Below are 72,089 nucleotides of genomic sequence, written 5' to 3' on the forward strand. Positions count from 1 at the left end.
TGCGAAGGCCTCCTTCTGGACCTTGCCAGTATCTTCTCCCCGCCTCATGTTAAAGCCCGGAGATTGCTCTGGCCCCTCCAACATCTTGCCTCCGCCAAATTCTGACCGTGGCGTTCTCAAGTAGAAGCGGCTCCCGTCGCAGGAGGAAGAACTGCGCATGCTCAGTACGCAAGCCCCGGGGTTCAACGGGGCAGACGGGGTGGGGTGTTGTTGGGTAACCCAGGTGGCTGTTTATCTAAACGCGGGTGGAGGCTTCCGCGCCGCGCCGAGCTTCCTGGGAGCGCACGCGCGGTCGGTCGCCTAGGCGACGGGGGGAGCAGGGGCGGGGCCTCGCCGCCGGGCTCCGCCCCGGGCCGCCGGGCCCCGCCCCCAGCACCGCTGCGGCTCGGGCTCGGGCGCGCGCTTCGGCGCCGGGAAGAGCGGCGGCGGCGGCGGCGGCGGCGGGCGGGGAGCTGGGCGTGGAGGCGCGAGGGGCGGGGCCCCCAGCACTGCGGGCCCGCGGTTCGGGCGGCTCCGTCGGCTCCTTGACTCACACTCCCTGCTCGCCCTTAGTGCCTGCCGGCGCCCGCGGTGCCGCATTGCCGCCCGGCTCGGCCGATGCCCAGGGCTGCTGCTCCCTCCGCCGGCGCCCGGGGGGCCGCGGCGGCCGTGAGGTGGGGGCGGCCGCGGGAGGCGGCGGGGCCGGCCGCCGGCGCAGGGTCCGGGCGCGCAGCGCGGCGGGCGTAGGTCTATGTCGCGGGCAGCGGCGGCGGCGGCGGCCGCGGAGGGACGATGCGCGAGTACAAAGTGGTGGTGCTGGGCTCGGGCGGGGTCGGCAAATCCGCCCTGACTGTGCAGTTCGTGACCGGCACCTTCATCGAGAAATACGACCCCACCATCGAGGACTTCTACCGCAAGGAGATCGAGGTGGACTCGTCGCCGTCGGTGCTGGAGATCCTGGACACGGCGGGCACCGAGCAGTTCGCGTCCATGCGGGACCTGTACATCAAGAACGGCCAGGGCTTCATCCTCGTCTACAGCCTCGTCAACCAGCAGAGCTTCCAGGACATCAAGCCCATGCGGGACCAGATCATCCGAGTGAAGCGGTGAGAGGGCCGGGGGCGCGGGCAGCGGGCTTTGCGGTGCGGCCGGCAGCCCCTGTCCCGGGGCCAGAACTCCCTCCCGCGCGCTCTGGGGTGGCCGTGGGCAGGAGGAGATGTCTAGGGAGATGGCTCTGCGATCTTACGCTTTATGATAATTTTTTTTTTTTTTTTTTTACCAGCATCTTCCTCCTCATCTTGAATCTCAAATTTGAGTGCTTTGTTTCACAACTCAAATTTGGCATCCCGTGAACCCACAGCACAGCTCTTTGTCTCTTGGATATTACTAGTAGCGCTTGTGCAGAACCCCAAAGGAAACAAAGTTTAAAACTTGCAGCGGGGGGAGAGGGGCGGGTAGGTTTCTGCTGGGAAGAGGGCAGCTGTGCAAGTATAGTGGAGACATTTTCAGATTGAACAACAAACAGAAAACCTACCTTTGCAGTATTTGACAGCAAAAATTGCTCACACGTACGTGGTTATAAATGTCAAGTCCAAAGGAAAGAGACCTTTCTCGTTTCATAAAAGATTGAATGGTGCCAAGGCGTTTTACAAAAATGAACTCTCCAATTAAGATGAAACTTTAAAGACAGATTATCAAATTATTTGAAGACATGGCTCAGTTGGATTGAGATAGTATATAGAAGCACAAATATACCATTCACATTAAAGAATGCGACTTTTTTTTTTCTTTTTAGTCTAGCTGCCTTATTCCCCTCAAAAACAAAAAAAGAAAGAAAGAAAAGGGAGGGAAAAAGGCATTCCTGGAAATAATGCAAGTTTCTTCAAAGGTGTGACTCAGATATTAGCTAATTTAAAGTTAATGCAAATAAGCTCTTTCCTGATATGAACTCTTTTTTCTAAAGTGTGCATTTTGGAAATATGGCTGGTAGCATAAATGGCTTATGATATTTGTTTTCTCTTAAGTTGATTGAGTATATTTTTTCCTATAATTTCAAGCATCAGAAGTATAATATCTCAGTTCAAAGGTTTAGCAAATTTTTCTAATTACTGTTTACGTGTTACTGCTTTGTCTGATTCTTTTTATTAGTTAATAATTGCTAATAATTTTGATTTAGTGTAATTTTGTTTTTCTTACCCAATTCTACCTATAACCCTAAATTTGTAGACATTTGCTGAAAACTAGTTGTAAGTGTACTGTAGACGTAGTCTCATTTTTAGTCAGTTTGAGTCTACTCACTTTGAAAGAGCAAATACCAAGTCACATATATTCAGGGGTTGCTCAAAAATTCACTAGAAGAAGCAGATTTTTAATGCCACGTATGAGATCAAAGGGGAGGCCCTCTCCTGAAGCTCTCCCCACTTAATTCACTGAATATGCACTTTAATAGCTAACCTAAAATTTGGTATGTTACTTCTTCCATTAAATTTCAAACTAGAATAAAGTGGATATTTTTATAGCCTCTCATGGTGTTCTGAGATCTGTGAATCTGATAGCTGCTTCTTCAGTCTCATTTTCTTGAAAGTTAATTGTTATAGTTAACATAGGAACACTTTTGGTGTTAAATTTACTAAGTATCTGATATTTAAGAGGCTACATTCAAGTGGCTCAAATCTTTAATTCCCCTTTCATACTACTTAAAAAAAAACATACAAAACAGGGCAATCTAACACATTGTCACACGTCAATCTTAGGCCATATACATACATCAAATAATAAAGTAAATGCCCCAACTCCTCCACCCTTTATATTTAAACATATACAGATAATACGTGCATTGATAAAAGTCACATGCCCAGGGCGAACTTCTTGACACAAGCCTAGCGGACAGAATATGGTAAAATGTCATTGGATAGTGTAGTCCATATGATTTTATAGTTTCTTATGATTTAGTAGAGATTACTAATAATGAGTTAGTGTAAACGTAGTGTATTGGAACAATTTATTTGTTTGCACTGTGACTCAGGAAGAAAAAAAATGAGTAAAATTCTATTTGCCCAGATGTCATTTACTCCCTAGTCTCAGTTCCTGATGTAAAAGTTGAAAAGACCAGCTGAGGTGTATGTAGCTCATAAACTCTTTCACTGGAATTCATCCATTGTGTCCTTAAGAACTGCCTGGGCCCTTCTGTGTCCTGGTATTTTTTACTTCACCCTAATCTCATCATCTGGCCTCCCGGCCTATAGCATATTATAAACAACGTTGAAAGAAAGAAGGAATCTGTGTATACTATGTATTTTACAATACAGTATATGTCATGCACATATTATGGTAAAGCAGGCATTCAATGTGTTGGTTCTTTAACTTTTCCCACTTAAAGAGAATAAAATGGGATTCTCAAATAAATGAATTTTCTTCTCTTTTTGGGAATCAGTTTTTAAATTAATCAGTTGCTGTGGGAGGTATTCGTAGTTGTTCCCTCCCCTCTGCCAGTTACTGCTTTACATATTCTATACCACAGTTGTTTGGGGATATTTAATATCACCATAATGCAGATGACATAAGTGAAGTGCAGGGAGGGTTGATATTTCGCCCCAAATTAGTCATTGGTGGAGAGGAGATGTAAACCAAGATCTGCATGAATCCACGTATTCTTTTCTTCTATACCATGCTGCCTTTGACCTTGATGTTTATTGGCAAAGTCAGCAATCCAGCCTTTGGTCTAGGGTCACGCTCTTCAATTCAAATATAGTTGTGGGCCATGTGTGTAATTTTGAAATGTCTACTAGCTGATTTTTTGTAAAAAGTGTGAAGCAGGTAAAATTAATTTTAATAATATATTTTATTTAACCTACTCTATCTAAAATATTGTCATTTCAACGTGTAATCAGTATTCATAAATTGAGATACTTTAATAGTTTTCATACTAAATTTTCAAAATCTGGTGTTCAGTTTACACTTAGTGCACATCTCAGTTCAGACTAGCTGTATTTCAGTTGCTCAACAGCCACATGTGGCTCCAGGCTACCATATTGGACAGTGTAGGTCTAAGGTGTATATATTTGGGGGAAATGCTTGCTTCTCTGAGCTCCATCTTCCTTGTCTGTGCATTAAAATATAGCATGCACCTCTCAAGAGTCTTCGTTAGGATAAAATGAGATAATATATATATTTTTTTTTTTTTTGAGATAATATATTTTAAGGTGTCCAACACAATACCTTGAACACAAAACTTGCTTCAAAATTCCGGCTGTTCTTTAACTTTGTCACCCTGTCTGCTTAAAATTTTATCCTTGATATAAATGTAATTTGAGAGGAAATAAATTTGATTGCATTTTGAAAGTCATTACCTAGTATAGACAAGATGATACTAAAAAAGCAGTGGTGACTAAAACAATCCTTGGAAAAATTTTGTTGGTATTCTCTTAAAATATTTTCTCTTATTAAAGATCTTATGGGAAAGGGCAAGAGAATGAACATTTAACTTTAACTGTAGCACCAATGCACAGCTGAGAGTGAAAGGGAGCTTTTCCCTGGATTGTTCTTGTATGGAATGTTTTGCTTATAAAAAGTATAAGACAGGTCCCTACTCCCTTAAGTGTCTGTAGGTTCACGGACATCCATATACAGGTTCCCCCCTGCTATCTGAAAGTAGAGAGTTCCTATGAAACCTTTCCTAAGCCAAAATGGCATAAAGTGAAGAAGCAATTACCTTAGGACACATCTTGCTTACAGATGCGCAAAAAAAAAAAATCTAGGTAAAGCGCTTACAGACACAGTTCAGAGCTATGGCAGGTTGATGCTGAGGTGCTGAGTGTGGTTCCTGGGGAAGGAACTTGGAGGTGCCTCTCTCCCTGATGGGGTACGTGCTACCTCTCAACTGCTCACAGCAAACCAAGTGCTGGACGCGATTTTCACTTTTTGCCTTTTTTCATAAAAGCAAAAATCATCTTATTTCTTTTGGTTATCAAAAACAGGTACTAACGTAGGTCTTTCCTAAAATTGAAGTGTCACGAAGCAACTTTTGAAAAGCACAGAATAGCTGTACATACACAGGCTCCTGTCCAAGCCAAGCAGGCTAGCTAAAATGGTGGTTTTTATAAATTCACATGCTTTCTTGTTTTAAATTGACTTTGGATGAGAACGGACACATAGGGAAGAGTGACAAGGATACAGAAAATGTTTCAATTGAAATAAAACTCAAGTTCTTTCTAATTTCATAGTTGCTTCTCCCATTCCTCCCAGGGTAAGCCGTGGTCCTGACCTTGGAACATGCAACCCAATGCCTATTCTTAGGATAACGCCCAGAAATCTTCAACATGACCTTCCCAGGCCCAGCAATGCTCTTATCCCTCCCTGCCTTTCCACCTTCACCTCTGGCGACCTTCCTCGCCCCTTGGATTCCAGCACCCCGACCTTCTTTTAGTTCCACGAAAGTGCCTGTCTCTGGGCTTTCCTTCTACATGCAGAAATCACCCACCTTTTGCAGAGTTAATTCCTACTTTTTGGCCCCTGCTTAGAAGATTTCCTCCTCAGGGAAGCCTTCCTCATCTTCCCAAACTGACTTTATTCCATCCTGTCTTCCCACAGTGTATTAACCTCGTGCCTCACCCCTTCCCTCAACCACTCATGTTTCAGACATCGGTGGCACCCTGTGTTTCCCCTCCTCTGGTAGTGCTCATCAGAGTTTAATTTAAGTACAGTCCGTCTTTCTTATTAAACTGTAATCCCACGTGGCTAGAATGGCTCCTGGCACATAGGAACCAATCAAGAAAAATGTGTTGAAAAAAATTAGTGTTCAAAGAGAAAATTATGTTAGTGGCCTCAGTTTCCCCAAGCATTTGAATTTTATAGATGGAGGAGGTGACTCTTTAAAGCCCATTTTGCAGCTGGAGTAGACGATCTCCCTTCCACTCTAACATTCTGTGAGAGTACTTCTATCTACTAGGGGCGACCAGGGAAGAGGTAAAATTTAATAACAGACTTTAAGAATCAGAAGCATGGTGTCTTCCAGATGGAGGACATGGCATGGGAAATGCATAGGGTAGGTTCATTGGCTGTTAAATAGACCAGGTTGGCCAAACCAGGAATTTATATAGAAGTGTGAGAAGAGGTAAAATACATAAAGCTAAATTACGGAAGGTTAAAGACTTTGGACTTGCTCTTGCAGTCAAGGACCATGATCAGAATTGTTACAAAAATAGAAATATGGTGGTGATATGATAGATGGCTTAGTGGTAATAGACCAGAGTCAGAAGAAAGAGTTGTATTGTCATAATCTCATTTCTACATGAAGTATAAAGATTCTGAATTAGCATGGAAAGAATGGATGCAAATAATGTTGTAAAGAATGAATCAGTCAAACTTAGTGGAAGAAGGAGAGGAAAAGGTCAAAAGTAACCTTGACATTTTGAACATGAGCGAATAGAATTAGAGAGGAATAGCTGGGGGAGATTATTTTGGCTTTGGAGATGGTAATCATCCAGATAGATGCACCTAATAAGCAATTAGAATACCGGACTAAAGCCTGAAAGTTCAGTTTATGTACAAGTGTAAAGACTCGAAATCATCTATATAATTCACATTTGGAGAGTAGATGAACCCTGCTGGGTAGTGTATAGAGAGGTAGAAGTGAATGTCCAGGAATAGAAATTAGAAATGAATATGGCCAAGGATAGAACTTGACATTTGTAAGGTACCTAGAGGAGACTTTATACATTGCATTAGGCTAGAAGGCATGGTGCATTTTATATTTTTTTTAATTTTTTTATTTTTTCATTATTTCAAAGCCACCTTTTATTATTAATCACAGAGCAATAAAAGGCAAACAAGCAACAACAGCAGAAAAAACTATTTACAAAACTACTTCTAAAATACTCGTAAACACTTTTGACTTACTAATTATCTATGAAGAAGTTCTACATCAGATAAAGCATTGAAAACTTTAGTACCTTAATCATTTAAAGGCACCTTCATTATCCAGGCTTTAGGAGCCAGTGTCCTTTAATGGACAATAGACTCTTGAATAGTCCTTTATTGGACGTTTTAAGAGTTATACAACAATAAATATTTTGGCTTCACAGAACCTGCACCATATCTACCTCATTAGCCTACTTTTGGGTCCTTTCTGATCAGGCATTTCTTTTCCCTCAACGTACAGAAATGCTGCACTAGATGGCCTTTTCGTTTTGGGATAGCCATTTCATTACTTATTTTTATGTGGCATGGTGCATTTTAAGACTGAGAAGAAAAATGGGGAAAGTGTGGTTATTTGTACTACCCAAAGCGAATAAGTTACTTTTTTTTTTTACTATTATTATTTCATATTTCTGTATCATTTAAGTGATCACTTTTAAGAGACCCAGCTGATCGTTTGCACATTTTCTCCTCACAGTAAGTTGCCCTAAAAGCCCAATCTAAGGTAGAGGTAGATTGCCAGTTGCTAACACATAGATAATGACCCACAACAGATTGGCACTGTGGAGCTGAAACCAGGAAATACATCCAATGATGTTTGTCCCAATAAGTGATTTCTGGAGTCTGCCACCAATTCCTTCTTCCCCAAACACCTCCTTCCCCAGTTCGATACCTCCAGAGACCATAATTGTAATTGAAAGCTCCTCCAAGGTACAGAGCCTAATAGCTGTGAGTCACTTTTTATAGCCCAGAGTTTTTTCCTGAAAAGGAAACTTGGTTTTGCTGCATTGTAAAATTAGAATATTACAGTAGAGTCATTTCCTTTTTACCATCCCAGGATTAGAATTTTTTAAGTTCACTTTGTAGTTGGAGTAGATGATCTCCCACCAGCCCTACATTCTGAGAATACTTCTATCTCATTGGCACAATAAGGGAAAAAGTATTTTAGTATGAACCTTAAGGAATCAGCAGCCTGTGACCTGCAAATCTTATCTGTTTAGGGGTTTGTGATAATTGTATCAATAAAATCTCTAATCAGAGGAATCATTACAATGTTGTTTTTTTTTTTAAAAAGGTGGAGGGGCAGAAAGGATTTAAATAGCCAGCCAACAATTCCACTGCACACAGACAAAAGATATCAGCTATCCCTGAATATTGATAAATCCTCTGACAAATGGAACAGATGGATGATTTGAAAGGTGATTTGACTGGCCACTGAATGAGAAGTATTCAGGCCCCAGGCAGGTGGATGACATTGACTTTCTAACTCTCCTTTAGGAAAAAGTCAGATAATTAACAGATAAACACTAAGATAATTAACAGATAAACACTAAAATATCTCTGGATGACACAACCAACAGGAAGAGCCAACAAAGTTGGAATCTTTTTATTTGTTAAAATTTTCCAGTAACAGTACACTTGAGTGATTTAATTCTGTATGGTATCTTTTCAGAAATTATATATGGCACATTAAAATGCATAGATTATATATTTACACATTTCTAAGCAGTGATCTTTACATAAAACTATGTACACCATACACAATCTGTGATTTTAGACATCTGCATTTCAGTAAAGTATATAAGTAAAATATAAGTATATTGATTAAGTTTATCAAAATATATTAAAAGAGCATATTTCTAGCTGCTAGGATTTTGACATGGTATATACCAAATACTGTTTATGTACTTCTAAAAGATTGGAACCTCTTTGGAAATGTCGGACCTAATATTTCAACTATTCACCTTTTATTCTTGTAGGAAAATTCTAAAAAACACATCACATTAGCCTGATTTTTAATAAATTTCAGTTTAAATTAAAGGTCACTGCTATGAAATAAGATTTTTTTTCCAGCATGTGAGTCAGAATAAGGTTATTGGGTATGCGAATCAAATGTCAGCAGCATATTATATCGAAGGCATGGTTTGGGAAATCCAATAATAAAGCAGCATTGGAATTCTTTGGAGTTTGATGCATTTTATTACTTAATGTTGGAAATGTACTTATCACACATTGCTAAAAGCTCTAACTGAATAAGCTATTTAAATAAACTATTTAAAATAGATTACAGCATGTGAATAAAGTATACTTGTAAATTATACATTCTTTTAAATCAAACTCCTGAAATATATTCACTGGTGGAATTGGAGAGATTGTTCGTTTTCTTTTGTTTTGAAAACAAACCAAATTGATATTTTATGGAGAAATGTGATTAATTAATTATTTTGCGGGTTTTTAAAGTTCATTTTATTGAGATATAATTGACATATAACATTGTAATAGTTTTACGGTTTTTTCACTCAGTAAAATTACACATTGTAAACCTTTACCTAAAACATTTAGTAGTTATTTCCCATAAAACATAATGATTTGATATATGCATATATTGCAAAATGGTCACCACAGTAAGTTTAGTTAACGTCTGTCACCACACACAGTTACAGTTGTGTGTGTGTGTGATGTCAGCGTTTATGATTTACTCCCTTGGCAGGTTTCAGGCATCCAATACTGTATTACCTGTAGGCGCTGTGCTGTACACAGCCCCAGGACTTACTTATCATTTATCTTATAACTGGCACTTTGTACCTTTTTACTGCCTTCACCCATTTCACCCCCCGACCCCATCTGTTCTCTGTATCTGTGAGTTCAGTTTTGTGGTTTGTTTGTTTTAAGATTCTGTATATAAGTGAAATTATACAGTATTTGTCTTTTTTCTGTCAGACTTATTTCACTTAGCATAATGCCCTTAAGGTCCATCCAAATTGTCTCAAATGACAGAATTTCTTTTTTTTTAATGGTTTAATAATATTTTGATCTATATCTATCTATCTATATCTATATCTATATATATATATATATATATAACATTTTCTTTATCAGTTCATCTATCAGCAGACATTTAGGTTGTTTCCATGTCCTGACTATTGCAAATAATGCCGCAGTGAACTTGAGGGTGCAGATATCTCTTCGAGATAGTCATTTTGTTTTCTTTGGGTAAATACAGAAGTGACATTGCTAGATGTTCTATTTTTAATTTTTGAGGAACCTCCATACTGTTTTCCATGGTGGCTGCACCGATTTACATCCCTACCCACTGTGCACAGGGATTTTCTTTTCTCCTCATTCTCACCAACCCTTGTTTATTTTTTGTCTTTTTGGTGATAGTCATTCTAACAGGTGATATCTTATTGTGATTTTGATATGCATTTCCCTGATTATCAGTGTTGAGCACATTTCATGTACTTTTTGGCCACCTGTATGTCTCCTTTGGAAAAATGTCTGTTCAGATTCTCTGCCCATTTTTTAATTGGATTTTTTTTTCTATTGAGTTGTATGAGTCCTTTTTATATTTCAGGTATTAATCCCTTATAAGATATATGACTTGCAAATATTTTCTTCCATTCTGTAGATTGCCTTTTCATTTGGTTGATGGTTTCCTTTGTTGTACAGGAGCTTTTTAGTTTGATGTAGTCCCATTTGTTTTTTTTTTTTTTTTTTTTTTTTTTTTTGTCCCATTTGTTTTTATTTGCTTTTGTTGCCTTTGCTCTTTGTGTCAAATCCAAAAAATTATTACCGAGACCAGTGTCAAGGAGCTTACTCCCTATGTTTTCTTCTAGGAGTTTTATGGTTTCAGGTCTTACGTTCAAAGCTTTAGATCCATTCTGAGTTGATTTTTCTGTGTGGTATAAGGTAATATTCCAGTTCCATTCTTCTACATATGGCTATTCAGTTTTCCCAGCACCAGTTACTGAAGAAACTATCCCTTCCCCATTGCATATGCTTGGCTCCTTTGTTGTAAATTAGTTGACCATATATGTATGGACTTATTTCTGGGTTCTCTAGTCTGTTCCATTGATCTATGTGTCTGTTTTTATGTTAATACCATACTGTTTTGATTGGTATAGATTTGTAATATAGTTTGAAATCAGGAAGTGTGATGCCTCCAGCTTGGTTCTTCTTTCTTAAGATCCCTTTGGCTATTAGGTCTTTTGTGATTCCATACAATATTAGGATTGTTTGTTACATTTATGTGAAAAATGTCATTGGAATTTTGATGGGGATTGCATTGAATCTGTAGATTGCTATGGGTAGTATGGACATTTTAACAATATTCTTCTAGCCCATGAGTATGGAAGAGCCTTAGATTAATTTGTGTCTTCTTCAGTTTCTTTCATCAATGTCTTATCTTTTTTTTTTTTTTTTTTTTTTTTTTGGTACGCGGGTCTCTCACTGTTGTGGCCTCTCCCGTTGCAGAGCACCAGCTCCGGACGCGCAGGCTCAGTGGCCATGGTTCACGGGCCTAGCCACTCCGTGGCATGTGGGATCTTCCCAGACCGGGGCACGAACCCCTGTCCCCTGCATCGGCAGGTGGACTCTCAACCACTGTGACACCAGGGAAGCCCTGTCTTATCATTTTTTTAAATTGTTATTATCTGTCAAAAAACAAAATATTAAAAACAATAACTCTACTACTTTGTATTCACTTAGCAGTGGCTTTTACATTTTCTTAATCTGGCTCTCAGGAATACATTTTGCAGTGTACATACAGGCATAAATACGTATAACTGAAACCAAAATTTCGTGAAACAACAGTTACACTTGGTATGTTGCTGGTATTATATTTTCTGTTTTATTCTATTCTGTTTTATTTCATTGTTTTTAAGTGTTCCTCTTGATCCACTAAATTGATCTCATCACACACAATCTGAAAACCGCTATCCTGGAACATTTTACTCTTAAGAAAAATAAATGGACCTATCTCTTTCATAGTTTGAAACAATTTTTATCTTCTCTTCCTGCTTTTCCATTTTCCAACAATGCTATGTAAATGCTCAGAAAGTGAAATGAATTTCCCAACATGAGTTAGTAAAATGTTACCTCTGTCACAGAGAAAGATAACATTTAGTCAAGGAACAAAGAGACACATAAAGTGTATCTTTTGAGGAAGCATTTATTACTGTTTGTTGGGCATATTACAAATATGAGGACATATTTCTCTTGTAATTTTGTTTGTTCTGGTAAGGCAGGATAGCTTCTGCCTTGTGAAATTTAGAACAGAGAAAGGGATGTTTTAGTAGGATCCCAACCAGAATGTGTTCATTTCCTACAGCAGGTTGCTGTGGGGACTTGGGAGACTGATCTTTATGAGAGGTTTGCTGCATCTGTCTAGGATGATGTTGATTCAGCTCTGCCTTTAAGACAGTAAAAATAGATGAAGACGACCATAATTACAGCTATCTTAAAATTACTTAGTAAAATTACCCCAGAGAAACATTATAAACCTTTACTTAAAACATTTAGGAGTGTTGTGTTTCATGCTTTTCTAGGAGCAGCCCTTAAAAACTAGTAATTCGAATGTGGAAGTCCTACACCATATTGATAATTCAGTACATCTTAATGTTTTCATCTTACCAGATGTCTTTACATCTTTCTGCAAATGAAATCTTAGAGGGTTTTTCTCTGGTTTTGGATGGAAAATTTTGTTTTGTTCTTAATTCTAAGTACATGCATCCTGAGGTTTACAATGAACATAACAAATACTGTATATATTATAATTGCTCTCAGTCAGTATTTCATTTTATTGGGCATACTGATCTTATCTATGAAGACCATTAATTGTGAATCTGGTTAAAGCTGAGCTTCAGTACTTACTAGTCATATAATTTAGGAGCAAGTTAGCATTCTCTGCATCTCACCTTCCTCATCTGGAATATGGGTATAATATAATAACTAATGAGGTAATGAACGTAAAGTTTCTTTACATAGTAACTCTAAAATATCAACAATAAAGTTTCACCAAAAATCACAGAAATAGAAATGAGACCCAAGCATTTTCTGACTTTATAAATCAGTATACTGCCACATGACTTCTTAGGAATTAGACTTGCTTGCCTTCCCATATCTAGAAAAATTATATATTAGCTAATCTAGTATTGCATTTCCATTTTTCCATTGCTTTCTTGCCCGTGTCTGAAGTGCTCGTACAGTGTGTGTATTACAGAACTTACAGCACAGACCCTGAGCACTTTGTGTCTTGAGGCTCTCTTGCCTATAAATGGTGACAATATGATTTTGTGACTCACAAAGAATTGTGATTTTTTTTTTTAGTACATGTATTTAAAATATAAAAAATATAGAAAGTGATCAGGCATATAATAAGTATTTGTTAAGTAACACTTTTCTTTTTTAAAATGTTTATAATGATAATAGACCTTTTATGAATACCAAAACTATACATGGGGTGAAGAAGATTTTAATAGTGTTTATGGCTAATTACATATATATGTGTATATATGTATATGGGGGGGCAATGGAGGGAAATGTGTTGACAGAGCTTTTAATAAATTGATTCTAGAAGTTTTGTCTTTGTATAAAAGTCATCACTGTCAACATCAAATACTATGGTTTAAACCACTTTATTTGCATAACACTGCCCTGAACATTATGCAGAATAAGTACAAGATACTATCTTTGTCCATCTGGCATGCCAAAATGTACTACAAATGAATATATATTTGACAGTGTTGAGTTTATTATATATGGAGAGAGAGACAGAATACATTTTTTGAAACAGTTTGATTTCTAAGTTTTAAAGTATTATTCCACCAAAAACATTGCTTTTGCTAGGCCACTTTTTTTAAGGAATTTTTTTTTTTTTGGCACAACTTTTTTTTTTCACAACTTTTTTTTTCTCTTCCTATTTTATTCAGATATAATTCACATACAGCACTACATAAGTTTAAGGTATACAGCATAATGATTTGACTTACATACATCATGAAATGATGACCACAGGAAGTTTAGTGACCATCCATCATCTCATACAGATAGAACATTGAAGAACAGGAAAAATAATTTTTTTCCTTGCAATAGGACTCTTAGGATTTACTCTCTTAACTTTCATGTATAACATACAGCAGTGTTCATTGTATTTATCATATACTTACAACTGGAAGTTTGTACATTTTGACTAACTTCATCCAATTCCTCCCCCAACCCCCAGACACCTCTGCCTTTGGTAGCCACAAATCGTTCTGTTTTGCTATGAGTTACTTTGTTTTTGAAGCATAATTGGCCTACGACACTATGCGAGTTCCTGGTGCACAACGTAGTGATTCAGTATTTCTGTATTAGGTGGGCCAAAGAGTGCCTTCAGTTTTTAAGTAAAAATAGAAGACACATTTTTCATTTTCACCAAGAACTTTATTGAACAACGTATTCACCCTTTTGTGCCACTACCTTCTGCCATTTCTCAGGCAACTCCATAATTCCATCTTCCCAAAACCTTTTATCTTTTCGAGCAAAGAACTGTTCCAGGTGCCTTTTACAGTCTTCCAGGGAATTGAAATTTTTTCCATTAAGAGAATTTTGTAAAGACTGAAATAAATGGAAATCTGAAGGTGCAATGTCTGGTGAGTACGGTGGATGAATCAGAACTTCCCAGCCACGCTGTAACAGTTTTTGCCCAGTCATCAAAGAAACATGCAGTTTTGTGTTATCCTGACGGAAGATTATGTGTTTTCTGTTGACTAATTCTGGACGCTTTTCATCGAGTGCTGCTTTCAGTTGGTCTAATTGGGAGCAGTACTTGTTGGAATTAGTCATTTGGTTTTCCAGAAGGAGCTCATGATAGAGGCCTCCCTTCCAATCCCACCATATACACAGCATCACCTTCTTTGGATGAAGACTGGCCTTTGGTGTGGTTGGTGGTGGTGCACGTCACTTGCCCCACGATCTCTTCCTTTCCACATTACTGTACAGTATCCATTTTTCATCGCCCATCACAATTTGTTTTAAAAACAACGTTTTCATTACATTTAAGTAGAGAATCGCACGTGAAAATATGGTCAAGAAGGTTTTTGTCACTTAACTTTTGTGGAACCCAAACATCAAAGCGATGAACATAACCAAGCCGGTGCAAATGATTTTCAATGCTTGATTTGGATATTTTGAGTATGTCAGCTATCTCCTGCTGACATACTCAAAATATCCTGATTGTTCTCAATTAATGTCTCAATTTGATCACTATCAACTTCAACTGGTCTACCAGACCGTGGAGCATCGTCCATCGAGAAATCTCCAGCACGGAACTTCGCAAACCACTCTTGACACGTTCGATCAGTCACAGCACCTTCTCCATACACTGCAGAAATCTGTTTTTGCGTTTCGGTTGCATTTTTACCTTTCTTAAAATAATAAAGCATAATATGCCGAAAATGTTGCTTTTCTTCCTCCATCTTCAACGTTGAAATGGCTACACAAAAATTCACCAATTTTGATGTCTTTTTTAAAACGCATGCTGATACGATAGCTGTCACATACAGTCTAACAAAGTTGTTTCGGATGAAGTTAAAGACAACTAAGTGCTACTGGACCCACCTTACGGAAAAATCTAACGTATTGGGTTGGCCAAAAAAAAAATTTGGCCAACCCAGTACGTTACAGAATGATCACCATGATAAGTCTAGTTACCATCTGTCATCATACAAAGATATTGCATTATTATTGCCTATATTCCCCTGTACAAATGTATACTGTATATTTCATACCTCTGAATCATTTATTTTGTAACTTCCAGTACTTCCAGTTTGTACTTCTTAATCCCCCTCACCTGTTTCTCTCACCTTTTCTAAAGGTTTTTTGATGCATTCTAACTCATTATAGAATGTCAAAATTTGTCTGTAAGACTAATGCCAGCAATCATATATTTATTTGCTTTGTTATATTTAGTACATTTTGATCCTCCCTGGAAATGAAATCTTACTTTGTATTTGGTTGTTGAATGGTTTGAGCAGAATTGTTATCTTAGAAAGCATTAAAAAAATAAACTGATTTATGGATAATTGAGAGAAAACAGCATAGATTAGCGAGTACCCAGGGAAGATAGCTGGGAGATTATCTAAAGATAAAAGTTCGTTATCAGGGATAGTTTAATATAGATTAAGAAACAAAGAATAAGCTTTATCTTAATATCAATTTTTTTTGTCTTTGCATTTAGTGAAGCTGAAATATCCAAATATGGTACATATAAAACTATACTATCCAGGACTTCCCTGGTGGCGCAGTGGTTAAGAATCTGCCTGCCAATGCAGGGGACACGGGTTCGACCCAACGCAGCCAAAAATGAATTAATTAAAAAAAAACAAAAACTATGCCATCCAAAATATAATCCTCCACCCACCCACCCAGATGACCCACATACACTTGGACTATTTTCTGCTTCGTGAACCAACACTCCAAACGAACTTTGTCCGTCAGTCATGGTCACGTTGGCATAGTGAGGAGCTGGGTGCTCGTTGTAAGACAAGTGCATACATATATGAACACTAGACAATTTTTAAGTTTATTTTAGAAGAGCTGGAGATGAGAACATAACTTTTCAATGATTACTCAGTTTACACACAATACTGATGGCATGAAACTTTTCTCAGTGGTCTTGCATTAAAGAGCTTAATGTTTGCATAAACTCTACTTGTTCTTGCTCTCAAATGGCCATCAACCAGTGTCGGCATACTGCCCCCTTCAGGGAGGAAGGATATAAACAGAGTGTTGGGTGGTTGGAGGCCTCCCAGAGGTACAGCCATTTGAAAAGGACACTCTTTTTTTTTTTTTTTGCGGTACGCGGGCCTCTCACTGTTGTGGAGCACAGGCTCCGGACGCGCAGGCTCAGCGGCCATGGCTCACGGGCCCAGCCGCTCCACGCCATGCGGGATCTTCCCGGACCGGGGCACGAACCCGTGTCCTCTGCATCGGCAGGCGGACTCTCAACCACTGCCACCAGGGAAGCCCTGAAAAGGCCACTCTTGATGACATTGTTCATTCCTCAGGCTACCCTGAGTACATCATCTGGTTTTACTGAAAGAAATACTTGGACACTTATGGAGGAAGGGACTATTTGGGGGAAGAAGATTTGTTGTGTTGCTCTCATCAGCACATCCTGTTAAAATCATAAGTACTGAAGCTTTTCTAGATCGTACTGACTAGCTTCTAACAATCCCATAAATATTTCCTTTGAATAGGTACCACTGCTTTGATCTGTTCCTTTTTCTCCAAAGGTGGCCGTATGTCTCTACCTGGGACAGTTCAGGTTTACACCTGTTGCCTTGGTACATTTATTTACAGTGCCCCTTTCCATCTCAAAAGTGTCTCTTGGCAAAAATTATATGGTCCCTCTAGGCACTTACCTTAAGTTCCCTGTTTTTAGAATTATGTCAATTTCAATCCCATTTTTACTTGTATTTTTGTGATATCCAGTCTGTATAAACAGTCTCTTCCTTTGACTTGGCCAACATCCTTCTGTATTACATTTCTGGATTGGGGGCAGCAGATCCTCATGAACTGGAAATTTTATTCAGTTTAAAAGATGACATCTTTTGGACTTCCCTGGTGGCACATTGGTTAAGAATCTGCCTGCCATTGCAGGGGACATGGGTTCGAGCCCTGGTCCAGGAAGATCCCACATGCCTCAAAGCAGCTAAGCGTTTGCGCCACAGCTACTGAAGCCCGCGTGCCTAGAGCCCGTGCTCCGCAACAAGAGAAGCCACCACAATGAGAAGCCCACGCACTGCAACTAGAGAAAGCCTGCGCACCGCAAGGAAGACCCAACGCAGCCAAAAATTAATTAATTTTTTTTAAAAAGGTGACATCTTTTTTACTAAACATGCTAGACTAAAGATGGCTGTGGATTGTTTGACATGACTCCCAGAGAGAGGTGGGATCTGTTTCCCCTTCCCTTGAATCTGGGCCGACCTGTAACTACTTTGACCAAGAAAGTATGGTGGAAGTGATGCTAAGCAAGTTTGGGGCCTAGTCTCTAAGAGGACAAAGCACCTTCCACCGTGGTCTTCTGGAGCCCTAAGCTGCCATGTGAGAAGTCCAGCTACCCTCCTGGAGAACACATGAAAAGGCCCTGAGACTGTGTGGAGAGAGAGACGGAGGTACCCTTCTAGCTGTGGCCACCAGCGGGCCAGGCCTGAGGTGAAGCCAGCTTTGAGACTCCTCCCAGGCCAGCCCTAGCTGAACACCACTGAGTGAGCCCAGCCAGTGCCACGTGGAGCAGAAGAATCGGCCACCTGAGCTCTGCCCAAGTTCCTGACTCACACCACCACGAAACAGAATAAAATGGTTATGTTAAGCCATTGGTTTGGGGCTATTTTTTTATGCAGTAATAGTTACCTGGAGCAATAAAACATTTTTAGGTGAACATGTTGATATTTTAGAAATTATTTTGATAAGAGTACTATTGATCCTTCGGATTTCTCTGTTAAGATCTTTAAAGAATGTGTAATGAGGATGAGTGACAAGTGAGTGAAAGGATGTATTTTAGCTCTTAAAAGGTGGCAGATTGACGCAGGCATCTACCAACTGACTTCACACTGTATCTGTCCCGTGTCATTTTACCGTTCACACCCACATGTGATTAACTGCACTTTGAAGATCGTATTTAATTTTATTAGAATATAACATTAAAGTTTAGTTTCAGCAGAAAAATCTGCGTATGTGTATACACTTTGGAACTGCTTGTAATAGTCTGTACTGCCCATCCCCATTCACTCTACCCACAGTGTATATTCTTTCTAAAAGTAGTTGACATATACCATCTAATTTATGTTAACAAAGAAAGCTTCTTCCATGTATGTATTTGGTGGTAGTCTGCTTCAGTTTTGATATCCAGCTCCTGGCACAAAGAAAGCATCCAGTAAATGTTGAATTAGGAATAAAGGTCCCTTCGGTTCATTACCTTATGGATTTTGACCGTTTTCTTGCCGAATATCTGGAGAACCCTTATATTGCAAATCAATTTAAGCATTTCGGCATCTAATGGAAAGCATGATAAAGGATTAAAAAATAAAGCATTCTAGATGGTGTACATCCAAAATGCTTTTTTAGCCTGGTGACCATGGATATGTTTGCATTGTTTCTGTGACATTTTCACTGTGGGTTACATACAAAAACTGTCATATTTGAAGATAATCACTTCATTGACTCATTCTATTTTGTATGGCTATAAGCGTCAAGAATTAATTCCAGCACCGGAGATACAGCTACATAAAAAAGCATTCATGGGGCTTCCCTGGTGACACAGTGGTTGAGAGTCCGCCTGCCAATGCAGGGGACACGGGTTCGTGCCCCGGTCCGGGAAGATCCCACATGCCGCGGAGCGGCTGGGCCCGTGAGCCATGGCCGCTGAGCCTGCGCGTCCGGAGCCTGTGCTCTGCAACAGGAGAGGCCACAGCAGTGAGAGGCCCGTGTACCGCAAGAAAGAAAAAAAAAAACATTCATGGCCCTTTGCCTTCCTGAGGTCCCAGATCTAACTTTAAAGGTGACACAGCTGTTTTAAAGCAGAAGCAAGACTTTATCTCAGAACACCTAATTCTCTTCAGTTTTGTTTGGTTTCCATTTTCTTTTTTATTATCCCACATTGTTTTATAGGACGTCAGAGCCATGGTTCATATCTAGTAACTTGACTTAGCGGTGCCTGGAGCAAGAAGACGAATAGAGTAAGGAAAGATACTTCTGTTCAGAGAAGATGGTAAATTGTCAGCTTCTGATATCAGAGGCAATAGTATCTATCCTGTTTTTCTTACATTGTTCCCATAAGAACTAATGGTCTTTAGAGTAGAAAGTTAGGTTTGGCCATCCTGCCAGGGAGTGGAAGCTGGAGATAGGAAATAAGATAACTATGGAACAGTTTTTGTTACCATGTAACAATAGTATTTTACAGTATCCATAATACTTCAATGGATAATTCATGTAAACTGCTTAGTGCAGTGTCTGGCACCTCCTAAGCCCTCTACAGATGCTAGCTATTATTAGTAAAGTCATCACCGTCATCTTCCATAACGTAATACCTAAGGATCAGTAATGTTTGTTTCACAGATAAGGAACATGAGGCTCAGGGAGGTCACATGACATATCTGAGGGAGCACAGCCAGACTTTCTAGGTCCACTAAATCGACATCCAGTTCTCTCCCCTTTGCGGTGCAGTCCATCATGATTTTAGCCAGTGACCACATGGTGGTTGACCTTGACTGTTAACGTAGAGATAGCCTTTATCAAGTGCTTGTAGAGCCATCACATATTTTTCTTAGGTCATGGTTTGGGGGGATGGGGAGAGAACCATGTGCAGGGCTTTAAAATAACTACTGTGGAAGTGGCATATAGGATAGAATAGAGGGGTGAGAAATTGGAGGTGGGACCAGTTAGGAGACTGTTGCATAGCTCAGGTATGACTTGTTTTGGAAATGAAAGGGGTTTTGTAGCGGGAATGAAAATGAAGGGACAGATTTTCTCACATCCAGTAATTCCCACCCTGCCTGTCCCCTGTAATCACTACTGTTCCAGACCTATTGTTACAGTCTCTCATCCCAAACCTGATTACTTTAGAGACTAGTGAAGACTTTTGCTTACCACCCTTTCTCCCTCACTCTCACAGTGACTTCTTATAACTGTTTCTAACTTCTTTTAATTCGCTGTTGACTTGAATCCTGTCAAAATATCGGTAGCTCATCATTCTCCATTGGCTGCTGTTGGGCACCATAATCTCTGCCAATAATGGTAGTTTCCAGCTCCTTTCTTCATTGTGCATTTGTTTTGTTTTGCCTTTGCCATCTGTCACCTGTTACTTCTCCCGCTTCAAGTGAAAAAAAAAAACTTTTTAATAGACATCCCCAGTCAAACTTATGCCAGTTGAACCAACCAGTTACAACCTGTCATGCATAATTGATACGCTCGTCCCCTGAGCTGCTTATTGCTGGAGAGAAGGAGAGCTAATTCTGCTGGTCTGATAACCTGCATTTTCTAGAGATTCAGCATGTTTTTAGTTTTGTTTGGTGCTGTTTGTATTTAGTGATTTGGAAATAAATATTTTAAGATCTTACTACGACAGTAGGAAAATACCCCAGGAAAAATACTCTTCTGGTCATAATTTTAAAAGTCTTAGCTCTTTCTAGCTTTGATGCATCTTTAAATCTTTTTCAGTCAGAGGTAACTTTTAAGAAGTACTTGTAACTGAACTTTCACTGTGTATCAGATATATATGAATTTTCATTCATCAGCATTTTTGCCAAGAATTTAAAATGAGGGGATGCTGAGAAGGTATATCCTATAATTTGATATAAATTTAGATAACAGTTCAAATAACTTGCGTTTTCCTGAGCAATGACTCAGTTTAGTCTTTTCAAGTACAATAGTTGGACCTGTTTTTTTTTTTTTTTTTTTTTTTTTTTTTTGGCGGTATGTGGGCCTCTCACTGTTGTGGCCTCTCCCGTTGTGGAGCACAGGCTCCAGACACGCAGGCTCAGCAGCCATGGCTCACCGGCCCAGCCACTCCGCGGCATGTGGGATCTTCCCGGACCGGGGCACGAACCCATGTCCCCTGCATCGGCAGGCGGACTCTCAACCACTGCGCCACCAGGGAAGCCCTGGACCTGTGTTTTAATGCAGAGGTTTTTAGATTTCGACTTTCACTGAAGATAAAAAGCATGTTTTATGTCTGAAGACCTTTGTTCCTTAGATGGATGACAGCTGTGTGTTTTTCGAATAGGTGTCCAAACTTGAATTTTCCCTGCTATTTAAATTATGTAAGAAGATGCATACTTTGTTGACAGATTATTTGATGACTGAATATACATTAAGATGCAGATTGAAATTTAACTACATGTTAAAATATCAAACGTGGACCAACAACTGCTTTCCTCTGCCTTATTTTGGTTATCTTGGATATTGTGCTTCTTTTTAAAAAACAAAAAGGGAATCAACTGGTTTATTCAGATATTTTTGCAATTAGTTTCTAAATAACAAGGTTTAAGGCTTCCAGTTGCAAACATTTCCTCACCTATGACACATTACTGGGGCAGATTACCTTCATTTCTAATAAATAAAAAGCCAGATTGAATGTGGTCATGATTATATTTTCTGTTTCTAACATGGATATTTGAAGTTCTCCGCCATACTGTGGCATCCTGATATGCCTGAAAAGAATTGTGGTCAGATGGATGCAATTTATAGATCTGATGGTGAAGAAAATGTTCAGAGTTATTATCGTTTTTATTTCCAAAAACATATACTTTAGTATAGTACTCCTTATGCTTTCAGTCTTTAGCCAGTCTTGAATATAAAATAAACAGCGTAGGACGTGGACAGAAATTTAAAATGGATTAGCAGTATTCAGCTGAATAATATACTAACTGATCGACTTTATCTTGCACTTTGTGTGACTTGCACCCCATAACCAACATGCATACTCACTCCGTTTGTCTTGAAGTTTATTTTACCATTCCTATTGCAATGAGGAAATCATTTAGATAATTATCTCATTTATTGATTTTTTTCTGTTTCAATTTATTTTTTTATTGATGTATAACTTTTATGTAGTGAAGTACACAAATTAAGATTAGACCGCTAGATGCATACTCCAGGTAGCCAAGTCCTGGATGAAGATGTGGGACAAACATTTCAAGCAACACAGCAGGTTCCCTCATGTTTCATCCCTGTCACTTCCATGCTCAAAGACCAGCACAGATCAGTTTTGTCTGTTATTAAGCTTCTGGCCTTTATCATTCAACATCCTCTTTGTCAGATTCATCCATGTCGCTTGTAGCAGTAGCTGATTGTTCACTGAGGTACAGTAGTCCCCTTGCATGTAGTCCTCTTGTATGATTTCATTATTTATTCTGTTGATAAGTATTTGGGTAGTTTCTAGATCACGGCTATCATTATTAACACTACTATGAACATTCTAGTACATATCTTCTGGTGCATATATGTACACTGTCCCTTGGTGTATACCTCGGAGTAGAATTATTGGGTCATAAATGCATAGGCTCAGCGTTAGTAAATACAGTTGACCCTTGAACAACATGGATTTGAACTGTGCACGTTCACTTATATGCAGATATTTTTCAAAAGTAAATACTGCAGTGCTACACAGTCCATGGTTTGTTGAAGCCCTAGTTAGTTGTGGAGGAACCATGGATACGGAGGGCCAACTATAAGCTATAAGCAGATTAACCCCCAAGTTGTTAAAGGGTCAACTGTACTGCCAAATGATTTTCCAAAGTAGTTGTACCGATTTGCTCTTCCCCCAATAAGAGTTTCAGTTGTTCCACATCCTGGTCAACATTTGATATAGTCAGTCTTTTAAAATCTTAGCTTAGCTGATAAGATTTTAGTGGCACCTCATTTTGATTTTAGTTTTTATTTCCCTGGTGTATAATGATGAATACCTTTTTGTATGCTTAATGACTATTTGCATATCTTTTAAAAAATACCTGCTCAAGTGTTTTGTCCACTTAAAAATTGTATTTTCTTCTTACATTTTGTAGAAATTCTTTATACATTTTGGATAGAAGTCCTTTGTCAGATACGTGTATTGCAGATACCTTTTCCCAATCTTGCCTTACATTTTGACTTGCTTAATAGTTTCTTTTAATGAGCATAAATTCTTAATTTTAATGAAGTCTACTTTATTAATCTTTTTTGGTTCTTTTCTGTGTCCTAATTAATATAACTTTGTCCACTCTAAGGTTATGAAGATTCATCCTCCATATTTCTTTCTAGAAGGTATATTGACTTTCATTCTATGATTCATCTGTAATTTGTGTTAGTGGTGTAAGATGGGGGGGGTTCAAGGTTTCTTTGGGTTTTGGTTTTTGGTTTTTACCACATGGCTATCCAGCTGACCTAGTGCTATTTATTTAAAAGACCGTTTCCCCAATGAATTGTAGATGCACCTTTGTCATAAATCAGGCAAATCTGTATGTGTAGGTCTGTTTCTAGACCCTCTATTCTGTCCCATTTTTCTATTTCTTCTTACGTGTAAACCACACCATCTTAATTATTATAGCTTTATAAGTCTTGATATCTGGTATCTAATACTCAAGCTTTGTTTTAATTCTTCAGATTTGCTTTGGCTATTCTAGTTATTTTGCTTTTCCATAGAATTCTTTGCATTTCCAAAAATCATCTGTCAGTTACCCCACACGCACAAAATTATCAAAAATCTGCTGTCATTTCGATTGGGATTACGTGGAGTCCATAAATCAATTTGTGGAGAATTGACATGTTAATGTTGAGTCTTCCAATCAGTGAATAGTACATTCCTCCATTTATTTAGGTCTTCTTTAATTTCTCTAAGCACTGTTTTGTAATTTTCATTGTAAAAGCCTTTTAAATCTTTGATTAGATTTATTTCTGGTATTTGATAATTTTTCAACAAAAAGCTGGAGCAGTTAGGCATGTATAACCTAAACCTCACATCTTAACACAACCTAACTCAAAATTTATCTGACTTAAACGTAAAATGCAAAACTATAAAACTTTTAGAGAAAATCTTCATGATCTAGGGCTAGACAGAGTTCTTCACTTGACACTGAAACCATATTGCATAGGATAATAATTGATAAATTGATATTTAAATGATCTATTTCATATGAGATGAGTTGTGATCGTTTGTACTTTTCAAGGAGTTGGCTGAGTCACCTTCAATTGCCTTTGGACAAATTGGGTACCATTCACCTTTTCCCTAGTTGAGGCCAGAGCAATGACTGCTTTTACCAGTTCGCCCTCCTCTTCGCTTTTGCCTCACCCCGTGAAACAGTAGAATTTTCCAGACAATTTTTTTAATGGTCTGAGGAGAGCATAATGCTGAAAAGGCCATATGGAGAAGTATAACTTTTTCTTTCTTAGGAGGGCCTAAGAAGAGGGGAGTTGGAGTTTTTATTTATTTATACTGTTGGAGTTTTAATTTATTTATACTGTCCCTCCAATCAAAAAAGTATTTGAAGCTTCTTGTTGATTGATGTAATATTTTTCTAAGATTTTTAAAGAGTTAATTAAAGTAATAATTCGGAAAGAGCTAAAAATACATCTATAGTGTTGGGTAATTATCATTCACAAACTTTTAGAAATAATCAGAATATCCAAGTGTATGGTAGAAGCAGAAGGCAGAAACATTACTCTTTGTCTATTGGTAGGAATTTGAGAGTATGTAGAAAGACCTTCAACAAGGTGAAATTTGAGTGCCAAATGATTTTTATCTTACATAGTAAAAGAAAAGTTCGTATCTAGAAACAGCATACATCTTTAACAAGACTCCCAGGTAATCAGTAAAGGATAGGTAGAAAGCCAGGAATAATATTAAGGTAAACATGAAGTGAGTGGAATATTTAGAAAATTAAACGTATATAGGAAAAGGAAGTAGCCACTTCTACAGGAAAATCATCATCGAATTTTAAGCTAAGAGGGGATTGTTTTTAATGTTTATTAAGAACTCCATGGTATACTAAAAGTTTCTTTGTAAGAAGTAGTGATTTGATAACCAAGACAATTTTAAACATGATCACAGTACAAGTGTATTAGAAACAGGGTAATAGGAGGCATATGGTAGTTCCCCTTGGGGTCTTAGGTTCTTAGTCATGAGATAAAGCCATACTTGTAGGGCTTCCCTGGTGGCGCAGTGGTTGAGAGTCCGCCTGCCGATGCAGCGGACACGGGTTCGTGCCCCGGTCCGGGAAGATCCCACATGCCGCGGAGCGGCTGGGCCCGTGAGCCATGGCTGCTGAGCCTGCGCGTCTGGAGCCTGTGCTCCGCAACGGGAGAGGCCACAACAGTGAGAGGCCCACGTACCGAAGAAGAAAAAAAAAAAACTGTACTTGTAAAAGCAATAGTTTACCTGTGAATCTTACTGATTTCTCTTTTTTGTCAGACCACTACCTGCTGTCTTCTTCAACCAGTCCATTATCATGTCTTTGTTGGTGCTGCCTCCGAAATACATTTTAAGTTTTATTTCTTAATACTGTCATTGCCATCATCCCAAGTCATCATTGACTTTTGCCTGGAACAGTACAATCATCTCCTGTCTTCCTGCTACTATTGTGCCCCTAAAGAACATTTTCTGTACATTAACCACACTGATCTCTTAACACATAGAACCACCTAATTTTTTTTTTGTTAAAAAACCTTCAGTGACTTTCTCCTATTCTTACAATAGTGGCCATAGGTCCTTCTTCAATCATCCCTCATGCTTTTCTTCCCCCGTGCTCTTTACGCTGTAATCGTTCCAATCTCCTTTTTGTTCCCTGAATAAGCCTAGCATTCTTCTACAACCTATCCTGTATATTTTCTTCTGGCTAAAATGTTTGATTCCTGGTTTACTCCCATGGCTGACTCAACTCTCAGTCTTCAAGTTTCTGCTTAGAATTCATCTCCCAGAGATGCCTTCTTTGATCACCTCATGTAATATTGGCCTGCCCAAATTACTGTACATTAATCAATATTGTTTTTCTTTGAAACAGCTGTCACAGTCGTTAGTTACATTGGTTGTTTGTTTATAGTGTTACCTTCAACTTGAGTGTAAACTCCAAGGATTTTATTTGTCTTATATCTCCAGTCCTTCACACAATGCCTAGTAGATACTCAAGAAATAAATTAATGAAAACCTATGAACCCCAAATTCTTAATGATATAAAATGTAAATAAGAGTTCAGACAAATGAGCTATTTATAAAAGGAAGATTTTAAAAAGAGATGAAATTTGACCTCAATTTCGAATGGTAGTTAGAATTTTGATTGGCAGGGACTTCTGTCGTTAGAGGACCATCATGAACAAGGAAACAGAATTTAGAACAGAAGATTCTCTTTGGAAAGTTGTAGGAGATAAAGTTGAATTAGATATGAAGGGCTAGAGTTTGGAAACCTGAAGAAGCTAAACAGAGGGGTTTAGGTATAATATGATTAGTAGTGGAGAGCTGCTGTCACCCCCCGAGAAGAGCAGCATGAATGACATCATATAAGTAAATGTTTTCAAGGAATTGATGCATTTCATCTAAGTTTTTATTTCAGGAGCATATTCTCTTTCATGTCTGTAGGGTGTGTAGTTAAGTTTCCTCTTTCTGGTGTTGTTAATTTGTGTCATCTTTTTTTCTTGATCAATCTGGCTAGAAGTTTATCGGTTTTATTGGTCTTTTCAGAGAACCAGATTTTTAATTTTGTTGATTTTCTATATTGTTTTTCTGTTTTCAATTTCTTTTATTTTTGTTCTTTAGTATTTCATCCTTCTGCTTAATTTGGATTTATTTTGTGCTTTTTCTCGTTTCTTAAGGTAGTAGCACAGATCATTGATTTAAGACCTTTCTTCTTTTCAAATATAAACATTTAATGCTATAATTTCTCTCTGTGCAGTGCTTTAACTACATCCCACAGATTTTGATATGTTCTATTTTCATTTTCATTCAAATAAGTGTTTTCTTATTTTATAATGATGTCTTCTTTGACCCATGGATTATTTTGAAGTATATGGTTCAGTTTCTAAATATCTGGAGATTTTTCTTGATATCTTTTTGTTACTGATTTCTAGTTTAATTCCACTATGGTCCGAGAATATATTTTGTATCATTTCAGCTCTTTTACATTTGTTACAGTTTTTATAGCCAAAAATATGGTGTGTCTTAGTGAATATTGCAGGGGCACTTGACAAGAATTATGTATTCTGCTTTTATGGTGTAGAGTGTTCTATAAATATTAATTAGATAAAGTTGGTTGATATCCTTCTGCATTGCTACACAGTTCTCACAGTGGCGATCATCTTCCTAGCATAGTGGGCAGAGAAAAAATAAGGAAAAAAACTAAAGATTTCTCTCATTCTCTTTGGACCTTAAGGAGCCCTTTTTTCAGTTCCTCTAACCAGAAATTTCTAATGAAGTCTTAGCTGTTGGCATTGCCCACTACCCCAGCTCTGCTAGGGGCCCACTGTAGGTGAGTTGTGAAAGGAAAAACAAGAAAAAAGGGAGGTTTTGGCTTCCCTGGTGGCTCAGTGGTTAAGAATCCGCCTGCCAATGCAGGGGACACGGGTTTGAGCCCTGGTCCAGGAAGATCCCACATGCCGCAGAGCAACTAAGCCTGAGCACCACTACTGAGCCTGCGCTCTAGAGCCCGCAAGCCACAACTACTGAGCCTGTGAGCCACAACTACTGAGCCCACGTGCCACAACGACTGAAGCACACACACCTAGAGCCCATGCTCCGCAACAAAGAGAAGCCACCGCAATGAGAAGCATGCACACTGCAATGAAGAGTAGCCCCCACTCGCCGCAGCTAGAGAAAGCCCGCATGCAACAATGAAGACCCAACGCAACCAAAAATAAAATAAATATATATATATTTTTAAAACCCTTAAAAAATAAAAAGAAAAGAAAAGATAAAAGGGAGGTTTCCCCACCCACACACATACTCCAGCTCACAGAGATCCCTTTACCCTGATCTTCTGGGTAGAAAGACAGAATTTCTCCCAGAGTTCTGGCTGTGTGCATACCACTGAGTGCCCACCCTCAGCTCAAGGCCACAAGAGAAAAGAGGAAAAACTAGGAAATTCAACCTCCGTATGGGTCTTCTCTCTAAGAATTGGCTCTCCTCCCCAATCTGCCTGCTTTTCTTTACTTTTCAGAGTTGTTTGGTAGTTGCTGTTTGTATTTTGTCCTGAGTTTTTACCTGTGATTAGTGGGATATAAAGACTTTAGTGGACTTAAGCCAACTTGGCTACCCTAGTCCTCAAGTAGCTCTTTTTAAAAGACTTTATTTCTTGGACTTTCCTGGTAACGCAGTGGTTAAGAATCCGCCTGCCAATGCAGGCGACACAGGTTCGATCCCTGCTCCGGGAAGATCCCACATGCCGTGGAGCAACTAAGCCCGTGCGCTGCAACTACTGAGCCTACGCTCTAGAGCCCGCGTGCCACAACTACTGAGCCCGCATGCTGCAACTACTGAAGCCCGCAAGCCTAGAGCCCACGCTCCGCAACTAGAGAAGCCACCGCAATAAGAAGCCCACGCACCGCAACCAGAGAAAAGCCCACACGCCACAACGAAGACCCAACACAGCCAAAAAAATAAATAAAAATAAAATAAAATAACAGAATAAAAAAAAAAAAGACTTTCTTCAGAGTAGTTTACGGTTCACAGCAAAATCGAGGTGATGCGCTGTATAGCCCCTGAGCCTACCCGTGCATAGCCTTTCCCATAAGCAATATCCCCCACCAGACTGGTACATTGGTTAAACTGCTGAACCTACACTGATACATCATAATCCCCCAAAGTCAGCAGTTTACCTTAGTACACTCTTGGTGGTGTATGTTGTGGATCTGGGCAAATGTTTAATAGCATGTGTTCATCGTGGTGGTATCATAAAGAGTATTTTCACTGCCCTGAAGATCCTCTCTGCTCCACCTCTTCACCCCATCCTCCCCACCCCCACCAACTCCTGGCAACCACTGATCTTTTAACTGTCTCCATAGTTTTGCCTTTTCCAAAATGTCATATAATTCAAACCGTACAGTATGTAGCCATTTCAGACTGGTTTCCTTTACTTAATGCGCCTTTAAGTTTCCTACCTGTCTTTTCATGGCTTGACAGGTCATTTCTTGTTAACGCTGAATGATATTTCATTGTCTGGATGTACCACAGTTTATCCATTCACCTATTGAAGGATATCTTGGTTGCTTCCAAGTTTTGGCAGTTATGAATAAAGCTGCTATGTACATATGCAGGTTTTATATATTCATAATTATTCACTTTTGGGGGTAAATACCAAGGATTGCTGGATTGTATGATAAGAGTATGTGTAGTTTTCTACGAAACCACTGAACTGTCCTCCAAGTGGCTGTACCATTTTGCATTCCTACCGGGAATGAATGAGAGTTTCTGTTGCTCCTATCATTTGGTGTTGTCAGCGTTCTAGATTTTGTCCATTCTAGTAGGTGTATAGTGGTATCTGTTTTAATTTGAATTTCTCTGACAAAATATGATGTGCAGCATCTTTTCACATGCTTATTTGCCCTCTGTATATCTTCTTCATTGAGATGTCTATTAAGGTCTTTCAGCCTTTTTTTTTTTTTTTTTTTTGCAGTGCTCAGGCGTCTCACTGTTGTGGCCTCTCCCGTTGCAGGGCACAGGCTCCGGACGTGCAGGCTCAGCGGCCATGGCTCACGGGCCCAGCCACTCCACAGCATGTGGGATCTTCCCGGACCAGGGCACGAACTCACGTCCCCTGCATCGGCAGGTGGACTCTCCACCACTGCGCCACCAGGGAAGCCCTCACTCAATTTTTTAATTGGGTTGTTTGTTTCTTGTTGAGTTTTAAGACTTCTTGGTATATTTTGGATAACAATCCTTTATCAGATGTCTTTTGCAAATATTTTCTCCCTCAAATGGTTTTTTAATACAACATTCAAAATGCCTGAGTTGAGGGGCTTCCCTGGTGGCGCAGTGGTTGAGAGTCCGCCTGCCGATGCAGGGGACACGGGTTCATGCCCCGGTCAGGGAAGATCCCACATGCTACGGAGCGGCTGGGCCCGTGAGCCATGACCGCTGAGCCTGCGCATCCAGAGCCTGTGCTCCGCAACAGTGAGAGGCCCCAACAGTGAGAGGCCCGTGTACTGCCAAAAAAAAAAAAAAAAAAAAAAAGCCTGAGTTGCATTGTCATGATCAGTTTGGTCCCTCACCATCAACCTGTTCTTCTGATACAGTGTCAGCTCTTAATTTCTATTAAAACAGATTATTTTTATCTACATCGGTTTGGAGTATCTGTGATAACTTTGAGTATCTTCTTAGTGTTATTATCCTCCTAACTTAATTTTTACATTACATTTACAGATTTCTCTCTGTCCTTCAGTGTGCAGTCTGAAACCAAGAGAAAGTTGCAGCATAGAATTGTGGTTTCCTTTCATTACTCGAGCTAAATTACCAGAAGTGCTCTTTTAAGATGAAATATTTAGTCACCTCAAAACAAATCAGTTTAGAGGAAGACGGAAGCCTTATTTAGCTTATGTTTTCCATCCTTACGAGAAGTATTGATGTTTTATTCTGGCAGGCTGTGGTAGGAGCCTTCAACTCCTAGCCAAAAACCGTTCTCTTTCTCCAGAACTGCCATAATACTTTATTGAAAGATTAAAAATATCAATCCCAAGGGCGGGGAAACAGGCACTCTTAAGCACTGTTGGTTGTAGTATAAATTTCTGGATGTCAGTTGAGACTGCATGTATGTGTGCATGGCAATCTGGTTATCTAATCTAGAAATGTGATTTTTCTGGTTTAAATGGTATGCCATACACATACACACACACACACACACACACACACTATGCATACCTTTGAGAAAGAAGTTATACCTCTAGGTGTAGTTCATCAGATTGCTGTTTGTTGGTGAAAAAAATGAGTAGAGGGGAACTCTCCATGCACAAATGGAGAAGGAGTCATTAAATTACGGTATGTTTATCATAGAGCCTCTATAAAATGGAATACTGTTTAGCCATTAATATGATGTATATCACTTATTGATATACAAAGACCATGATAAGTGAAAATCGAAGCTGATATAATCTTTCATAAAAATTTACATTTATATAGATATGTATAGGAAAATAGTGAAACGATATACATGAAAATAGTTATAGCAATTATTCTCATAGAGGTGAGATTAAGAATGTTTTTCAGTTTCCTCTTTACCTATTTAAATATTGCCATGGGTTTTTTAAAATCATTATGTGTTACTTATTTGACCAGGGAGATGGAGAAGAAACGCTATTTTCATTTTGGAGAAAAGATTTCTATGTTCTCGAGCGTAAAAGGAGGGACAAGGTGTTACAGATCACAGCTCATTAGATAGGGGTAAACTTTTTAGCACTGACTTTTTAACACTAACATTTAACAGAACTGACAGGAAGTACAAAATGGGTTGCCTGAGATATGATTTCTACATCACTAAAGATGCTGAAATATAACCATTTGGTAAGGTTGTCATGGAAATGATTAAAGTATCAGGTGTTCTGACATTTTGCCTTGAGACCCTCTTGGTAGGTGAGATTTTTAACAACGGGTGGAAGGTTGAACAAGGGGACCTTGTAAGTAAAAATCTTTCCGATTCTCATTTCTGAATTTAAAGAGAATTATATTTCAACCTGCTCTTGAAAAAGTGACTGAGAAGACAGCAGCCTGGTAAAAGTCATGCGAAGCATAGCCTTCTTTTAATATGCTACAATGCAACACCCTCAAAAGGAAGTTAAAGGAACTGAGTATAGTGCTATCTGTCTACAACTTACCACTGGTGAATAAATGCAGGGAAGAATGCATTGATCCTGGGCTTGCCACAGTACAAAACCATGAACTATACACATACAGTATTGTTTGGGGTCACAACGTAGTAGATCAGGTCAGTGATTCCTAAGCCCTGCTGAACCCCACAATTAGTCTTCAGAACTTATAGATCTAGATAGGTTTTTTTTTTTTTTTTTTGCGTACGCGGGCCTCTCACTGTTGTGGCCTCTCCCGTTGCGGAGCACAGGCTCAGCGGCCATGGCCCAGGGGCCCAGCCACTCCGCGGCATGTGGGATCTTCCCAGACCACGGCATGAACCCGTGTCCCCTGCATCGGCAGGCGGACTCTCAACCACTGCGCCACCAGGGAAGCCCTAGATAGGTATTTTTTAATAGGGTCTTGAGTCCTGATCCCACAAATTCAGATTCAGTAGCTCTGGAGTCGGGCCTGGGAATCAGTATTTTTAGTTCTCAAGCTATTTTGGTGATCAGCCGAGTTTGACACAACCAGAATAAAATATACGTACACATATACCCATATCAAGACAGTTACATAAAGACTGTTGACAAACATCAAATGCTTTGAACTATTCATATTTACAAAGCTGCCTTCACTGAGAAGCCATCAACATTCTACAGCTAAGTGATGCTCACACCAGTATTTCTGATGTCTCATTCATGCATTAAGCAGAGCTGCTCAAAAGAACTAATTTTATTTGTTAATATATTAATAATTATTAATAATTAATGCATAATATATATTAATATATCATGCTCATGATACAGTAAACAACACGAACATTCATGTTAATAAAACAAGAGTTCTCAGAATATCAACAAAAATCAAAGTGAGATGCAGAAGCCACTGCATGATCCCGCTCTCAAAGGAAACATCAAGGAAGTTATGCTGAGGTTGAGAAACCAGCTGACGTTTAAGAGGTGGACAGCGTGCTACTCTGCTCTTACTAACGTTAACAATAATACATAAATTAAGTATTTGGGGAATTTTGCATCTTCACCTTTGTTCCCAAGTGATGTGTTTAGAAAAGAGAAAAAATGAAGACAACTCACGAAACTATTATAAATATAGAGCATGAAATGAAAGTACTGCCATCACCTGCCAACCAGGTACCTAGTCTTCCTAGATAATCCAGTTGGCCCTGTCATAGGCGTCACGTTTGTCTTCTGAGGCCACTTTTGCCACCCAGGTTCCTAAGTTCTGTTTAGCCTGAAGTGAACAGGTTTCCTGTGCTGCAGGGTTTCTGGCTGCGGGAGTGGCAGGAGGCTATACAGATGGGCCCCCAGCCATCACACACACTCCCACCAGCTTTCACACCGCCTGGCCTGAGTCCTACCTGGCATGCTCTTCCCCAGATACCTGCTTGGCAAACTCCCTTACACCTTTGCTCACATGCCACCATCCCAACAAGGCCTGCTCTGCTCTTCTGGTTTAAAGTAGCACCTGTGCTCCCAGCCCCCTCCCTGTTCTGCAGGTTTTTTCCATTGCACCTAACACCATTTAGTAAGCCAATAATTTACGTATTTACTTGGGTGTATTATCGATGACCGTCTCCTCTGCTAGACTCTAGGGCAGAGCTCTTTGTTTTATTCACTGATGTATCATAAGTGCCTAGAATAGTATCTAGCACATAGTAGGCCCTTAAATAAATGGATGAATAAATATACAACACATTGACTGTTTATCACTAGTTACTTACACAGCGGCAGGCAGTTTTCCGTAGAGCCTTCAGTGCTCGCACAGCTAAAAGCATCCCACGTTTCTGTGTTTGAACAGTGGTGTAAGTGCGATGGAGCTGCCGGGGCCCCGAGTGCATCTCCACCTTCCTGGGAGGCGGAATGCACTGAGCACCCGCTCCACTCGCCAAGTTGGAAAGCGCTTCTGCCTGGGGACTTCGCCCCACTGAGTCTGACGCGGTTACCCCTGCATGTTGGGCTTACTCCTGAGGCGTCCATCCACATCTCTTGTGAAGCTCAGCCCGTTGGGTGCTGTTCTTAGAGCAGTGCTGGGCTCTCAGCAGTCACTCAGTAAGTGATACGTGTTGTCTTGGGAGTGACCTGCTGTGTCTGTGCTGACTTTCAACTTCAGGGCTTAAGAACCCCTTAGAAATTAGCTAGTCCAGCTCATTTTATAGTCCAAGAAACCACGGAACGTAGAGATTAAGTTAATTTTCTAAATTCACAGCACTGGCGAGAGGCAGTTCTGGAACTGGAGTGCTGGTCTGGGCGTTTTCGGTTTGTTTGCTTCTTAATATACCGTATAGCCACAGTGCAGAGCAGAGCCAGTTTCCTCACAGCCTCACTTTACTCTGTCAATCTCATCCTTTGCTGCTCTCCCATTTCTTTCTCACTCATCTTCCTGAAGGAGGATCCAGGTTTCTCCAGATCCTTCCTCCACACAGAGGACCAATTCTGTCATCCCAAGCCAGCGCCTTTTCCGATCCCCTTCCCCACAGGTACCCACATTAGAAGGCTCTTCCGCTTTTCCTGTTCCCTGTGGTTACGATGCTCAGCCTGGGCGGGGCAGAGTAGAAGAGGCTGTTGTCAGGGCGCTGCTTTATCCCTGTGACTCCAGGCCTGCCTCTGGCCCTCGTCCTCACCGCCCAGGTTGGCGCGCCCTCCCTCGCACTCCTCACCCCCCGCCCACCAGTTCCCCCTCCTTCTTCACACTTCCTGAGGCCGTGGTCTCATATAAGCGGGCAGGAGGGGAAAGAACGCCACCCTTCGTTTATCCAGCACTTGGTTTTTCCTAGGTTCTCTCACGTGACCGTTACAGCAACCTTGTGTGTTAAGTGGGAACAGATGTTCTTACTCCTGCTTTACTGATGAGGAAATGAAATACGGGCGAGTAGAGTAACTGATTTGCCCAGCCTTGCAGCCTCTCAGTGGCCCGACTGGAAGCTGAGCCTCCAGATCCTGTCTCATATATTTATGTTAACCGAAAGAGCCACGAAATTGATCACCGTCGGGTGTTCTGAAATGTACATAATACCGTTTTTTCTTAAACATCTTATTCAGTCTCTTAAAGCCTTCTGAGAATATTAATCTGGATTTCTCTAGCATCTTTAGCATCTTGGTTTTAGGAAAGACCACTGAATTCAGTGTGTGATATAATGGACAAGGTCTCTGATACGACTAAGTTTCGGTTTAACAATCATTAAATACTGTTGCAAGTGGACCTATGTTTGCAGTGTTCTAGTTATTACCTTTTTGAGAATCTGTTAGATTTATTCAGATTCTTGATTCAGTGTATCATACAATGGTTAATGATTTGGTTTTTTTACACATTTTGAAAATCCACATATTTGTAGTTTTTAATTAAAAGTAAGAAATATTTCTTTATGTATAAAGCATATTATACTGTATGTTTAAACTAAAAAGTATTTCTTAAAACAGTTATCACTTGATTAATAATAGAAAGGGAGGCTTATCACTTTCCTTTTTGTTAAGTATTGTAAACAGAGATTGAAATTAATTTTAACTTTAATCGATAAATTTTACTTAATTTTATTAACATTTATGTTACTTCACTTCTAGACAAAGTGTTTTAAACACACAGTGATGTATAGCCTCTTATAAGAAAAACAAAATGCAGTTATACCTTTGCAAGTAAAACAGATTAGGAACTGACCTTGTCCTGACAGGACTGGCCGTGTCAGCTCCTTGCCAAGCTTCTCTGTACAGCAGGCCAAGAGGGCTTGTATGCAAAGCACTGATTTATAGTGTTTGTAATGCAGCTTCATTCTCACTGCCGTTGTCCTCCCAGAGGCCAAGGAGTACACATAGTTGTTTGTATGTGAGGGTACTAGAAGATGTGAAAAACTCCTGTGTCATATGTTCAGAGCTCTCGGTATGATCTGAGATCAGAAAGCCTAGGCACCGCTGAACTACAGTAAATGCGTGGAAAGTCCTTTGATAAAAATTGGAATTGTCCAGATCCATTTCTAGCAAAATGATAATATCCAAATCTTAGATTTACCTTTGATATTGTTATCCCCACTGTCCCCACTCATTTTTAAGTTGCTTGTGTATTTCAGATTTCTAAGGGGCACACTGCCTGGAGTGTGCCCTGTTGTTGAGACCATTCTCAGTTTGATCTTGTGCCAAAGAAAAAAAGAGAGACTCTGTTGGGAATATAGTTTGCTTTATAAATTAGGGTGAGTAGAGATGAACCATCTTGCCAGGATGATGAAGTTGTGGAAGTACTGTCACTAACATTAGCTGCCAGCCTGTTACTCAGTTTCCTGAATGATAAAAACGTTCTACAAATCCTGCCTTAGTAAATCCTGACCGTGTAGCTTTCTCTTCTAACGGATTAGCTGTATCCAGTCACATTTGTTATCACTTGTGTGCAGGTTTGCAGTTTGCTTCCTTTATAAATTAGAGATGCATTCTGCTTAGGGGTAAGTACAGACACAGGTATTGATTTATCCTAAAATCACAAAAAGCCTTTAAAATGATATATAAAGTACAAATGTATTAGCAACATTGCTTAGAACAAACATAAACACAAATAGTAAATAAATATACACAGTAGCACCATGTATTTTTACACCATGAGTAATCATTGTAGAGAGAATCATCTTTAGTACCAAAATGTTTTAGGACCTCTTTGTTCTTTTCATATTATCTGTTGTCTATTAGATTCGTTTTTTCCAAACATCTTTACTTATAGACACCTTACCTGAGTCCATCTGACTCCTATAACAAAAATACAATAGACTGCATGACTTAAACAACAGAAATTTATTCCTCCCAGTTCTAGAGGCTGGGGAGTCCAAGGTCAAGGCTCTGGAAGATTCAGTGTCGGGTGTGGGCCCACTTCCCTAGTTCATACACTGTCATCTTTTCACTATGTCTTTACTTGGCTGTAGGGGCAAAGGAGCTCTCTGGGCTCTCTTTTATAAGGGCACAAATTCCATTCATGATCTAATCACTTCCCAAAGGCCCAACCTAAATACCATCACCATCACTTCGGGGATTAGGTTTCAACATATGAATTTTGGTTGGACACACATTTAGTCTGTAGCACACTGATTCTAGTTAGGAAGGAAAAGAAGTGGTAACATCAAATAAAGCTAATGATTGGAATATTTAAGTCCTTGTCAGGCTGAAAAGAACCGTGATTGTCTTTCAACAGGCTAATCTATAACAGTTTGTGTGAAGGGATAGAGTGTAGTTGTGTTTGGTGGGTTTCATCCTGGGTTTCATCCTAATGAGTTCTACTAGCTTTTTTCTTATTTAGGAACTATTAGAACATGATCAGTTTTGTATACTTCTAGAACATAGTAAAATGCTGAAATTATATAAAATTATAAATTATTCGTTTAGTCACAAGAGCTAGTACCTCATCATCTGAATTTTTGTAAGCATCTCTTATAATGAAAAAAGTTTAAATTAATCCATAAAAAGGGATTTATTCTGAGATTCTGAGAATAATTTTCCAAGTATATCTGGAAAGGTAAATTGATTTTAAAAGATGTATAATTGATTAATTTAAAACATCATTTTGAAAAACCCATTTATGACCTACTATGAGAACTGCTTCTAAATGCCTTCTGGCAAATGTCAAACCAACTGGAGCAAATAATTTTTCATGTAACTAAAAAGTATATTTGTAGTAGAATATAGAGAATAAAGAGAAAATACACTTTACCTGTTTAACTTTGTGCTAACTTCTCCAACATCTGTGTGTTTTGTTTATTCTCTCGTAGGTATGAGAAAGTGCCAGTCATCTTGGTCGGGAACAAAGTAGATCTGGAAAGTGAGAGAGAAGTGTCCTCCAATGAAGGCAGAGCCCTTGCAGAAGAGTGGGGCTGCCCCTTCATGGAGACGTCTGCCAAGAGTAAAACAATGGTGGACGAACTCTTTGCAGAAATTGTGAGGCAAATGAACTATGCCGCGCAGCCCGACAAGGATGACCCGTGCTGTTCTGCGTGTAACATCCAGTAGCATTCACACGTGGCTGTCCCGGTCAGGAGCTGCCCTGAATCGTAGGCGATACCAACCTCGTCTGCTCAGCAGTGGAGCTTGCAGGATGTGTGGTGTGAATCTCCAGTGAAATAGCCGTCCTTGTTCAGAGTGGAGCAGTGATGGTCCGTTGATGTCTCTGAGTAACATATGGGTTCAGTAACTCCAGTCTTCACCGTGGTCCTCAGTCTTCTCTAGGCACCTGCAGCTTCAGGCATAGCCAAGTTGATCTACAGAGTGTTCTCCTTTGAAAGCTATCATTGCATTGTCGCTGAGTTGACAGAAGCAACCATGGTATATGTTAAAAATAATCATGGGCAAGAAACCAGAAGAATTCCTGTGACCACTTACAATTAAAATATTTTGTCTTCTGTTAAAAAAGAAATTAAGGAGAAATATTTTCCTACAAGAGTACTGAATTTCAGGAACTGAGATAGTGCTTCTAACCAATGTATCACATCAAGTAAGATAACAACAGCTGACCTGCCAACAGCATTACAGGGAGAGATTCTTTGCTCAGCTGACATATTTGTTTTTCAAAATCGATGCTTAATTGTAGATGTTATCCTAATTTGTGACACGGAACTAACTCACACATCAGTCCTTGATAGAGCAAAAGTCACAACAGGTTGTGTAAAAATACAGCCTAGTGTTAGAATGTGCCATCACCTGCTTTGCCCAGAAAGTGGAGACTCTTACAAGGGTTTGAGCCGAATTAAAACCCCAAACCCACCCTCTGTTAACTAAGCAGGGATGGTCTTTATTACTTTACTGAACAAGAAGGAAGCAACTGTGACGGAAAGAGATTGTGTAGCCTTACTAACGAGAAGTGTTCTAGTAGCTTAACTAGTACCATCATGTAAGGAAAACGAAGCCATGTTGCATCCACATGTTCCCGTTTGCAGAAACCTCACAAGACAGTACAGATATCTTGCATTTTTACGTTCGTTAAAACAGCAAATTCCTTCTTGCCTTTAAGGGCTATGGTTGTGGTGTGATTCTTGGCTAACCTGCTTTCGAAATCAAGTTTTCTATAGCAGAGCTTTATCGCAGGCATTTAAAACATTGAATAACCATGAGAAATAATTTGGGCTTAAAAGTAGAACATAAATTATAGAGCGGAAGTTAAGAGACAAAAAAAAAAAAAAAAAACCCTTTAATTTTCCTGGAGAATTATATAAAGATTTTCTTATAACAATTTTGCCCTGATTACTGAAGTGGCAAATAAAGCTAGAGTGAATATTTTGTTTTGAAAAGGTGCTCAAGTTCTGACATTTTTGGTTTTCATAGCCGTAAAGTATTTATCATTTGCATGACTAAAGGCACACGAAAAACCTATTCATAAGTTTTACAGTCAAGTGCAGAAGGGTTTTCAACTAACTTCAGAGTTACAAATGCTGAAGAGAGTATCTTGAGCTGATCCTCTGGAGATAAATTTGGCCTTCAGAAGTGCAGTACCACTGAGCCTGTGATCGACATACCGCCCCACATGTTGTTGGTTTCACGCTCTTGTGCAAGTAAGCTCGGGTCTTATGTGTGTAACTGAGCGAAGAGTGTATGTTTGCGTGTGCACGTGTGTTCATTGTTCCTACGAATTTGGCACAAGTCAGAGATAATTGCCTATAATGAGAATCTGTACTGCAGGATATAGTGTATCAAAACCATTTTTTTCTTTCAAATTATTTGTTTTTATACATTATTGAAATCATTGGTAGCCCCCCAAGTGTTTAGTAACCTGACATTAAGGTTAGAGGAGAGAAAAAAGGTGGATAGTCCTTTTCGTAGATGAGAAAACAGAGATCTGTGGGTAAAACCAGGCCGTGGTTGTCAGAAGTCTTTGAATTGTGAATATTTGCATTCTTCAGTATAGTTTTTTTTTATGATCCCCAATTATGAAGCACCTTGTTTATAGGACAGAAAGTTCTGACCAGTTTTATTGAAATAAATTTCATCACGTAAAAGGTGATTTGACTCGATCACGTGGAGAAATCAAAGATTCAAGAAGTATGATTTTATCAACTGAATTAGAAATATTTGTTAGTGCACTGTTTGAGTTTTGAATCCTGTAACTTCTAAGAATGATTCTGTTTTTTAGAATTCCATATTTGGTAGCAATTTATGGCAACAGATTACATATTAAAAACATCTATAAAGATTCTACAGTTTTACATTGTGGATTGCTATGCAGACAAGAAAAGTTAAATAATATGAAAGGTATGGCAAGATATAAGGTGGAAAAGGTTATCTAAAAATTTGGGTTTTAGTTAGACGTGTTTGTCAGACAATAAGGTGGTTTTTTACTGTAAAGATGTTAATAACTGATTTGGCTGCCTGATCAGTGTTTCCACGCAGCCCTGAATATTTAGTGACAAAGCATCAAAGATACGCAGAAATGTGGAAACGTTTGTGCGCTCTTACTGTTGGTATTTCATCTGGTATGGATATAACTCAGCTTGAATGAATGTGTTTGTTGAGACGTTAATACAAAGCTTAAGAACAGGAAGATGAAATTTGTTGGCACATGAAATAATAGTGGCTGAAAGTTGGTGACCTTGGGTCACTATTTATTTTATGCCCTGATCAGAGTAGCAACTAGATAAGTGAAAGTTTTTCTAACATGCCTTAAAAATGTTATGGTTTGATCCAAAGACCCACTTTTTCTTTAGCTACTATGATAGGTTTTCTTTTTTTTCTGTTTCATCTCGTTTTACTTTTATACAAAGGCAGCATTTTTAAAGTTTTTTTCGTTCTATATCGCAACTTTTTTTTTTTTTGGGTTCTTTTAAGCTGTGATAGTGATGGTAACTGATGCCTTTCATTTTGTTCAACTTATACAAAACAAGCCAGCATCTGATCAAAAGTATTACATAAAATCTTCCTTAAACTATTGAAAGGTGCTTTGATGATTTTCTCCTTTGGTTTGTAGAATTAGGACTGAAATTTTGACTCTGATCGCTACAGTTGCCATCACTTTTCTGTGGTAAAACTACTGATATTTGCTCTTCTGTATAAAGAAATGTTGCCTAAGGGTGTCTGCTGTTTGTTTTCAGAAGTTGCCCACTGGGGGTATTGTCTATATGTATGAATATGAAAGTGCTTATTTTGCTTGTTGCCATTGGTTTTTTGTTTGTTTTGTAGTTTTTTGTTCTTCTCAGTAGTCTTGTGTTAGCACTTGGGTAAGCTTTAATTGTCTCCTTAGCCAATCAAATGTTAAAGACTATGGGGGTCTTTTTTTTTTTTTTTTTTTTTTTTTTTTTTTTTTTAACGTGTCACATTGTGCATCTCTTAAATCTTGATCAGGGTTTCAAGAATGACTGCAGTGGGTTTTGGAAACAGACTTATCCTTATTGATTTGGGATTTCCCAGAGATAAATATAGTTCACAGTTAATTGTTGAGCTCTAATACAACTGACCATTTAAAATTGAACAACAGTTTATTGTTTTGTAACAATGTCAGTTGTTAAACCTTGACATTTCAATTAAAACATGAATTGTAGTTATAACTCAATGCAAATTCAACAGTTGTATTTGGAGTTAAATTATTTTAACAAATAAATTTATTTAATGAAATTTCCTCTGGGTTTGGGTCTCTTTTGGTTCTAGTTGTTTTGTAGCTGTTCATGAGTGAAACGTATTTAATGTATTTTTTCAAAAAAAACCTAAAAATTGCCATAGAGTGAATTTAATACTCTTCTTACAGAAATAGTCAAGCTGAATTAAATTGAATTAAATTCATCATGTAAAAAGGGAGGTTAGTAGATCATTTTCACACCATTTAAAAATTAAAATAACGTGAGAAAGATTTTTAAATCAGTAATTTCAAATATAAAGTTGTCTTCATAAATGGTATTTTGTATTTTTGATGATAGCTGGCTAATTTGAAATCTCAATGCTCTTGTTCACAGAGTTGTTCTAGATAATTAACATTAATTAGCTGTTGCTTTGTAGCCCTGCTAGTATCACTAAAATGTATCCGTGTCCTTCTAGTCATGGCTTGGGGCTTTTTGTTTAGGTCTTGTGGATTTTAAGGTACCAGAAGCTGGAGGTTGCTGTTTAGTGGGGCTGTAGGGCCTGCTTGTTCTATATACAGCCCTTTTAATGTTGACAGATGCTGTTAATTATATACAGCCTTCAGCTGCTCTGATAAGGAGCCCATTCATCCCCTAAGCCAATTTAAACTGTGCCTTTTGGTCATGTTGCCTTCAAACTCTGTTGAAATTTCCTGGCAACATTCCACCAGTTTAGAAGCCTCATTGTTTTGGAATATAAGAATAATTTGAATGACTATAACAGAGGCACTGTAGACAGAATCTCAAATATTTAAAGGAAAACATGCCTATATTTTAGTAAAATAAATAAATATCTACTGGTTGGCTTCATAATCTCATTTGAAGCATTTGTAAAGTATTTAAGCCTATCAAATTCTAATTTCAGTTGGGAGAATTTCTTTGCGGCTGGAAAATAGTGTTTTGAAATTCTCACAAGTTGTACCATTTATTGATTGTTAGAGGTTCATGAATAAAAATATAAATAGCTGAAGGAATAAACTGCCACCAGTTGGGACCCCATCTGACCTCTGGGACCCGTGAAGCAGAGAAAATTGTCACAAACTCCCTAAAAAAGCTGCTAACCTCTTATTTGTTTTTTAATTCAAAATATCTATGTTTCCATGTAACTAGGAATGAAACATAGTGGCACTTCATTTGTTAAACAGATGATTTAAACTGGTTTTACATTTTTCCATATTAACTTTTTTCCCCTGCTTTTTGTTTTTGTTTTTCCCTTTGAAGTATTAGGCTTTAAAAGATCTGCTGCTCTTCCAGGTAAGGTGGTTTGTTCATTTCTTTCAATATTTTCTTAAAACAGTAGTCTTCATATTACCTTCTAAAGATTCTTCCAAGATTAATGGAGAAAAAGGTAGAAGACTGTCTGCTGGAAAGATTAAATATGAAGACCTATTTATATACACAAGTTAGGAAAAAAGAAACTGAAGGAATGATACTTGGTTGGATTTATGGGAATTTTTATAAGACTCTCCCATTTCAAAAGCTTAAAAATATGAAAGATTTCATTTTATCATATGATTACAATTTTACATTGACAGTATTTGGGGTATGCTTTACACTTTTACCTTAAAAAAGATCAAATATTAGTGAAAAGCACAAAATATAAAGGGAAAAGCCACCCAATTCCCAAATTCCCTAAACAACCATGTTAACATTTGATGTAAACCATTCTAGACATATTTCTCTGCATATACAGAAACACATACACAGGTAGTGAGAAAGATAAATAATTCTATGTTGCTTATAAGAAAACTGGCTCTAAGGACTAAAAATGAATCACCCATGGTCACTCAACTAATAAAAGTGGCAGAGTTGAGATGCAGACTCTTCTAACTTTAAATCACCTTTTCCCCACTGTTATGTCTTTTTATATATGGTATCCACTCGTTCCAGGCTCATTCACCTGTTACTCCTTGAGGATTACTCACATCTGGCATGGTGCAGCCATACAGATAGGCACATACACATAATCCCTGATAAAAAAGACAATTTAATTGTCTTGCTTCCTTCAAGCTGCTATGACAAAATACCATCGACTGGGTGGCTTATACAACAAACAACTATTTCTCACACTTCTGGAGACCTCAGAGTCCAAGACCAAGGCTCTGGCAGATTTGGTGTCTGGAGCAGGCCCTCTTTCGGGTTGCAGATGGCTGACTTCTCCCTGTGTACTCATGTGGCAGAAGGGAGAAGGCAGCCCTCTGAGGTCTCGTTCATGAGGGCACTAACCCTGTTCATGAGCAGTCCACCCTCATGACCTAATCACCTCCTAAAGGCCTCCCCACCTAATACCATCACGCTGAGGATTAGGTTTCAACATAATGAACTTTGAGGGGACATGAACATTCAGCCTCTAGCAATAGTCCTCTCCTTGCCTTTCCATTTACCTCAAGGCAGATAAGAATTAACCTACTGGCAAGAATTAAGTAATCTGTACCTTTCCTACTCTTATATGCCCATGCTCAGCAAGCCAAGAGGAGTCAAAGTCCTGGGCACACAGCCCACAGAGACCGCAGCTGGCGCCGTTCTTTGTTTCTAAAGCCAGTGCAACAGACATTAGCTGTTTCATCCTGGGAATTTGAGGAGTCTCTGTGGTGGGTGGGGATGGATGGCGGTACAGCAGGGCTCTGGGACTCTGCTATTAGAGCAAGTGTCTACTTCCCAAGGAAGCGTTCAGGCTAACTACAGGGTCTGCAAGAGCCATGCCCCTGGAGGGTGGGAAGTGGGGGCACTGAGCTAATTTAGGGCCATCGCAAAACTAAGGGGGGCAGAGGGATGTATAGATCAGACACTACACAGAAGAGTCAATCCTAGGTCTATGGCTACAGTTAAATATTAGAAATTTTTAGGTTTTAGTGACATTTATGATTAAAAACGTCAGGATTAGAAAGTTATTTTCTAAGACGCTTCAACAAAATGAGTGATTCACATATACTTAGAGCGATTGAAAGAAATCATTGTTTAGTGGGAAACTACTAACACCAAGAAATGCTGTACTATTAGTGAAAAGGCAATAGCATTTCTGTGAAGATAGTCACAAAATCTGCGTTAGGAAATAAAAAAGTGTGAAAGCAACCAGAGGCTTCATTTATTTAGTCCTTAGTCACGTCTGTGTGGTGAGAAAGTGAGAAAGTCATAGCCTAGACTCTGAGTCCAGGTTCCAGGGGGAGATCTGCCAACGAGATGTTATGGCACGATGGGCATCACTTATTTCTTTGGGTACTTTTTACCCAAGAGTTCTGAGGCAGCCTTATACCATGAGATATTTTGTAGGAAATGATTCTAGAATCAAGTAAGTTTGGAAAACTCTGCATAATAGATCTCACTTCTTGGAATAGGCTCAGAAAAATTCTGCTGGTGTTTCTAAATCGAACCTGACTGCAGGATACTTTCTTCATATAATATCTGGAGTGAAATTTGGAAAATACTGTTAGATATTTGCCTTACAAACCCTGCTGTGGGGACTCCGTCCAGGTGAGGGGCCTGGATCAGTTGTGAAGCTGGCAAGTCTAGTCTTGAGAGAGAGAAGAGGCACTGTGGTCTCTGTGTGTTTTGCTTAGACCCATAGTTAACCTTGGCTCTCAAAGCTTACCTTTTTGAGAGAGCTAAGAAGAAGGCAGAAAGATAAAACCAAAGAAAAAGTCTGAACTAGTGACAGTTTTCTCCTTAAAGCCTCTGCTGGCCAGTGTATATGTCTATTCCTAGGCTGACTCACAGCAGCCTGGACCCTGCTCCCCACATCACAGTACCCACCCCATTGCACTGTGATGCACAGTCTCCTTGACTTGGGTCCATATCAGAAAATGATGAGTTGGGGTACCATTAAGAAAGCATTGGCCCAAACATCCAGGAATCCCTGAATCCATCATCCCTGTGGAAGGTATAAGCTCATGTGTACCCACCCTCACACAGTCTCTCTCTCTCTCACACACACACACACACACACACACCCTAAAATACCAGAGTGAGAGAATGGCAATTACTTGCTGGAGCTTTCATTTTAAAGCTGCAGTGCAACACACTAGTGTACTGACTGGACCCCCCCAGACTCAGGTTGCCAGAGGAGCCTAGAATGAGAAGCAATCCAAAGACCTCTGTCTACTTCTGTCTTGGAGCCTGAATCCAGATCCTGAATCTTGCCTCTGCAATGCAAAGAAAGGCCAGAGCACCTCAGCTGCTGTGAAGAACCAAAAGAGAAGAGGCAAGTTCTCCCCGGTCCTGATAGCAGAATGGGAGAAGGCTCACAGGCCGAGGACCCTCCTGGGGGAGCTGCCTCCAGTCTCATCTCATTTCACGAGGGAGAAGAAAGAAGGGCAGGGAGACCCTGGCCTTTCTCCTGCAGGGGGCCATCTGGGAAGCAGGCTATTGTGGCCAAAGTGAGCTTAATCCGCCCATCCTCCAGCAGCTGGCCTCGTCCTGGGAGAGGAATGGAGATGGAAGTGAGGACAAATACAGGTGGGAGGACAGCCTTTCCTCCACCAGAGTCCACAGGACCTTTCTTTCTTTTTTTTTTTTTAATTAATTTGTTTATTTGGTGGCACTGGGTCTTAGTTGCGGCAGGTGGGCTCCTTAGTTGCGGCTCACGCACCCCTTTGTTGTGGCTCGCTGGCTCCTTAGTTGTGGCACATGTGCTCCTTAGTTGCAGCCAGCATTCTCCTTTGTTGCAGCTTGCTGCCTCCTTAGTTGTGGTATGTGTGCTCCTTAGTTGCAGCCAGCGGGCTCCCTAGTTGCGGCACACGAACTCTTAGTTGCGTCACGCATGTGGGATCTTCCTGGACCAGGGCTCGAACCTGTGTCCCCTGCATTGGCAGGCGTACTGTTAACCACTGCACCACCAGGGGAGTCCTTTAAGTTACCTATTTAACTTCTCTTGGTCAAGGCTAATGAAGACATATTAATGAAATTAATTTAAAATAGCAAATATCTGATTCCTTTTCTCTTCTTTGTAAAATTGGTTCAATAACAAAGCAGTTTAAATGCCCAGTGATGGTTGATTTATTCTCAATTACTGGATTTACCTGGCTGCAGGTTAACTGGTTTGGTTTGCAGACTATCCTAACAGCCCATGAAAAGAGATTCTTTTCCTCCCTAGAGAGATTTTCTCCCAGAGAGCCTTGGTGATTGAGAGACAGCTGATAAGATCTGGTGGTAGATATCTCAGTGGGAGGAGCTGTCTTGATTAATTCAGAAGCATGAAACCTGGAGCATTCCTCTCCTCCCCCATCAGATCACCAAGCCCTAAAGCTTCCTTCTTTCTGCTGCAGGAGAGTCAAGGCACTAATCAGGACAACCTTGTTCCTAAACCCACCGCAGCCGGCCTTCCCTAGAAAGTGACAATATCACAGGTGACTGTAACACCTTAACCAGATTTAGTCTACAAACCAGTCAATCTACATTGGATTAATAAGGAATTTATTACAGTTTGAGGTTGCTTTCTTTTTTTTTAACTGACCTATAACACACATATAGTAAAATGCCCCAAACTAAGTGTTTTATACCTCAGGGAACTTTTACATATGTAGCCACCAACCACATCAAGATATAGACCTTTTCTGTCGCTCCAGAGGTCTGCTTCATACTCCTTCTCAATACCCACACCCCACAAGTAAGCCCACAAAGAACCACCGTTCTCACATCGGTCACCATGGGTTAGTTTCGTCAGTTCCTGAGCTTCATATAAATTAAATCAATAACAAAGCAGTTTAAATGCTTTGTGTCTCAACATTATGTCTGTGAGATTCAGCCATGCTGTTACGTATAACAGTAGCTTGTTCTTTCTTATCACTATACAGCATTCCTGTGTATGAACATACTTCAGTTATTTATACAATCTACAGTTGATGGACATTTGCATGGTTCCCACTTCAAATCTATTATGAAAAAAAGCTGCCATGGACATTCCCGTCGATGGCTTTTTGTGGTGGACAGACACAAGGCTCATTTCTCCCAGGTAAATATCTAGAAGTAGTATTGCGAGGTCACAGTAGACAGTTTTCTCAAGTGGTTGTACCAGTTCACACCAGGACGAGCAAGTTGCACAGGTCGCGGAATGGGCTACTTGGTCAGCAGACCCTGCAACAGAGCTTAGTGTGCTGGATGTTTATTACAGGGTGCCCTTGGGATCAACTCCTGTAGAAGGGAGCGGTAGGAAGTAAGACTGGACAAAGGGAGAGTGAAATCGAGCTGCAGTGCCAGGCCAGTAACAACCTGGCTCGGGGGTGTTAGAAATGGCCCCTCAGAATTATCCCGAGTTGGGCAAGTGGGCTAGCCCTTTGTGCCCTCCATCAGTCACGGTGACTTTGGATGAGAGGCAGCTGAGGCAATCGCAGAAGGATTGGAGATGGAGGCTGTCAGCACTCTTAAGCATCCGGGGCAGGAATCATCTCATTGAAAGGAGATCCAGGCAGCGCCTCACAGTGTCTACCTACTCCACACACCCATGTGCGTACCTAGTGCTGTCAGTGTTTTTCATTTTAGTCATTCTGGTGGGTGTGTACTGGTATGCCATTGTGGATTTTACTTTGCATTTCTCTAAGGTCAATAACATTCATATGCTTATTGGCCATTGGTTATCCTCTTCTGTGATGTACCTGTTCATGTCTTTTGCCCATTGTTTAAATGGGTTGTTTGTCTTTCTCTTGTATATAAATATTAGTGCTTTATATTTTCTGGATGTATATTTGTAAATATACTATCCCAGTACAAAGTTGGCCTTTTCACACTCTTTGGAGTCTTTCGATAAACAGAAGGCTTTAATTTTAATGAAGTCAATGTACCAATCTTCTCTTTTATGATTAATTTTTTTTGTATTCTTTTAAAGGAATCTTTCCTTACTTCAGGGTTGTTCTTGACCACCAGGCCCTCAATGGTATGCTGATTGGACCTTAACATAGAATAGTTACTTTAAGCATACAGGAATTGTTGAGCAAGCGAAATACAGCTACTGTTATTAGTTAGTCTTTGTTTCACATTATTACTGAAACATTTAATTGACAAGTGAGGCTCTTGGCCAGTGTTTCCCTAAATGTATGTCACCAAGCACTATGTCTGTGTTGAAAAAATAAAAACGGATTCCGTGATCAAATAAGTTTGAGAAACTCCTGGTTAAACAAAGTTAAGCAGGTTCTTTACTGCAGAACTCCTGTGGTTTTCAATATTCTAATATCCATTAGATAACTTCAAGAGAGATGGCGGATACTTTCTATCCCCAAATTATTTGACCATAGAATGCTTTATCCCCAGAGCATTTCACAGGACTGGTGTTCCATAGGTGACTGGTTTAGTAAATATCTCTCAGGACAAAAGGTATGATGTCCAACAAAAAAGAAGTCAAAAAAATCTGAATCCAGGAGTCCATAGTGATATTTTTAAAAATACCTCTAAAAATCATGGGGGAAGGGACTAGGCATTTTTAATAGAAGGATACTAGTTAATGAATGTAGAAAGACATAGAATCAGGAAATCATCATTTTGCAATCCCCCGTGTAAAAGTAGATTCAGGCAAAGATCATCAATAAATGCTAAGACCATTGGGTAAAAAGGTTATGGGGAAATGAAACATTCTCATGGTCTCAATACAGCATTCCTCAAATTACTTCTTTTTTTTTTTTTTTTTTTTTTTTTGCAGTACGCGGTTCCCTCACTGCCGCGGCCTCTCCCGCCGCAGAGCACAGACTCCGGACGCGCAGGCTCAGCGGCCACGGCTCACGGGCCCAGCCCCTCTGCGGCATGTGGGATCTTCCCGGACCGGGGCGCGAACCCGCGTCCCCTGCACCGGCAGGCGGATCTCCAACCACTGCGCCACCAGGGAAGCCCTCGCAAATTACTTCTTAATTGCTAAGTGACAGCTGTAGCTTTCCAGTGGAAAGATCTGGCTGACACCAACTGAACCAGGTGATCAAACCTAGTAGCACCCACAGTGAGACTCAAGTCTATAATGGGTCTCTGCTGTGACACATGAGAAGCACCCCATGTGCTTCACCTATGCGGTATCCTTGCCAAAAACATCTCCCCTGCCTCTAATCATGGGAAATAAATCAGACAAATCCACATCACAGGCATTCCACAAAAATAACTTTGGATGCTGCAAAAAGGTTTGTCTCAAAAGGCAGAAATGGGGAGAGGGGGGTTTTCTAGACTTAAGGAAATGAAAGAGACATTTTTAAGAGTGGAAACATTTTTTCCACTCTTTGCACGTGGGAAAGCCTCCTCATCTTTCCCATGTGCAATGTGGTTCCACAGACAAAATTGTATCGCATATGGAACGCCTCCAAAGAAGGAAAACGGGGTCCCACCCCTAAGGGAGTCCATCAAAATCGATGTTTGGGGCTCTGTAGAAAAAGCCAGTCGTTCCCCTGACCTGGAAATTCAGGAACCTCCTTCCACTGGGGACTGTACTCCACTCCTTTCCTGCTGAGAATCAGTGAATTAGCTAAGGCTTTTCCATTAACATAAGTGATACTCTTAATACTTGCTGCCCAAAGAGCTGGACTTCTGGGGTTTTTTTTTTTTGGTTTTTTTCCCCACCTTTATGGCTGAACAATACAAACTAAAGAAAACCCAGGGTACTGTTGCCCTGTGGCCAAACGAGAGCATGTAAGTAATTTTGGAGTTTACCTGTGAAACCTGAGTGGAGGATTTAGGATAGACGTCAGTTGTCCCCTTTACACCAGCTCAGAGCTTCATCACAGGCTTCCTTCCTTCCTTCATTCTTCCCTTTGGCCTCATTTGTCACCATACCTTCCAGGCCCTGTGTGGCTGGATTTTCTCCACATCCTAAGCACAGTCGCTATTTAAAGCATTCACATTATTTCCTTTTGAGAATGATTTTGGTCTGGTGGTGGCTCTTGTTGTTTTTTCTAGCAATAAATTATCTCACTTCAGCAATTTCCGGTGTTTTCATTCCCCAATCAGGGAGCTGTGCTCTGTAACTAAAACAAAACAAAGATACAAGAAACTCTTCTCATTCACTCATACCTCTAGTATTCATTGTATAATTTTTTTTTAATTACAAACTTTTTTCCCCCTCAATCGTACATAACAAAACTGATTTCTCACCATTTACTTGAAAGCAGGACAATAGTGACTGTGACCTCTAGGACCTCCCAAAGCCACCTATGGCCATGGCTTGGGGCCAGGTGAGAAGGACAGGAAAGAAGCCCCAGGGCCAGGGGCAGGATTGGCTGGGATACTGGTACCAGCTGGGGAACAAGGACAGATGCTTCTTGGGACTCAAGGGAGAGTCTTTTCAAGGGTAAGTCCTGGCGGGAGTCCGAGATGGAGAAATATGATAGTAAGAAGTGGAAAACCCTAAAATAATGGCTGGCCCTCTCATTCTTACTTGAAGGAATTCCAAAGAGGAGCAAAGGAACACATCTTTTCTTTTTGTTTTATTCTATCTGCGGAGTTCCTTCAGGATGACTGCGTCCTCTTTTTTTCTTCCTACAAAGCTTTGTCAGCCTCAGTCCTGAACAAATATCGTCTGACATATTAGCACATCAGTAGCTTAGAAAAATATAATTAAAGGTAAAATGTACTAGAACTGAATGATACAGATACCCTAGTCATTCACTTTTAATTACATTTGGATGGATTTTTTGTTGCCATGGAAACTCTATGCTTAGGAAATTTGAGAGGCAGGGATCTCCTCCAAATTTCACAGTTCTGTATCTTAAAGAAATTTCTCGTTCTATTTATGAGTTTAGAAGATATTCTGCAACTTTCCATTAGGATAAAAGGCAAACTTATCTGTTGTCAGTTGCTCAGAGAAGTTAACATAAAAGGCATTGTTTGCTTTTCATTGTTACAAATTTCATTGCTGCAAAAACTGCTATAAATTCTATATGGAACTATTTTCTTTATTGTCTGTAGGTTGGTTGATTCATTAAACTTGTATGTCCAAAATGGCAGCCACCAGCCACATTCACATGTAGCTATTTAAATTTATGTTAGATACAATTAAATATTCAATAAAATGGAAATATAATTCTTCAGTGGTATTGCTAGTATTTCAAGTCCCACTAGCCACATTTTAAGTGCTCATAGCCTTAGGTAGTTAGTGGCTATGTATTAGCATAGATATAGACCATTTCAATCATCACAGAAATTTCTATTCAACAGCACTACATTAGAATAAAAATTGCTTGCATCAGATCTATTCAATTTTCTTTGCTCAGAAACAACAAGAGACTTAAAACATATGCAAAGCTAGTTTATGGGTGTGCAAGCTGTGTTGTCATAAACGGCCTTGCACTTAAGGAGGACCCCATGTATGGCTTAATGCTCTGTTCTCACAATCTTGAAATTAATAATTTTAATAACTTTGACTGAGGGACTTCACATTTAGGCACTGGACTCCTCTCAAATTACATAGCCAGTCCTGCACATAAGAGACGGCGCTTGGATGTTGAGTTTTTGGTTTCCCTTCCCTTGTAACAGGTTTTTTTCAACCTCCTCTCCTATAATCTTTAGAGACTGAGGAAAAACATGTGGCACATGCGATAAAATTTAGGTGCCTGGAATCCTTTAGGCCATCTCATCAGAGACCCTCATCAGGGATTCAGTTTAAATAATGTCTGTTCCCAGGAATTCCAGAAGCCTACGGTTGTGTCCTGGCACCTTCACTATTAAGGGAAAATTGAGTTCGCTTTTGAATAGGTGTTTTCTAACAAGGATTCTGAGTTGCCCACAGTGGAATTCCTTTCCATTCAACAGCCTTGCCAGGGCTCATGTTTAAGCTTTAGCCTGATCGGTTTTATTCACCATTCTTTCATTCCTTTATTCTCACTGTCATTCATTCAGCAAACACGAAGCATCTATTATATACAGGACACCGTTACAGCTCTGAATAAAAAAATTATATGGCACAAACCTACTGTTACCATCTGGTAAATTACGTGCTGCAGTTAACCCAACACTAACGACAGATTCAGGAGGACAGTAAAATCAAAAGCAGCCTGAGTATCATCAAGGGTTTATTGGCTACTGTCCATGTTTCCATGGTCACATTACAACAAGAACAATAAAAAGAGAGTAATGTAGCAACAATTCTGACTGATTCGTGTATTGTGTTATGAAGGGGAAAGTTTTCTTCCAAACCAAATTTTGGTTAATTTTTTTCTTTAAATAGGTACAGTGTACCTGCCAAAAAAAGAAAAAAATAGCACAGATAAAAGCAGTGTTAGTAATAACAATACAGTAAATGCTAAAGTCATTTTCACTTACTTTGGGAATTCATTGCATGAGGTGCTTTTCTGAAAATTCTGATTGCTTATTATGTTTGAATTAAGCTAACATTCACATTGATGCTGCATTCTGTGAGCTTACGTGATTCAAGTGTGTACCAAATGGCAGAGAGAAGGCAGTTATGTGATTAAACCGGCCAACAAAAATTTGCAAAGCCAGAAACACTCATACTGAGAATTGAACTGTCATTAAAAGTATTTTTCTCTCCTTTCTATACCTTGGAAAATCGTACCACAAAATTGACTAGGAAATAAGGGAAAACAGAATACAAAGTAGAAAAATTAGGAAAAAAAGGGGAGGTGAAGTTATTATTCACAGTGTACGCCAGATGGTCCTGTACTTCTGAAAGCTGAGTTCTTCCTACCTGATTCTGAGTTCAGGATATAAGAACAGCCAGAACCAAGTGCTTTTGGTCCTCAGCAGAAATCACTGGGTTCTAGGGCACTGAAGTGGGATGGATGGTAGACTTTCATCTCAAGGGATTTTTCCTTATTGACTCCAAGTTTGACTTTCTCTAGTCCTAGTCTGGAAAACTATACATTCTAGTGGGAGGTGAAAAGAACATGTGTAATGGAAAATAATGGCATGTGGGATAAATCTTATTAGGAAAAGCTGATTATAATCTTACCTCAGAAGACTGAGATGCTTAAGGAAATGAATCGAATTTTAAAGTTAATTAGGGGGGCTTCCCTAGTGGCGCAGTTGTTAAGAATCCACCTGCCAATACAGGGGACATGGATTCGAGCCCTGGTGGTCCGGGAAGATTCCACATGCTGCAGAGCAACTAAGCCCATGTGCCACAACTACTGAGCCTGCACTCCAGAGCCCACAAGCCACAACTACTGAGCCTGTGTACCACAACTACTGAAGCCCACGTGCCTAGAGCCCGTGCTCTGCAACAAGAGAAGCCACCACAATGAGAAGCCCGCGCACCACAACGAAGAGTAGCCCCCGCTCGCCGCAACTAGAGAAAGCCCACGTGCAGCAACGAAGACCCAACGCAGCCAAAAATATAAATACATTTGTTTTTAAAAATAAGTTAATTAGGCATTAATATATTGCATCCTTTGTTGAAAATCCTCCTAAAAAGTATGTGTTTAATTTCAGAGTTAAAGTAGCAGCAAGTTTTGGAGTCCATGTACCTGTTTCCAAGTCCCCATTAAATAGCCCATGAAAATACTGAAAACTAAAAATTGACAAAATGCCAAAGTCAAGGTAGGATTTCTACTAACTGCATTATTCCTATATTTTACTACAGTTTAAAACATACACACACACCCTCACACACACATCTACATTAACTTAAAGGCAAAATACTAGAAATAATTTCAATATTGTAAAGGACAAAAGTGATGTTCCTTATGATTACCATGTCATCAATATTTACCACTGTTCTAGAAGTTTTGCCTAATTCACTGAAACAAGGAAAAGATAGAGATAAGAAATAGAAATTAAGAAATTAAGAGAAGAAAATATTGCAGATACACAATTGTTTATTTGGAAAACCTTAGAAAATCAAATAGAAAACTATTATAACTAAAAAGGAACGCAAATAAATGTACACAAATCAATGCTAACTACACTCTATTAAAATATAGCAAAGAAAAGCTCCTGTTCATTTTGGGAAAAAAAAGAAAACAAGCAAATAAAAACACCTTAACAAGAGAGGTGAAGAAGCTACATTGGAGGGAACCACAAAATTAAATAAGACACCTAAGGACATGATGCTGCTGGTAGATCCAGTATTCTTAAGATGCTATTTTTCTTGAATTTACTGTATACCCTTAATGCAACATCAGTCAAACTGCCAATTATGAGGGAACTGATAAAATGATTGTATATAGTTCATCTGAAAAATAAATGGAAAGGAAGAGATCAGAACATTTTAATAATGTAGAGAGATGTTGGTGGGGTGGATCTTGGGTGCCTGATCTTAAAGTGTGTGATGAAAAATAAAGAAAATTTTATATACACTTCGGAGTCAGACCTGACTGAAGCTGTACCAACTACTTCTAGCTGGGTTATCTTAGGCGAGGGGATAAACTTTTCTTTTCTTTTCTTTTCTTTTCTTTTCTTTTCCTCCTGGCTGCCCACTTGGCATGTGGGATCTTAGTTCCCCAACCAGGGATCGAACCCACGCCTCCTGCAGTGGAAGCGCAGAGTCTTAACCCCTAGACCGCCAGGGAAGTCCCAAGGGGCTAAGCTTTTCTAAGACAATTTCTTCATCTAGAAAATCATTATATTTGTATATATAATGTATTTATGTATAAATATATAGTCATTATATATTACATTATATAGTCTATATTTATATATAATTTATATTTAATATAAATATATATTATTATATGAAGTATGATTAGAATTAAGAGATAATTTTATCTCTTAGCACAATACCTGCTACATTTTTACTGTTATTATATAGACGACAGAACCTTTAGGGAAATGTGTTCCGTGAATCAAAAGAGGGTCATTTTTCAAACCTGATAAAGCAAATAATTAGAATGAAGCCATATTATGAATCTTTACGGGCTACAGTAATACCCACTGCTGGTACTGGTGTGATAAGGTGGATCCTGGAGTGAAAAATGGTGTGAAGTTACTGTAGAGTAATCTAACAATACTTCTCAAGAGCTTCAAACATGTTTCTACCCTTTGACCCAATAATTGTATTTCTAGGAATCTAACACAAATATATTAATTACCTCATCATAAATAACAATTCAAATATTCAACAGAGAAACTATAAAGTAATATAGGATATACTCATATGAGAATATTTTAGGTTATGTATATTTATGCAAGTAAAGATTACAAATGACATGGTAAAATGCTCACAGCAGAATAAAGAATGCATATGTTGAATTTCTTTATGTTTTTCTGTGTTTTCTAAATATTCTACAATAAGCACTTAGAAATACGTGTCACTTTTAAACAATTTTTATTTTATATTGGAGTATAGGTGATTAACAATGTTGTGTTAGTTTTAGGTGTACATCAAAGTGATTCAGTTACACATACACATGTATCTATTCATTTTCAAGTCCTTTTCCCATTTAGGTTATTACAGAACAGCAGCGTTCAATATACAGTAGGTCCTTGTTATCTATTTTAACTAGTGTGTATGTGTCAATCCCCAAAAAAGCATATCTAAGAGAACAGTTAAGCTGCTGTAAATCAAGAAATTAAAGTATAAGATTTAAACTTTCTTTAAATGGAATAAAATGTGTAAGTCTACTTCCCTGTGTTAGTATTGTTTAATTAGCAATTAATATTTTGGTATTGATTTATTTAAAAGCCTTGGAGTTATCTCTGAAAACATTAATCATTCTATAATATTTATAATATTAAAGAGTAGAATATTAGACCTCATATTTTTTTTGTTTTGTTTTGTTTTGTTTTGTTAATATACTTTTTTTATTTTGGCTGCGTCGGGTCTTAGCTGCAGCACGTGGGATCTTCGCTGCGGCATGTGAGATGTTTTTTTTTTTTAGTTGCAGCATGCACACTTCTTAGTTGCGGCATGCAGACCCTTAGTTGCAGCATGCATGCGGGATCTAGTTCCCCAACCAGGGATCGAACCCAGGTCCCCGGCATTGGGAGCATGGAGTCTTACCCACTGGACCACCAGGGAAGTCCCTAGACACCTCATATGTTTTAGGAGAAGTACAGAATACTCCCTGGAATTGTATATATATATATATATATATATATATATATATATATATATATGCTTATATTTTAATTGCTATTAATAGAGTTACCCTTCTTGTAATTTTTCTCTTTCTCTTAAAAAAGAAATTCAATTTAAAAAATGAGGATCACAGGTATTTGGATTCTTGTTAATGGAGGTTCTCTATATAATGAAAATTACAGAGTACCTATATTCTGTACTACTAAGGAAATGAACATGGCCCTTGGGACATGGCAAATCTTGGTAAAAATTCTAATTTTCCCACTTGCTATCTGTAGGTCTTGACTTTGTCCAAATTATTTCACCTCTACCAACTTCAGTAATCGAAACTAAACAATGGGGACAATATTAAGAGTTGTTTTGAGATAATTCCTGACACACCTGTGGCTAGGATTAAAAATCCAGGCTCTGCCCCAGAGAACTAAAGTTAGGGGACAAAATTTTAAATAAAAAATAGAAAACAATGTGCAATTTTAAGATGTGTTGTATTTAGAAGATAAGAGCATACTCTTATAGCAGCACAGAAAAAACTAAGTTTAGGACAGAGTTAGCAGAAACAAATGGCTAAAATTGGAATAACAGACCAGAGGGTGTGTTTGAAGCTAGATTCGCTAGTTTGGTTTCTTGGGGGGACAGCCCCACCCTACCTTGCTCCTCCCCTTTTCTCCTTTATATCAAGGACAGTTAGAAATTGTTTTTTGTGTTTTTTTGAATTTTATTTTATTTATTTTTTTATACAGCAGGTTCTTATTAGTTATCCATTTTATACATATTAGTGTATACATGTCAATCCCAATCTCTCAATTCATCCCACCATCGCCACCCTCCCCCCCCCCACTTTCCCCCCTTGGTGTCCATATGTTTGTTCTCTAAGAAACTGAATTTTCTGGTAATTTGAATATTCTGATTCACTGATATTACAATAAGTACCAAAGACAGCTTACACATTCCCTAATAACTACAACATTTTAATAAAATATACTTCATCTGAAACTGCTCTGAACAGAATCATAGACTGGGAATCATAGATGTATCTGAATCTCTGTAGATTCAAACCTTAGCTCAAGATCTTACAGTGCCTTAGGTTGTCCATTTAAACATCATTTATACATACAGTAAATAAAAGCCTGATTATTTTCACTTTATGGCTTTCTGTCTACTTTTTACGCACTTTTTGAATAGGAGTTTGTGACAACAAGTGTTATAATTATAGCTATGGAAAAAGATAAAATTACAGTACATTGGGAGTCTCTTGTATTGGACCAGGAGCAAATTGGGGCAGATTTTGTGTGGATATACATAGGGGACTTAGATATTAATAATGGCTACGTTTAGAGAGTTGTCTTGGAAAGTGAATGAAAATTAAATACTGTGGCATTTCTATTTTGGTTATTAGTATTGTAAATGTACACATTGACCTTTTGAAAGTCAGAAATTACCAGGGCCTAGACAAATAAATGGAACATAGCAGAACATATTTTAAATCCAACCCCATTGTCTTTAAAGTATTTGAAAAAAATAAAAAGCAGCTAGAGAGAGAACTCAAGAGGAAAAAATAGAAAATAATTAATATAAATAAAATATTCAAAAGTCTATCAAGAAATTAATTTTAAGCAGGAGATTCAATATGAAAAGCACATTTTGGGGTTTCCCTGGTGGCGCAATAGTTAAGAACCCACCTGCCAACACAGGGAACACAGGTTCAAGCCCTGGTCCGGGAAGATCCCACATGCTGAGGAGCAACTAAGCCCATGTGCCACAACTACTGAGGCTGCGCTCTAGAGCCCGCAAGCCACAACTACTGAGCCCGTGTGCTACAACCACTGAAGCCCACGTGCCTAGAGCCTGTGCTCTGAAACAAAAGAAGTCACTGCAATGAGAAGCCCGCGCACCGCAAGGAAGAATAGCGTCCACTTGCTGCAACTAGAGAAAGCCTGTGTGCAACAACGAAGACCCAACACAGCCAAAAATAAATAAATAAATTTTATTTTTTAGAAAATTAAAATTTTCTTTTAATTAAAATTTAAAAATTTTAAAAAAGAAAAGCACATTTCTGTTTGGCACTCATCTTTCCGACTTTTTTGACCCTGGACAGAGGGACAATGTTGATAGAAGAGAAGCTAAAACATTGACTGCTGGCATGTGGATGTATGTTTTTGTCCAAGGTTGTGTGAGTTAATCATATTGGGAGAAGAAAAGAGATAGCATTTGGTTCTGTCAGAAAGAGCTGTAGAGTTTGCAAAATAGTGGGCCTGGACAATGAAAACATTGGCTCAGTGGTAGAAGGTGGAGACCATAAAACCAAAAAATCCAAGTGTCGAACGAGATTTGAGAGACCTTGTTTATTAGAGTGAAACTGAGCAGGACTCTGTGGGGCTTTCCCAATGACAGATGCCTTGATGTCCCCCGCTTATTGTTGATTGGGAAAAGAGGCTATGGAAATAAACTGTAGCCACCTAGGTCTTCCCTGAGTTCCAAAGAGCAAGTTTAATCAGAGAAGTGAGAAAATGTAGAAAAAAAGGAAAGCAGTCAAGCAAGACAAAATAATAATGTTTTAGCTATAAAACAAGGTCAAAGACTTTCAGTTCCTCCTCAAGGGCTATAGATAATATCCTGAGCCATATCCTTGCATTATTGTGTAGATACTAAAGCCCACACCAGGTGGAAGAAGTTAACTGCATGCAGACCATTGGCATGTAGACCCCAGACAGGTTGGACCCAGAAGGTGGATGATTGAGATTCCCAGCACATCACCCTGTTACCTCACCATCAGCCAATCAAAGAATTGCACACAAGCTGATCAGGTACCCTGCAACCCACACCCTTAATCTTGCCCTTAAAACCCCTTCCCTGAAAGCCATCATGTCTTTTGAGCATGAAGCTGCCCATTCTCCTTGCTTGGCACCCTGCAACAAATTCTACACTTTCCTTCACCACAACTGGATGTCAGTAGATTGGCTTTGCTGAGCATCAGGTAAGCAGATCCAAGTTCAATTCAGTAAAAGAGGTAGTTGCTAATTAATCAAGCCACCGTTGTGCCCTGCCCTAGCTGAATGATTTCTCAGAAGCCGTTTCCAACCTCTCTTAGAATTCAGCTCCAAACATTAAAAGAATAACTGCCAGCCTAATTTTTGCAACATGCTGGACAAGTATCTCAAGAATTATCTGCTAAAAATAAATCAATCTGAATTCACTTTACTTTTAAACAGAAATGGCATATATCACTTTAAAGAGTGGAAGAATGTATCAGAAAATGAAACATTTTAGAAAAACCCATCACCCAGTTGCCCTCCTGCTGATGACAGAGCATTCTCACATTTTTAAGGCATTGTTAAACCTTGGTAAATTCTACTTTTCTTTATCCTTAAGCATTATACTTAGTATCCTACTTAGTTACCTTAAGACTTGAAGGTAACCTAGAGATCAGCTCCTCCAAACCCTCAGTTTTATCCATGAGGATACTGAAGCCAGAAGTTTACAACTGCCTAAGACCCACAGATGTTTCACAGAGCCAAAAATCGTACAGCAAACGTCTTCCTTTTCCTGTACTATTTCAAATAATAGGGGAAGCATTCTCTTAGTAACCTTAACTCTTTTACTTATCGCCAAATTATATCACCCCCATCCGTCCATCCATCCATTCATCCATCCACCTATTTATCCATCAAATGTTTATTTGGCATTGACTATGTAAAGATACTAAGTTAGGCCCTTTGGATATAAAGATTAAGTAGAATACAGTCTCTGCTCTCCAGACCTTGGACAAGAGGGAAAAGAGTAGTCCCAGAGTTCCAGTAAGCCAAGCATGACCCACTATCAGTCCCTTTGGTAGAAGCAGGAAATTTCACTTCTACTAGAAAACAAGGGTGGAAGCGAAATGGATCAAGGTTAGTTAGATTACAAGTGTTGACTTCAACTTTCTACAAGGTGTTCCCAAACCAAGCAAGTGAGAAATGTTGTCATGCAATTTTAACTGTATTTTCTGCATGTCTTACGACTTGATTTATAAACAAATTATTTTTGCTGACATCCTTTCACTTTCTTAGAGATATTCTTACTTCTTATATGTACCTACCTATATGACCTTCAACAGTCTACCCCTTCATCCTGGGGCTCCCAATTCTCAACTTAAAGTTGAAACGGAAGCATAAACACTTGAGAATTTTCTTACTTGTTTTAGACACTATTCGAACATGATTAGTGTTAACTTGTGTGTCTAATTTATGATATGCTTCACAAGGATACTCTCTATTGCAACGGTAAACTTTTTAAAAATTAAAACATCTTTAGCTCTCATTACAAAAACAGTACAGGTTCATTGTAGAAAAAGCAGTCAGAAGCCCTTTTCTCCTGATTTCAAGCACTGTATATTGAAACTCCATTTGTGCTGCCAGAAGACTCTTCCGGAACAGAGGTGCTAAGGACGTGATTTTTTTTTAATTTTATTTATTTTTTTATACAGCAGGTTCTTATTAGTTATCTATTTTATACATATTAGTGTATACATGTCAATCCCAGTCTCCCAATTCATCCCACCACCACCACCCCACCACCCCACCATTTTCCCCCCCTGGTGTAAGGACACGTGATTTTCTATTTACTCTCGTGTCAAGGGAATCTACAGAAAGAACTTAAAGGTCTTGATGGAAAAAGCCTGAGTAACTCACAGCTTGACTGTAGCTCGCTGCCTTGTGCTCAGGGAGCTGAGAGAAGGCCAAGCTTACAGCTGAATTTTCTCAAGTGGCTTGATTTTAAATGAAATGTAGTTGTGAGGACATCTGACTCCCAGCCTGAGCTATAGATTTCTGTAGCACTTTTATGAAGGTGGGGACTGGGTTTTTCTTGTTCAGAGCTGCAGTCTCTCATAGCTAGCGTGATGCGAGACACACAGTGAAGATGAGCACATTCTACTCCCGCTGACTGAGAGTTGAATTAAACTAGGATATCGTGGCCCAATACAAAAATCTCTGCAAAGCACAGCAGGTCATTGTGCCTTACAATGGGTCCTTTTATTTTTTTTTTAAAAGGTGCCTCTGGAGTGAGGGGTCTTCCAAGCGTAACCAAGCAGATTCCAACACAAAAGATAGCAAGGAGAATGTCTCCTTCAATAGCCATAATAGCTAATGCCTATCATACTTTACTATGTCCCAGGCACTGTTCTAAACATTTTACAAATCTTAGCCAATGGAATTCTCACAGCAGCTCCTATGTTAGAGATGAGGAAACAGAGACCCACAATGCTTAAGCCATGTTACTTACAGTCACATCACTGGTGTGTTCTGAAGGTCACATCATACAGAGCTAAGTCTAGAGTCTATCCTCAATCACCTTAATCATCACACAGACTACCTCTTTAAAGGGTACTTGGTGCTAAGTTCTTCCCAGTAAACTGAACTCTGTAAGTTGTTTTCAGAAACTGTTCTAGGATCTACCTTCACTGACTGGGGTCTACAAAGCTGCCAGAGAACGGTTTGGCTCTAAGATTCAGGGTCATTGAGGTGCTGAGGCTCATAAACTCGGCCTCGTGAGTAGAAACTCCTGGGGCTGTTTGATACATGGTCACGTTCACAGCCCTGTAGACTGGCTAACCACGAGTCAACCCTACAGATATCCATGACATGTCAGTTGAGGCTCGTGCTTGACTTCTCTTGCTGGAAAAAACTGCATTCAAGAGGACCCAGTGTTCGGATGATTTAATAATTAGGGATATGTCGACTGAAAGAAAAATATACAACCTAAAATTTAAGAATTATGTTTTTGGTTTCTTTCTGGCCATGGCTTGCAGAATCTTAGTTCCTCAACCAGGGACTGAACCTAGGCCCCAGCAGTGAAAGCATAGCGTCCTAACCACTGGGCCACCACAGCATTCCTGAGAATTATGGTGTATTGGGTTGGCCAAAAAGTTCATTTGGGTTTTCCCATAAGTTGTTATGGAAGAACCCGAACGAAATTTTTGGCCAGCCCAATATCGGGCAGACTTTCTGAGGACTCCAAGCCCGGGACACAGCCTCTCAGACAGCTCTGAGGGACTTATCCGAAGAGGTAAGGGAGGAACCAGGATATATAGCAGTTTTGAAACAAAGACCAGGTGGTTGGAGCATCAAAAGATTACTGTTAATTAAAGAAAACCAGACATCTAAAGTGTGTGAATTTAGCGCTTATCTATGTATGGGGAGATGCATGAGTCTGGGCTCGTTGAAATCATTCCTTTGATATGCACCTTCGCTATCTAGGGTCAGTACCCTGTCCTTCCCCATCCTGAGTTCCCTCAGGCTCACCATCAGGGGCAGCATAGTGGCTGATGGCTTGATGGCCACAGCATCCTTTGTTTGCTGATACGGCAAGCAACATTTTTTATCCACAGATGCTTATTGGAGGGAGGTTTTCTAAGAAGCTTCTAGAAGTCCCTCCACAGCCTTTCTGCTCCCTGCCAGAGGGTACAGTAATGGTACAGCCAAGGGCCCAAATCTGTTGCATCAGTCAGGGTCCCCACAGGAACAGATGGCACCATCAAATTAGGATAATCCAGGAAGGGCTTATTTGTAAAGTGACTGTGGTACAAAGGTGAAGCTGGGACGTGGGGAAGCACAGGGATACAGGGATAGTGCAGGAACCTGACAGAGCAGCAACAGTGGAGCTGGGCCCTGCCCTAGACCCAGGGAACAAGGAGAGGGAGTGGCTACAGCATCTAGGAGGCTCTAAGCGGTTGTTTGCTTCGAGAGGAACACAGGCCTTCAACTAAGGGATGCGGCCAGCCTGAGGTGAGCTTACAGGAAGAGAATCAGGGGAGTAGATACTCCATCTTCACTCTCTTCCCTCCTTCAGATCTCTCGCCAGGAATCCTCCTTGGCTGGACCCAAAAGGAAGCAAGGGGGATGGAGAGTCCTTTGATAAAGTCCATACAAGGCAGCCTTCTAAGGCAGAGAACAGGGAATGGAGAAGAGGGAGGGTGGATCTGGAGAGGGAAACAGCAAACATCTGATACGGGGCTCAACTAGATGCTTAATAGACTGAAGCTGAGGCAGAGCCCACCCCAGTGATAGAAGGTGAGGAAGAGACCCAGCACAGGAGATAGGCATGGCAGAACAACGGCCATGACAAAATGGCCTTGTTCTCTCTCTGCCATAATAACAAGCTGAGAGTCATAAAATAGCCGTGGCATCTCGGCCTGTGGCTAGGGGTCAGAGGGTCGTTTTGTTCTGGTCCCTGTTTATTACTCTAAATGATGTGTAGGAAACATCTGGAAACAGAACAAAGTCATCTCCATTGGGACCCAGGGACAACCAGACAGATTTGACAGTTATCATCACAGAGGCAAAGCTGTGGTATAACCTGTATCCTTTATCCCGACAGAAGTGCTCGCTGAAAAGTTGTAGATGAACAGCAAGTACAAACTCATATTTTCTTTTCTTTTTAAAAATGTTACGGTAGCTTTTATTAGACTAAACTTTCCACAGACGACAATTATAAACTCTGAAAACTAAAAGAAAAATTTTAATTTAATTTTTTCCAGCTTATTTGAGATATAATTGACATATAACATTGTGTACGTTTAAGATATACGACGTGTTGATTCGATACATTTATATATTGCAAAATGATTACCACTTTAGCATTAGCTAACACCTTCATCACATCACATACCTACCATTTCTTTTCTATGGTGAGGACATTTAAAATCTACTCTCTCAGCAACTTTCAAGTATATACTACGGTATTATTAACTAGAATCACCATGCTGTACATTAGATCCCCAGAACTTACTCATCTTAAAACTGAAAGTCTGTACTCTTTGACCACCCCGTATTTTTATAAATCTCTGTATACAAACTCTATGGAAATTTGAGACCAAGACCATAGTTTTATTTGAATCACATCTCTAGAATCTGACTATAATGCAACAAAGCAATGAGAGCAGGATCCAGCAAACAATACCCTAAGGGCCACATCCAGCTTGTGTCTGTTTTTATAAATAAAGTTTTATTGGGACACTGCCATGGTCATTCATTAACGCGTTGTCAGTTTCTGTGCTCAACAGCAGAGCTGAGTGGTTGTGACAGAGACCGTATGGTCCACGAATCTTAAAATATTGATTTACTATTTGGCACTTGACAATAACATTTGCGAGCCCTGGGTTAGAGTCAGTTTTAAGAGTAGAATATGATGTATGGTAACATCACCAGCGGGTTTGAGGTGACTGCCCGTTAATATTTACCGCTGGACTCAAACTGGGAAAAGGCAGCGAATACATCTGTTTTTCATATCCAGTTCTTAGCTGCATCCTGTTCATAGCACAGGACTTCGGACAGAATGGGGTCCAACAAACGTGTGCAGAGTATATACGCATTTAGGGAGGAAGTTAGACCCAGCACCATCATTCTCCAAAGAAACTTCCCCTTAAAGAGACAGGGAACATTCACTTACTGTGGAATTTTATAGTATTTGTCCATAACTGGCTTTGTTTGCGATTTTTTTCTTTATCTGTCTCCCTCGCTTCATTTGAAAAGTCTGATTTGAACTGTGTGAGGAAGAGGAGGAAAGGGGCACTTGGCAATTGTGTACAGAGTGAATTCATTTCTCATCCAGTCTCATTCTCCAGGCATGTTTCCTGTATATGAAGAAGACTGACCCCAGAGCTGACCGAAAGTCTCTCAACGGTTGTAACCTTCAGGCTGGACTGTGCCCCTGAGCAATTTGCTGGGTCTTTCTCGGATCTTGCTGTGAAAAGGGTGAGACCTCACTGCAAGTCAACTGATCTAGCTTCCAAGTGTGTGGGCTGGGAAAGAAGGTCAGAAGCTTCATTTCAGAGGAAACACTCTCTTCTAAGGCATTCATTCATTCATTCTTTCATGTGTGTGTGTAAGAGAGAAGGAGAGAGGCAAAAATGTTTGTTGACAACAATAAAACGAACAGTATGTCAAACGGTGATAAGTTCTATGGAGAAGAATGAAACAAGGAAAGGTGATAGAGACTGCTAGGTTGCGGATGGGGAAACTTCAAGTAGACTATCTTTTGATGTGTTTGAAATATCTATTGATAATCTGAAATTCGATATACCCTTTGACTCATGTGGTGGGTAAATTCCTTTCTTAACATTCAACGTTATAAGAAGCATGATCATTGCACTAGGAAAAGTCGTTGGCTATCTGATCCCCACTTCAGGGAGGAAAGGGGAAAAAGTCATTTATGGAAGGCTCAGCTTTGCTAGGGTTTGAAATTGTTAGCGCTGTTACAGGGGCAATTTATCCAGACCATGAACTTCTTTATGTGCACCTTTGATATAACACACTGGGCCAAGTGAAAGTAATACCTTGGTTCACCCAGAAAATCAGGAAACAGAACACAGAAGTTGACTGATGTTGGCTATTTGGAGATAGACCAGCCACAATGACGTAGACATTTTCTTATCAGGTCCAGAAACCCATGTGAGCCAGGAAACTATCCTTTCACACTCCCTCCACTCTATTAGGCTTCTTCCAGTGCCAGACAGAAGGACCCAGGGCTTCAGAAGTTCCGATCAGAATGCTCAGATGACCGCAATGAAAATACTCCTGTGTGCTTGCCAAGGCCCACCCAGCAGTGCTAAGTTCTGCAAGGAAGCAGGACCCGGGGACAGGCTGTGAGTTTGACGCAGACTCTGAAGACACTGAAATCATGAGAAATGATCTTCTTGAAAACTTACTGGATTTTGCCAATTAGATTGGATTGTTCACAAAACCATTTTGAGAAGCATTGTGCAGAGGCAGGGACACACCATAAACATCTAACCACCAGCTGGCCGGCCCTGGGCTGTGAGCGCAGCTGTCGGTGTCAGCTGAAACAAAACCCAAACTTCCATCTCTCAGAGGGTGGGAAGATGCTCTGACCTACTCTCCCATCCAAAAACGCCAGGTGATGTGCTGAATGGGGGTGGAAGCGGGATTGGAGAAGGGCTGCAGAAACCTCCATGGTGTTCCTGGGGGCACTTTTCAGCAGGATGGAGGAGAACTGGTTCTTACAGTCTATAGGGTGCTGGTTGAAGGTTTGGTTCCTACGTCCCTTCCCTGCTACTGCACGGGCCTCTTGTCCACCTCCTCTGTCAGCCTTGGGGCCGACATGTCTCCACAGTGTGAGGGCAGGAGCATGGGTTTCCCAGGCCTGGGACGCAGTCCAGAAGTTAACACCAGTAAGGTCAGGATTTCCTGCAGCCTCTGCCATCAAGTTTCCTCAGGTCAGCTGGTTGCACAGAGCGGCCTCCGGAGCCCTCCAAGTAACATCACGGGCCCCGCTGTTCTCCTACAAGTTGCTGCCCTTTCCCACACTCCAGGCAGGAAAAAATCTTTTTATCCCTAGCTTCGTGCCAGCCCTCATTTCTGCTCATCTTGACTCCAAATTTGAATACCAGTTACCTAAAACAGTTCTCAAGATTTTTAAAGCTGTAGATCAAGAAAGTCACCCCTTCAGTCCACCCACTGTACAGTTGGGATGTGACCTGGTGCCTGTGTTGACCGTTCGGGCTACATTTGCCCTGTTTGGGAGCAGTAATAACTGCAGTCCTCTTCTTGAACTTGTGCCAAGACATACTGTATTTAAGAAGAGTGGAAATTCCCCATGGCATTTGCTTTCTGATGTTTTAAATATTTGCTTATTTTTCCCACAGGAAACTTTATACTTAGTGTACATTCCTAAATCGATTGTTTTTTATTTTTTTTCCTCCCTGCGTTTCCCTCTTTAGCAAATCGTTGGGCAGCTCATCATGGACGTTTCTGCCAATGTGACACCTCACAGCAGCACGAGACATTTTCCTTTGTGCCGCGTGCTTTGATCCATGGCAGCCGGTTTTCTTATTCACGCGGTAAATCTCAGCCGTTGCCTTGTTCAGGACTCCTCTTCCCGTGTAAGAAGCATCTCCGAAAGCCGATCAGACCCCATTATGTTTTCATTTCTCCTAGGCTCAGACTCATGGTTTGCTCCTGAAAACAGCTCCAAGGGCTCCCTGCGGGGCTGGCCATGGGACGCAAACCCCATCAAACTCTCCAAGTCAGTAACAGTTTGCTTCCTGGTTATATATAAAGCACCCCGGCAAAAGGAAATAGAGATTCGATAAAGATAAACTAGAAGTGGCTGGTCACAGAGAAAAATTTCCAGTTAGAACACTCTGGGGGATGGACCATTTTACAGGATTTATTCTTTATTTTGAGGGGAGGAAAAGCCCAGTCAAAAAATATAATCAACTCGGGACTTCCCTGGTGGTCCAGTGGTTAAGACTCCACATACCCAATGCGGGAGGCACGGGTTCAATCCCTGACTGGGGAACTAAGATCCCAATATACATATAATCAACTAATTTATACCTGGCCCGTCAGCCATCAGAATATGCCAGGGAAACATATGCTGAAATTCTTGGCTTCACAATGTCGTTAGGGGCAGCCCTGTGAGGCAGAAAATGGTGCAAAATGTCTGCAGGACAGATAACCAGTACAGAGGGTGGTGTCAGGGAAGCCCTTTGTTTTGGGGAGCCTAAGCCTGGGGGGCTGGGGAGGGAGGTGGAGAGACATCCTCCAATCTTGGAGACTCTGTCAACAGACTTGGCTGCAGATCCGGGAGCTTTTGCTGGACCAGGTGGAGATGTGTGGTCAGCATCTCTTTCCTTCCCAGGCTTGTCTGTTTCTATGTAAGATCAGAGTGGGACTCCAGGTTAGAAGGTGGGAGATTTCAGTGCTTCGGAAGCACTTTTCATGGCCAGATCTAAACTGAGACTCAACTGAATTCTGTGAGTACCTTTGGAGAATCTGCTCTACATAAGCCACCGCGCTAACCACGGCTGTGTCACTACTAGGCAGCTCGGAAGACCCTGACAACCTAGTCTCTAAGAACAGCCACCCCAGGCTCGTGCTGTCCAAAGCCTCAACAGCCACCCGTGGTGCACGCTGGACGCTGCAGTTGTGTCGGAGCCTCGGGAGGATTCTCCCCGCCTCCAGAGAGCTTGTAGCCTGGGGGATGAAAAGATTGCTACAGAAGCAGCTGTGGAAAAGCAAGCTCAGTGGAAAAATGGGAGTAACCAAAAATGAATGCAGAGCGAACTCAAGATATAAGACGCGGGCAAAGGAGGAGGGACAGAGGGGAGAAGAGGAGGCTGGATTATCTTGTGGAAGCCTCCCATGCCTCATCTTAAACTGCTAGGTCATCAAGGATTGTGCTTTAGGAGATAACACTGAGAAAAACTGGCCAGGAGACTGGAAGCCAAGTAGAAACACACTTCATACTGTCAAGGTAAAAGATAAGGGGGCCTGAACTTGTACGATAACAGTCAAAAGGAGAAAAGGCACTGAATTGGGAGATGTTTCGAGGCTTATAAAAATTCATTTTGACTCACCGTGAAGTTAAAAGTGAGAAGATTAGTAAGAAACAAAATACTGATGAACCCCAGCTTTACTAACAAGAAACAACATAGTTCAAGACTTATATTGAAACTGCCTTTTGTGTAGGTAACAAAATGGTCAACAATCAGTAATTTCATGAAATTCAAATTTACTTTATAATAGGTCCCCCTAAATATCCCACTGTAGGAAAAGTATAACCCCAAACAAAATAACATTAAAAGGAATAAAAATTAACTGTGAATACAAGAGAGCACGAAGTCATTTATTTAGCAGTGGGACGGGTGAGGGCAGGTTTTAAAGAGAAGACCCAGTTCTAAAGGAGATTGCCTGGTAGAGAATTTCCCCATGGCTTTCAGCCTAGGGCAAAATTCCAGAGAAAAGTGGTTTAGGTCAGTGAAAGCCCAATATTGTTTTGGAATTAAAGAAGGGTATTGTAACTAACTTCAATGTACAATCTCCTATACAGCTCCCTTTGGGGCTTTTCTTAACATGAGATTTGTTCCAGAGTTACTGGCAAAGATGAAAAATACCTGCAATGAAACCTTCCCTGAGTCCATTTTCTGCCTGTGCTCCCTTCACCGTAATACGTCCTGAAAACAGAGTTTAGGAACAAACAGAAAACTTAACACTGCTACGCCAAACGTTAAGCAAACCTTCCATTACATGAGGATGTCATTAGGTCACTAGTAAATGTTACTGCCTACCCAAGAGTGAGCCCTGTGAATCCCAGTCAGAATGCTGCAGGTTGTAGATCCTCCATAATTTTCACCTCTAAATTCTGAGCCACATCAATGTGCTTCCAAGCCTTTGTTCCCACTGATTCCTTTTCCTCCCCAATTCTTTGCTATTTAAGGAATGCTAACTCATCCTTCAAGCCTTGACCCACCCTAGCCTCATCCCCTCCCTAGGACCTTGAAACATTCAGTTCATGCTTTTATTTCCATTGTATTCAGTTTGCTTGTCTCCCAATCTTAGTTTGGTTTTCACTCCTAGATTCAATCAAGTAATGTAAGCCCAAAACGACATGCTTTTTGTATTGACCAGTAAAACAAAGGAAAATAAATTTCAAGATTGTAGGCTGATAGTATGCTGCATTTGTGTCAATGAGATAAAGCAAAAAAAAAAAAAAAAAAAGCCATTGTGAAAGCGTTTGCAAATAATTTTATTTGTATATAAAATATACATCAGTTATGTATAAAAGAAATATGTTTATAGAGGCATAGAAATATTTGAAAGGATACCCATCAGTTTCCACTAGGAAATGAAATTGAGGATGATGGAAAGATTAGAGACTTTCACAATATTATTTGATCAATGCTTCACTCCTTGATTTTATTTTAAAAAGAATCCTCTTATTAAAAAGCAAAGAGACATAGTTCTCCCACATTGGATCTCAGAAAACTGTGGTTCATTCAAGACCAGCACCAAGGGGCTTCCCTGGTGGCCCAGTGGTTAAGAATCCGCCTACCAATGCAAGGGACACAGGTTCGAGCCCTGGTCTGGGAAGATCCCACGTGCCACGGAACAGCTAAGCCCGTGCACCACAACTACCGAACCTGTGCTCTAGAGCTCGTGTGCCACAACTACTGAAGCCCACGTGCCTAGAGCCCATGCTCCGCAACAAGAGAAGCCACCACAATGAGAAGCCTGCTCGTCGCAACCAGAGAAAGCCGGTGCACAGCAACAAAGGCCCAACGCAGCCAAAAAAAATGTGCTTAAAAAAAAAAAAAGACCAGCACCAAAGGGGGTATGTCCCAGGAGCCCACAACACCCAGTCCCCAGATGGAGACGTCTTCAAGCATGTTCCTTAGTGCTTCCAGTAGAAAGTGTTTGTCGTACTACACGGTGAGCTCTCCAGGGCCAAACACAGACAAGTTAACTAGCTCAGGAGGCTACAGTCCACAGCCTCAGGTAGCCATAATTTGGAATAAGTGAGGCAGATTTTAAGTCTTGTAGTAACAGAAAGGGATTGCTCCCCAAGAAAACCATAGGACTGGCAAAGATTTTAAATGCAGTATTGGACATCATTGTACTAAGAATTAAGAGGCCGTTTCCCAGAATACGATGTTTCTCACATAAAGCCTTCGATCTGAGCTTACTGCCATCTCCTTGCCTCTCTTGCTTCTTCCAACACCTCCTTTTCCATTTTCTAACTACCAGTCTTCAGCCATCAAATTCTTATTCCATTACATTTCCTGTCCCTTCAAAGTAAAGTTTTAGATGTACCTTTAAATGCCCCAAAGTGTCAACAATTGTATTAAGGAGACCCTGCTTAACAAAAACCTTGTACCTAGGGTCTCTTTCTGTAGCAACCAACAAGTTATCAGATGAATCAGCGTCTAATTCTTCAGCAGGGCCCCTGACCAGACCCATCAGAGCCCATTCAAAGTTGGGAGAGGTATGAAGTGAAGGGAAGGTCGGTCCTTCTAAAACAACAGAACAACGAACATTAATCACTCTTTCCATGGACCAGGCGCTGGACGAAGACATCTTCCCTGTAATATCTTGCTTATCTTCACAACAGCTCTATGAAGTTATGATAGAAAAAGATTGTCCTGAACTTGGTCTGCCTGACGTAATGTATAGCCTCATTCTGGAAAGAAATTAGGATTTTACTGATCAAATGTTTAAGCCGTTTTCTGATGAGCTTTAATGAGATTATGACTTACTCAGGGGAATCATCACCCACACCACAGATGACTACTCAGTCAAGAGTCTAGTGACCGTTCTTAATGACTTATGTTTCTTTTAGTAATCAGGCTGACAAGGATACTCCATTTATTGTCTTTTTCTGGAGAATGTCTTTACCAAAAGTGAATCCTCTTTGGCCTATAAGAGGATTTTTTTTCCTCCTTATTCAAGATTTTCGTACAATTTTGACCCATAACCAAATTGCCTGCATTTTTAAACTAAGTAAATACTATTTCCCCATTTAACACCTAGTAAGAGGTCATAGAGCCAGAGCACGAAGGTGATCAGTCTGAAACACAGGCTTTTTACTCCTCACCAAGCCAGTTGGCTTCTCACCTCCTGCTCTCGTACCACACAGTTTGTGACTGTCAATCCCACTTGTCCACGGAAGCCCTGCTCTCAAAGTCTCATCAGTCGGGGTGTCAAGCATGCCCTCCAAAAATCTAAACTCTAATTTTTCAATTTTGATGCTGGTGGTAACATTTCCAGAAGCTGGAAGAGGCAAGGAAAGATCTGCCCCCGGTGACTTCAGAGGAAGCCCTACCAACACCTTGATTTTGGACTTCTGTC

At 39.9% G+C, this 72,089-nt stretch overlaps 1 protein-coding gene across 3 annotated transcripts; it reads left to right on the forward strand.

Annotated features, from left to right (window-relative positions):
* Positions 1-771: 771 nt before the first annotated feature.
* RAP2A (RAP2A, member of RAS oncogene family) lies at positions 772-39,550 on the forward strand. Of its 3 annotated transcripts, none has more exons than XM_065896063.1 (3): positions 772-906; positions 958-1,085; positions 37,707-37,944. In XM_065896063.1, exons 1-3 carry the CDS (start codon positions 772-774, stop codon positions 37,942-37,944), a joined length of 501 nt encoding a protein of 166 aa, XP_065752135.1. The 3 variants fall into 3 exon arrangements, with proteins under 3 accessions (XP_065752135.1, XP_065752136.1, XP_065752134.1); XM_065896064.1 differs by having other exon boundaries at positions 772-831; XM_065896062.1 differs by having other exon boundaries at positions 772-1,085; positions 37,707-39,550.
* The last annotated feature ends 32,539 nt before the right edge of the window (positions 39,551-72,089 follow it).

The sequence above is a fragment of the Phocoena phocoena genome, chromosome 18, assembly GCF_963924675.1.
Source record: "Phocoena phocoena chromosome 18, mPhoPho1.1, whole genome shotgun sequence".
Lineage (NCBI taxonomy): Eukaryota > Metazoa > Chordata > Mammalia > Artiodactyla > Phocoenidae > Phocoena > Phocoena phocoena.

What these genes read in the sequence shown, in the direction of transcription:
- RAP2A (XM_065896062.1), top strand. Translation starts at nt 772, where the DNA reads ATGCGCGAGTACAAAGTGGTGGTGCTGGGCTCGGGCGGGGTCGGCAAA. An exon ending in CAGATCATCCGAGTGAAGCG is followed by an intron (nt 1,086 to 37,706) that starts GTGAGAGGGCCG and finishes ATTCTCTCGTAG; the next exon opens with GTATGAGAAAGTGCCAGTCA.